Source organism: Polypterus senegalus, chromosome 4 (genome assembly GCF_016835505.1).
Source record: "Polypterus senegalus isolate Bchr_013 chromosome 4, ASM1683550v1, whole genome shotgun sequence".
NCBI lineage: Eukaryota > Metazoa > Chordata > Cladistia > Polypteriformes > Polypteridae > Polypterus > Polypterus senegalus.
The window spans coordinates 237,968,896-238,039,463 of record NC_053157.1 but is presented as its reverse complement, the minus strand read 5'-3'; the positions used below and the strand labels follow the sequence as shown (position 1 = coordinate 238,039,463).

The 70,568-nt window shown below is 42.6% G+C and overlaps 3 protein-coding genes across 9 annotated transcripts; all 3 read right to left on the bottom strand.

The window, feature by feature from the left end:
• Positions 1-11,397: 11,397 nt before the first annotated feature.
• On the bottom strand, positions 11,398-25,727 carry LOC120528221 (oocyte zinc finger protein XlCOF6-like). Of its 2 annotated transcripts, XM_039752327.1 has the most exons (4): positions 25,583-25,727; positions 20,322-20,403; positions 19,703-20,212; positions 11,398-13,697 (listed from the first exon to the last, which is right to left on the bottom strand). In XM_039752327.1, the coding sequence occupies exons 3-4, from the start codon at positions 20,106-20,108 to the stop codon at positions 12,019-12,021; spliced, it is 2,085 nt and encodes a 694-aa protein (XP_039608261.1). In that variant the 5' UTR covers positions 20,109-20,212; positions 20,322-20,403; positions 25,583-25,727; the 3' UTR covers positions 11,398-12,018. The 2 variants fall into 2 exon arrangements, with proteins under 2 accessions (XP_039608261.1, XP_039608260.1); XM_039752326.1 differs by lacking the exon at positions 20,322-20,403.
• A 9,308-nt stretch (positions 25,728-35,035) lies between these two features.
• LOC120528230 (gastrula zinc finger protein XlCGF26.1-like) lies at positions 35,036-53,048 on the bottom strand. 6 transcript variants are annotated; one of them, XM_039752340.1, is made up of 4 exons: positions 52,929-53,048; positions 48,050-48,246; positions 40,774-41,285; positions 35,036-36,617 (listed from the first exon to the last, which is right to left on the bottom strand). In XM_039752340.1, exons 3-4 carry the CDS (start codon positions 41,156-41,158, stop codon positions 35,155-35,157), a joined length of 1,848 nt encoding a protein of 615 aa, XP_039608274.1. In that variant the 5' UTR covers positions 41,159-41,285; positions 48,050-48,246; positions 52,929-53,048; the 3' UTR covers positions 35,036-35,154. The 6 variants fall into 6 exon arrangements, with proteins under 6 accessions (XP_039608274.1, XP_039608275.1, XP_039608279.1 ...); XM_039752341.1 differs by having other exon boundaries at positions 40,774-41,281; XM_039752345.1 differs by having other exon boundaries at positions 48,136-48,246.
• Positions 53,049-60,888: 7,840 nt separating this feature from the next.
• LOC120528264 (zona pellucida sperm-binding protein 4-like) lies at positions 60,889-64,360 on the bottom strand. Its single transcript, XM_039752393.1, has 12 exons — positions 64,164-64,360; positions 63,959-64,080; positions 63,808-63,880; positions 63,578-63,736; positions 63,318-63,505; positions 62,956-63,053; positions 62,754-62,881; positions 61,896-62,085; positions 61,674-61,821; positions 61,447-61,522; positions 61,164-61,286; positions 60,889-61,034 (listed from the first exon to the last, which is right to left on the bottom strand). The coding sequence occupies exons 1-12, from the start codon at positions 64,315-64,317 to the stop codon at positions 60,913-60,915; spliced, it is 1,581 nt and encodes a 526-aa protein (XP_039608327.1). The 5' UTR covers positions 64,318-64,360; the 3' UTR covers positions 60,889-60,912.
• Positions 64,361-70,568: the final 6,208 nt, after the last annotated feature.

Sequence of the window (70,568 nt, the reverse complement as noted above, 5' to 3'; positions counted from 1 at the left end):
ATCAGAATGTCACAACAGAAATCGAGACTCAGACTTTCTAGTCTCCTATTGTCCAATTCTGGTGATCCCCATGTGTGAATTGTAGCCTTAGCGGACAGGAGTGTCACTCGCCGAGGTCTCCTGCTGCTGTAGCCCACCTGCTCCAAGGTTTGACGTGCTCAGAGCTGGACACCTCACTTGTAACGAGTGCTGATTTGAGTGCATGTGGCCTTTCTATCAGCTCAGACCAGTCTGGCCATTCTCCTCTGGTATCAACAAGGCATTTTCACCCACTGGATATTTTCCCTTTTTTCGGACCACTCTCTTTGAACTCTAGAGATGACTGTCGTGAAAATCCCAGTAGATGAGCAGTTTGTGAATAACTCAGACCAACAACCTGTCACATTCAAAGTCCCTTCAGTCGCCTTTACAATGTCTAGATGCCAAAATGTGACTGGCCGATTAGAGATTCGTGTTAACAAGCAGTCAAGCAGGTGTACCTAATAAAGTGGCCAGTGTGCGCATATGAAGGAATAGAATTGCTTAACCAAGTTGTCAAAAAGAACTTTAGCACAGTTCAGTTTTTGGCCAAATACACACAAAACTACTAATTAAGCCGCTATGAAAGATCTGAAATGCTAAGAATCGTCCAAGTTATAGCCCGAAGATGCTGTCCACAGACCTGGGGGCCTCATGCATAACACGGGGCCGTACGTAGAATTCACACTAAAACATGGTGTATGGACAAAAGTGGAAATTCAGACGCAGAAAACCGTGTGTAAGCCAACTTCCATGCACTTCCAACTTCATAAATCCCAGTCAACGTGAAATGTAACGCAAGCGCCTGCCGGACCTCCCAGACTTGCGCCTCTTTGAATATGCAAATCAATAGAAATATTGCCTAATATCGGCGTTCTGTGAAAAGACAACGGCAAAAGCAAAGGGATCCCAGTCCTCCAGACCTGAACATCAGTGAATGCGTATGGGTTGATCTGAAGCAGGCCATCCACACTCGGGACGTCATCAAACCGGACTGAACCGGAGGTGTTTTGTATGGAAGAAAGTCCAAAAATACCAGCAGCCGGAACTCGGGGACTTGTCAGTGGCTACGGGAGGCTGCGAGTTCAGCAACACTAAATATTGATGAGATTATTCCTTTGGGGCGCCCATATTTATGCACCTGCCAATTTTTATTTAATTGCTCATCCAATTGGTTCTGTGGGTCCAATAAATTTTATTTTTGTCCGATCACCGATCTCACGGTACTGGATCAGGTGCCGAGCTCAGTTTTTTGGGTCCGATACCGATCTCATGGTACTGGATCAGGGGCCGATTTCAATTTCATTTTTTTTTTTTTCTTCATCCTTATCACTTAAAAAATCGTTAGGGGTGGGGTTTGTTTTCAATCCTATTTTTTGTAAAAATTGATCTGTTTCAATGGAATGATTACAGCAAAATTATTAAAATAATAAAAAAAAAAATTACATGAAGCTCCCGCATAACCTTATGTTTTAATATTAGTGTTAACTTTTGTATTTTTATAATCTGTTATCTTGTTCATTTTTTTTATTATTAATACAATGAAATTCTGTAAACGCATTTTTCATGGACTACGCAAAAACTAAAATAAAACTCTTTTAAAAGACTTTTAGCTAATAAAAATGCGTAGAAAAAAATATTAATCCAGCATACCTATAGAATTAAAAGAAAATGTTTTAACATAATTACAAGAGTTGACATTGTTTAATCTCTTCTATACGAAGCAAGGCTTAATTGAAGAAAAAAAAGTTTTCACCATTTGTCTACCATAAAATTGTAGCGGGGCTACATAATAATAATAATAATAATAATAATAATAGTATGTTCTATGATTGTGCTAAGTGTGTTTCGTTTCGTCCATTATGTGTGCGTCAGTGAATGTTGTCCCCGTAAATAAAAAGGGGAAGGATGATGGACAGAGACCGCTGGCCCGAGACGGAAATCGCCTTACAAACTCACGTGATACATCCGGGACATTCCGTATTTAAAAAAAGAGGCGCGGAAGGCAAATGAGGAGAGACACGCATACACACACAGACAGGCAGGAGGCGAAAAGAATAAAATGTAACCATTGATTTACTGAATCATCACAAAAGCCAGCACTGATGAACCCCGGGGTTCAGATTCATCCCAGCCCTTGCCAGGTCTTTCACAGTGAGGTCGTCTTGTTTTCGGGAAGGAGCACAGTAACATTACAGCCAGTATCAATACCACCGGACTTTATTTTGGACTCATTTCTCACCACATTTCAATTGCTGTGTTTAATCTGTGTTTGTGCTCTGTGTTTCTATTTATTGTTTAGGAGCAAAGGGATGGTTTTTGTAAATATTTGTATATTCGTGTTTTATACAATAATTAGTCACTGGTGTCATTGGGATTAGTGGTGTTTTGCGCACACATACTGTATCTACGGTATTGAATATTTGTTTGTCTTTTCCATTTACAATATATCCGTGTTTAATTTTACATCCCTGTCTACTGTTTGCGGGTTATTTCGGGGGTGGAGTGGGGGAGTACAACTTGTAAGGAGTAAGGCTTGTTATTAGATCGAGGAGTCTCAGGTGATCCGAAGAATAGTCTTGGTAGTGTAGTGGCCGACCGTTACAAAATACACACACTGTGGTTCAAGTACTTGATACTAGCAGTTTTGTACTGCTTAAAATGTAAATATGCCTGCATTTTCAGGTTTTAATAATTATAATTAATTGTGCTATAGTTATTTTTTTTTTCTTAGGGCAGGCGCTACAGATGGAATTCTTTCCCCGTCTCGTTTTGACACTTCGTGCCGGTAGTAAAGCACCTTAAAGCGGGGCTGCCATTCGTCAAACATCGGAAAAGAAGACGAACAGAGGGTGCGCGGAGTTCCACGGGACAGCGACATATTCGTAAAATCACCAGAAACCCGAACGGGAGAGTTCCTGCACCCCATCAAATCCAAGTGAGCGGCGACAAAGGTAAAGTCACGATAAACTCGCGAAGGTGCGAGAGGACGACTCGCTGCGCCGCCCCTCAAAAACCAAGCGCACATTAGCCCAACATGAAGCGATCCCCACACGGTGTCGAGCACCTCCTAAAATGTCACGTAATCCCACACGCCCGTCCGAATTTCTCTCACCTTCCACACTTCTGTCTCGTCTTGTAGCTACAAACACGTGCAGCGTAACAGCTCAAGCCGCGCGCCCCGCAAAAAAACAAACAAACAAGGAGAACCTCGACAACGTCATCAGCGTGCGCCGAGAGACACGTGACCCTTCCCGCTTCCCTTGCCCAAAGTAGGCTGACCGAGAGGGAGGCGTGTCACTAATTGCGAGGGGTAAGGCGATTAACTCCGTCTGTACATTAAAGACGCCACTCGTTTGAGTCCTGCCGAGCGCCACGCTACACATGCGAAGAAAGACGTGTCAATGAGTGTATTCGACTGTCGTCTTTTATTTGATTCAGATACGCTACGTTTAACCTTAGTGTAACCGGGCGTATCGACTTTACAGTCGCTGTAACCTGACAACTGTGCTTCCAGCCAACAGAGTGTAATTGCAGAGTGCAGTACCAATGGAGTTAGTCATGTAATGCTCCAACATCACGAAACGCCCTCAACATCAATCACGTAACACCAATTGGATTAGACTATACTATACGCTATAGGGCCTCGTTACAGTAAGGTTAAGATTAGATACGGTTATCTGATCCAAAGGACGTTTTGTGACTGACATTTGTGGGCATTACCTGATCAATGTTAAAGGTATTACTAGCTGTGGATGGACCCTTCTCCTTCCAACGGGCAGGAAGGTGCTAGGCAACAGTAGATTGGGGCGGAGTTAAACTTTTTAACTTTTAACTCAATTCATATTTAGCCAAAGTCCAGTCCGCAAGTTTGCAGCGAAAGGTGTTTGGACCAACGTGCTGTCGTTTTTCATTTTTTGAATCATGTCGTGTTAGGGTTTAGATACGCGCTTCCCGATTCATTTTACCCTCGTACCCAATATAAAATGGTAGGAATGAGGCCCTCGCTGTTCTTTAACTGGCAGCCAGATGGATGGACACCTGTAGCTCCATCCAGCAGAAGCCAACATATCGTTTTTCTGCTGATGTCTTGAACCACCTTGTGTGCAGGTTCAAGGTCTAGACTAGAACATGGATGGAGAAAATAAATACATTTATTAATTAATTAGTTAATTTAAAAAAAAAACAAAAAAAAAAAAAAAAACAGTATGTGCCAGCTGGGCAACAATAATTAGGTGGCTCTGTCTGACTACTTGCATGTGAGAATCGTTTGCCACGCTCTGGAAAGGAGTGAATTTACTCTCGGGGTCTGTTCATAGCTCCTTAAGCGTTATTTTATTTTAGAGTCTTGTAGTTAAAGGACTCCACTTCCCAGCAGCTCCGAGGGGATGGCCCTGATTGGACGTTCGAGGAGAACACAGGGGCTGTTGGGGTCAAGAGGGGCCGGGTAAGTGGCAAGGGAGGCAGCTGTCTCGGTTTGTATTCACCTGTTTTGTCTTGTCTTCCATGACTCCGGTGGGATGTCATTTCTATCCTGGATTGTCGGACCTGTCAGGATGTATGGAGTGTCTCCAGCCTGCCTGTTATTCGAGTCAGTTGAATGGGTCATCGGAAGGAGCGCTCTCCAAATCTCACCCCTTGCCACGTGGGGGCTACCAGTAGGGACATTAATGATACTACTTACAGAAAGCTGTTCCCAGGATCATCCACTTTTTCCTCCATACCACTTCTTCCATTACTGCTGCATTGGGACTGATTTACTGGCATTTTCGTGGGTGTTTATTGTTGGGTATTGTATTTGCTATCACCACAGGGGAAGGGGAGGATTATCTGATTAGGTGCTGTTTACATTAACTTGCCTTTTAATATATTTATTCATTCAATTATTTGATTTATGGGGTTTCCCGCTTCTGTGAGGAAGTGCAGGTGAGGCCAAAGCTGGGTGCGTTCCTGGAATCCACACCAAAAAAAAAAAAAGATACAGAAATCACCGTCCCTTCGGTGGTGTTAATCTGAGCAGCACCGGACCACTACAGCCTGGACCAGTGTTTCTGTCGACTTCTGTCAAAAGGTGGGGTGGTATTCAACAGTGACAAAACCCGCCATTCTGTTTTACATGGACTCCCTTTGCCAGAAGGAATGTTCACTGCATTGGTTTGACTGAGATGCCCTGTGCTGGCGTGAGTGGCGAGGTGAAAGAGATCAAAGCGAATGCGTGAAGCAACATACCCCATGGAGGACGTTTTAATATATATCCATCCATCCATTTTCCAACCTGTGGAATCCGAATACAGGGTCACGGGGGTCTGCTGGAGTCAATCCCAGCCAACACAGGGCACAAGGCAGGAACCAATCCTGGGCAGGGTGCCAACCCACCGCTGGACACACACAAACACACCAAGGCCAATTTAGAATCGCCAGTCCACCTATCCTGCATGTCTTTGGACTGTGGGAGGAAACTGGAGCGCCCGCAGGAAACCCACGCAGACACGGGGAGAACAAGCAAACTCCACGCAGGAAGCGAACCCGGGTCTCCTAACTGCGAGGCAGCAGCGCTACCACTGCGCCACCAGGCCGCCCATGTTTTAATATCATCACTGAAAGAGACTTTGACTCATCAGATTCCGAATTTTGATGCGAGTGATCGAAAACGAACATGAGGTACCAGCATTAGCTGATCGGAGTATACTGAACAAGTTCATGTAGCTGGCAACGTTCGCCTGGGAGGACCACCACTTACAGTGGCAAGAGGTACAAACCAGATCGCGATGCACCATAATACCCAGCCCCGTCGCACAAAAACAGCCTGGCGTGCATCCTTGACGAGCTGGCGTCTACCCACTGCATTAGGCAACAAACGGTTTAGGTTGATTTCTGAGTGGAAACCCTTGCGTTGGGTACTTTTCAGAAAACTGCGTATTTTGGAAATAAAATATTCAGCCCTCAAAGAGTTAATGTCTGGGCAGCAACCAGGGCAGAGAAGAGTGTGGGTGGGCCGTGAAAAACCTCATTCTGTTCTGTAAGTAAACTCAAAACTCAAAGAGCAGGGGGTCCCCAGCTCCGCTCCTGCGGCTGCAGGTTTTCATTCTAACCCTTTTCTTAAGTGGTGACCCGGTTTTGTTGCTAATTAACTCCTTTTCCTTTTCGTTCATTTTAATGGGCTTGTTTCTTTAAGATTTGTTCCCCTGGATTTCTTCTGGCTCAAGTTCAGTTCAAGCGTTTGAGGTTGGGGTTTTGGAGGGACAAGGATCCTAAGAACTGGCTGCAGGGGTGGCAGGGAGACATCCCTATTGCTGCTCCACCACCTTAAGATGATTCCAGGATTAAAGGAGCAAATCATCAGTAAATAAGGGGTCTTCCGCCTGTTGCCCCTGCAGCCAGTTAGGGGTTTGAGGTGCGTCAGGCAGAAATGCTCAGCAGGTGGGCCCACCTGTGCTCTAGTGTTTTTTAGATATCTTACTTAAAAACAGAGTACTGGCACTTCTGTAAGTCAGGCACTAGTTGGCCAAACTGGGATACACACTAAGTCAGTTGTTGAGATTTTCCATCGCCCCATTCCCCAAACATCTGCCAGTCCACAATTCAAACCACAGGTCTGGACAAGTGGCACTCAAACTAATTAAGACCATTTTATCAGAGTCAGAGATATGGAGGACTACCCGTCTCGGGCAGTGAGGCGCAGGGGTTAAGGCTTTGGACTTCAAACCCTGAGGTTGTGGTTTCAGATCCCACCACTGACACCAGCGTGTGACCCTGAGCGAGTCACTTGACCTGCCTGGGCTCCAATTGGAAAAATCAAAAAGAAATGAAACCAACTGTATCATAAATGTTATAAGTCACCTTGGATAAAAAGTGTCAGCTAAATAAGTAAACATCATGGATTTCTGTGTGAAACTCTTGCTTTGGGTGTTTTTCAGAAAACTGTATTTTGGAAAGAAATATTCAGCCCTCATAGAGTTAATGTCTGGTCAGCAACCAGTCCATAGAAGAGCGTGGGTGGTCCATGAAAAACCTCATTCTGTTCTGTATGGAAACTGAAAACTCTAAGAGCAGGGGGTCTTCAACTCCACTCCTATGGCTGCATGGTTTCCATTCTAACCTTTTTCTTAATTGGTGACCAGTGGTTTTGCTGCTAATTGTCCCAAGTCTTCTGCCAGTCCATAAGTCAAACCATTGGTCAGGACAAAGTGATTTGGACCATTTGGTTAAAGTCAGTGGAGGACTACCAGTCTCAGGCAGTGAGGCACGGGGGTTAAGGCTTTGGACTTCAAACCCTGAGGTTGTGGGTTTAGATCCCACTACTGACACCAATGTGTGACCCTGAGCGAGTCACTTGACCTGCCTTGGCTCCAATTGGAAAACCAAAAGGAAGTGGGATCAACTGTATCATAAACGTTGTAAGTCACCTTGGATAAAAAGTGTCAGCCAGATAAGTAAATGTAATGGATTTCTGTGGGAAACTCTTGCTTTCGGTGCTTTTAGAAAACTGTGTTTCTTGGAAAGAAATATTCAGCCCTCAAAGAGTTAATGTCTGGCCAGTCAGGGCCTCAAACTCCAACCAGTGGTTTAAGTGTTAATGTCTGGTCAGCAACCAGTCCAAAGAACAGTGTGGATCTGTGAAAAACCTCATTCTGTTCTGTATGGAAACTCAAAGAGCAGGGGATCCCCAGCTCTGCTCCTGTGGCTGTGGGTTTTCACTGTAACCCTTTTCTTAAGTGGTGACCCGTTTTTGTTGCTAATTAACTTCTTATCCTTTCCTTTCATTTTAATGGACTTGTTTCTTAAAGATTTGTTCCTCTGAATTGCTTCATTTCTCTTCCTTAAATGGCACCCAATCAGAAAAGAAATGTAAAGTGAGTGAGTGAACTGACAGGAGATTGGCTAAGTCAGGGCCTCAAACTCCAACCAGTGGTCTAAGAGTTAATGTCTGGTCACAGCCAGTCCATAGAACAGTGTGGTTGGGCCGTGAAAAACCTCATTGTGTTCTGTATGGAATCTCAAAACTCAAAGAGCAGGGGGTCCTCATCTCCACAGCTGTGGCTGCAGGTTTTCATTCTAACCCTTTTCTTAAGTGGTGACCCGTTTTTGTTGCTAATTAACTCAGTTTCCGTCCTTTCATTTTAATGGACTCATTTCTTTAAGATTTGTTCCCCTGGATTTCTTCTGGCTTTGGTTCAGGTCAAGTATGGGGAAGTTTTGGGAGGTTGGGGGCAGACAAGGATCCTAAGAACTGGCTGCATGGGTGGCAGGGAGACATCCCTATCGCTGCTCCACCACCTCGAGATGTTCCGGGATTAAAGGGGCGAAACGTCAGTGAATAGTTCCTGCCTGTTGACCCTGCAGCCAGCTAGGTGGCACTGTCCAAATTGTGTCAGGCAGACATGCCCAGCACGTGGGCCCACCTGTGCTCTTATTTTTTGTTTGTTTTTTATGACATTTAACTTAAAAACAGAGTATTGGCACATCTGTAAGTTAGCCACTAGTTTGCCAAACTGGGATGCAAACTAAATCAGTTGTTGAGATTTTCCATCTCCCCATTCCCCAAGTTATCTTCCAGTCCACGAGTCAAACCACTGGTCTGGACAAGTGGCACTGAAAGTGATTTGGACCATTTTACCAAAGTCAGAGGAGTCAGTGGAGGACTACCCGTCTCAGGCAGTGAGGCGCAGGAGTTAAGGCTTTGGACTTCAAACCCTGAGGTTGTGGGTTCAGATCCCACCACTGACACCAGCGTGTGACCCTGAGCGAGTCACTTGACCTGCCTGGGCACCAATTGGAAAAATCAAAAAGAAATTAAACCAACTGTATCATAAATGTTATAAGTCACCTTGGATAAAAAGTGCCAGCCAAATAAGTAAACATCATGGATTTCTGTGTGAAACTCTTGCTTTTGGTGCTTTTCAGAAAACTGTATTTTGGAAAGAAATATTCAGCCCTCATAGAGTTAATGTCTGGTCAGCAACCAGTCCATAGAAGAGCGTGGGTGGTCCATGAAAAACCTCATTCTGTTCTGTATGGAAACTGAAAACTCTAAGAGCAGGGGGTCCTCAATTCCACTCCTATGGCTGCATGGTTTCCATTCTAACCTTTTTCTTAATTGGTGACCAATGGTTTTGCTGCTAATTGTCCCAAGTCTTCTGCCAGTCCATAAGTCAAACCATTGGTCAGGACAAAGTGATTTGGACCATTTGGTTAAAGTCAGTGGAGGACTACCAGTCTCAGGCAGTGAGGCACGGGGGTTAAGGCTTTGGACTTCAAACCCTGAGGTTGTGGGTTTAGATCCCACTACTGACACCAGTGTGTAACCCTGAGCGAGTCACCTGACCTGCCTTGGCTCCAATTGGACAACCAAAAGGAAGTGGGACCAACGTTATCATAAATGTTGTAAGCCACCTTAGATAAAAAATGTCAGCACAATTAGTCAATGTAATGGACCTGCAACAGCCGGTCACTTCTGTAAATTCTATGTGTAACAAGTTTCACACTCTTTTTTTAAATAAATCAAATACTACTACCACTAATAATAATGCATCAATCCGAGATTCGAGCAAGAAGAGCTGTCACCCAACTCAAATTCTGTGTTACTAAGCCAGTACCACCTTCATGTATGTGCCTGAACTACTACTTCTACTACTGCTGCTGCTGCTGCTGAGAAGCTTCTAGAAGGTTCCTTAAGAAAGACAGCAAAAACTCAGCCCATCCTTTTCTGTGTTGGGGGCTCATTCTCATATTGTCTCTCTGTGAGCTAAAATGCCAGCTCAGAAGTAAATACAAGCTGTCATCATCCACAAGAAAGTCAGACGGGACCCCCCTTTGGTGGGTGTCTTTGGTGGCCTCATCAGTAGCAAAGCACCTTTAAGATGAAACCCCCACAGCCCATCTGGCATATGCTCAAGGATCGACCAGCGGTCCCATTCTCAGGGCCACTGGTCTGCACGCTGCCCCCAGGGCACCGCTCTGCCAGTAATCCACATGATGGTCACACCAGATAGGATTCAAGAATCAGGATTCACATTTTCACACACAGCTGAAGTGGAACTGAACTGCAACCTCCTTCTCTCCCCTCGCAACTTCAAAGCTACGGCACACCACCCGATAGATGAAAGTTGCAAACAACAGGACATTGTACTCCTATCAGATCTCCAATACCCTACACATCCAGCCCCACTGACCTACCCATCCGTCATACGATTTCACAGCAGCCTCAGCGACCTTCCTGAGATCAACTAGGTTGTACTTCAGTGGATATCAGCCCACGTTGGTATTGCTGGAAGTGAAGAAGTAGTCTGGTCAAAAGAGGAGAACAGCTTCCCCAGTCTTGGATCTCCAACTCATATGGTGAAGCAAAGACTCTACTATAACAGCAAAACACAAAATGGTAGGACTTCCACCTGCTGCCTCGATAAACACCTCAACTGGCTGGGCCTCACCACGTCAACAAGGTGTCAATGGGACTTGGACAACATCTAGGAGGTTTCTCACCATTACGAGTTCTCTTACGACTTAGACCCCCCTCAGCACATACATACTCCAAATCTACAGTGGGAAACTATTATCTCACCAGAGGGCACAAACCGTCACCAAGCTCTGGTGGCACTCTATTGGCTTCTTAGAAGCAGTCGCTTTCATGAAATAGATGCAATGATGGAAATTGACCATGGAAGAAGAAGAAGTGGCCAGAAGTGAATTTCAATCATTAGCTTTGATTTTTTTTTTTATTATTGTTCTCTTAAATATGCCACGAGAGTTCACTGTGGTCCTCGGCCTGCCTTTTTGTGCAATTCCTCAACACTAATAGCAGTTGGCAGGATATCCAACCGAGTTTGAAAGCTTCCTTCATTAGCAATGCCTGCCAAATCTAAGACTAAAATAAGGTGTCTGTGCAGTATGAACTTTGATGTGGCAAACAGGAAAGAATATCTGTGAGAATCTCTTCCAACATTAAGAGGAGCAGTGCGGTTTCTCCCTAGTGGGAATTTTTGAGTGACTGTGAGAATTGCTTGCCAGACTTCACAACAGATCTGTGGCCCCTCTTCTTCTCTGCCCTCTCTCTGTACGATATGGTCATTACACTTTGACATGTGCTCTCACATAAACTGAATGTGATGCCATGGAGCTCTGTATTGTGCATTCCTCAAAATCGCATGGAGGTTAATACCATTGTTATTGTGCCAATGCCCACTGGAACCGTGTTTTCCTTGGACATCCTCTTCTCTTTCAAATTGGCCATGAAGTACAGGGTGGTCCCGATCTAATTATGCAGATCCAAATCATCTGAATGATTTTGATTTATGTGGGGACGATTCCAGTTCTGCGTAAAGACGATTCTTCATGTCGTCAGTTCGCACATTTCTCGATGGTCCGGGATTTTTCGGGTGATTTTCTATGTAATAAACTTAATGGATAATGGATGCATAATGGAAATTACATAATTAGATCTGGACCACTCTATACAAGTGCAAGTACATTCAGAGTACGTGTGCAGAGAAACCGGTGTTGTCTGAAATGTACCAACTGCATGATTGTCTCGGTTTGGTTTAGACTCTTCCGGATGTCTTGGTCCTGGATCTTCTCCAGCAGATGTACGTGGAGATTTTAAGTAAAACTAGGAGTTTCCTTTCTTCAGAACTTCCTAAACATCCTGGTTTCACAAGCGTATAGAACAATCGGTAGTACGACTGACCTGAACAGCCACATTGTGATATTTCCAGGGCTTCTCTCTTGATAAATTTCACCAGAGTTCCTTAGAGTGCCTATTACCAGAATGGGAGTGAACCTTACTCTTTAGTCACTCTTATTCCCTTAAGTTTGTAGTGACGACAGTGTGTGGCACTGACATTGCTATTTTGAAGTCCATATGGCATCATGGTTATCAGTAGAAAGTCGGGATGGGCCTGAATGTTTCTTTTGATTAGCTCTGTGGAATCCATCATGACCTGCACTGTACGTCTCTCCAGAACGGCGTTGTATGTGCTGTTGAAGAGCACTACTCTCTGTAAATCACTTGCCACATTCATGTGGCTCTTCAACAGTGTGAATTTTTACATGTCTTTGGAGTCTGCTACTGTCAGAAAATCGTTTACCACATTCAGAACAGCAAAAGGGGGTTTCTTCCGTGTGGGTTCTAATGTGATTGTGAAGACTGCGGATTTGTGGAAACTGTTTGCCACACTCTGGACAGCAATGGGGTTTCTCCCTCGTGTGAATTCTTTTGTGCATGTCAAGACTGTTGCTGCGCGAAAATCTTTTGCCACATTGGGCACAGCAATATGGCTTTTCTCCCGTATGAATCTGTGTGTGCTTCTGAAGATTGCTACTGTCAGAGAATCGCCTACCACATTCAGAACAACTGTACGGCTTCTCTCCGGTATGGCTGCGTATGTGTTGTTGCAGGGCACCGCTGCCTGAGAATCGTTTCCCACAGTCAGAACAGCAGTAAGGTTTTTCTCCAGTGTGGATTCTCGCGTGGCGCTGAAGGGTGCTTATTTGTGAAAACTGTTTGCCACATTCTGGACAGCTGTGTGGTTTCTCTCCTGTGTGAACTCTCACGTGTCTGTCAAGACTCCGTCTGTCCGAGAAACACTTGCCACAGTCAGAACAGCTATGAGGCTTCTCACCAGTATGGTTTCTTTCGTGACTTCGAAGGCCACTGCTGTTTGAGAATCGTTTCCCACATTCAGAACAACAATAAGGTTTCTCCCCACTATGAATTCTGATATGCCGTTGAAGATTGCATATCTGAAAGAATTGTTTTCCACACTCAGAAAAGCAGTGAGGTTTCTCTCCCGTGTGAATTCTTTTATGCTTGTGAAGACTACCGGTGTGTGTGAATTGTTTCCCACATTTCAGACAGCAGTACGGTTTCCCCCCAGTGTGAGTCCTCATGTGGTTCTGAAGATGGCTTACTTGTAAGAACTCTTTGCCACATTCAGTACAACAATACGTTTTCTCCCAGGCATGAACCTGGATGTGGTCTTGAAGTTGGCTCACTTCAAAGAATCTTTGACCACACTCTGAACAGCAATGAGGTTTTACTCCTGTGTGAATTTTTAAATGTTTTTGAAGAATATTATTACGGGAAAATCTTTTGCCACATTCCGGACAGCCAAATGCCCTTTCTCTTGTGTGAATCTGCGTGTGTTGCTGAAGAGAGCTACTTCTGGAAAACTGTTTGTCACAATCAGAACATCGGTACGGCTTTTCTCCAGTATGAACACTGTTGTGTCTTTTGAGACTGCTCCGGTGAGAAAATCGCTTGCCACATTCCGGACAGGAGTATGGTTTCTCTCCAGTGTGAATCCGTTTGTGTCGCCGAAGGTTGTTGCTCTGTGAAAATAGTTTGCCACATTCCAAACAGGCATAGGGTTTCGGTCTCATATAAATTCTCATATGAGCTTTACACTCTGGTTTGTTTTTGAAAAATGTTCCGTACTCTTGGTCGACGTACAAAGGCTCCTGATCCGTGTCATTTGTTGGCCATTGGTCGGGATTGATGAATTCTGTCTTTGTTAGTTTGGCAGTGGGAGAAGAACTGCATTGCAAAGAGGCTTCTTTCAGAGTCTCTGATCCTCTTGTTGATTTCTTTATCATCTTCTCCAGTTCCTGGCTCTGTATCTGTCTGCACCCAAGAAATGTCTGACCAAATGAAGATGAGGAGAAGCTGCCATTCTCTTGGACATCTGCAATTACACAAACAGTTTAGTTAAAGGACTGGTGTTTAAAATCAATAAGATATTTTAAGGAAGATGCTGGCTGGCGGATTGCAGTTGCTGCCTCTCACCTCAATCCCCGCATGTGTATGCATTGTGTATGATCTCCTGGTCTTTCTGGACTTTCTTCATCCTTCTACCCCACATGTGTTAATCAGTGTATGGTGGGACCAAGTGTGTGCGTGTGTGTGCCAATGTACCCTGCAGTGAACCGATTTGAAAGCTGCCCGTCATCCCAGCATAAGAAAACGGGTGGTGGAACAAGAATGTGGAGCAACTGAAGTGCGACTTTCACAAAGAGTCGGCCAAACTCCAGTTCAGGCCCTTCCATGACCCGTTGTCACGATTGTCCCCTTATTGGCTCTTACTAATCCTCGTGTTCTCATTGTTTACCATTCTCAGCAGTGGACATGTCATCTTCAATGATGGACGCGGCCTCAGGGCTTTAGCTAATTCCTCCCTGCACAGCTGCTGCCATTCACTTCCACCGTGACGCATTGTGGAGTATCAGAGAGGGGCTGGATGGGCAAAAAACACGCACAGCAATGCCAGTTTGGGGGTTTGTCTTCTATGGTGCGATTTACATGCGTAAATGACCAATTTATATTAAACTGCTTAGCACAGCAGTTTGTTTTAACCCTTAACTACCCACACTGGGGGTATTTTGTACCCCAATCTCACTTATTTTGTCGAATGTCCTTTGACTTGAACCTGCTGGCAGCATCCGCCATCTCTCATCAGCTTGATTTGCTAGGAGTCCAGTTTTGCAATGGCTTCCCTCCAGCCGGTTTTATGAGCAGATGCCCAGTCGGCAGTTCCATATGGTGGCTTTGGTATTTACATATGCCTGCCAATGATGAGATGTTCTTCTGGCAATGACTTTGTCTGTAAAGAACATTCAAGAGCTGAAGTGACATGTGACACGAGGGCAAATCCTGCAGTGGATCAAAGTGTGACGGGTGACGAATGAGCACAGGAGAAGTGCGTCGGGTTTACTTTCAGATCATCCTAGACTGGGCCAACCTATTCAGTATTATGCTATTTTATTACATTAAGAAAATGGGCAGTTGAAAATTATTGAAATATTTTATATTACAACCTCACAGCCTGCATAGAAATAGTCATTTTAACAGGGGGTGCTCAAAGTACAACACGCGAGTACTTAGGAGATAAGAAATGGTGCGGGTAGTTAAGGGTTAACAAATATTGTCTCCATTAGACTATCATGGAGCAGTCATAAATAGTCCAGATCATCGTGATCCGTAAGCACCATCAGACCAGAGTCACCCGTCATTGGGTGACAAGGAGATGCAGGATAGTCAGCAATACATCAAGGTGACACCAAACACAAACCATTACTGAAACTCATCAGATGTCACGGTCTGTGTCGATGGCTAACGGGCGATTCACAGTGAACATCCAAACACTCTAGACGAGAACAGGCAATTCAGCCCAACAAGGCTAGCCAGACCTATCCACTTATTTCTTCCCAAAAAAATCATCAAGTGGAGTTTTAAAAGTCCCAAAACTCTTACTATCCACCATGCTACTTGGTTGCTTATTCCAAGTGTCTGTGATTCTCTGTGTGAAGATAAAGTTCCTAATATGTATGTGAAATTAACCCTTAACAAGTTTCCAGCTGTTTCCCCGTGTTCTTGATGAACTCATTTTAAAGTCACCATCTTGATCCATGGGGCTCATCATCTTCATAATTTTAAACACTTCAGTCAGGTCTCCTCTTAATCTCCTTAAGGCTCAGCTCTTTTTATCTTTCCTCATAACTCATCCCCTGTAGCCCTGGAATCAGCCTAGTCGCTCTTCTCTGGACCTTCTCTAGTGCCGTTATTTCCTTTTTGTAGTCTGGAGACCAAAACTGCACACAGGACTCCAGATGAGGCCTCACCAGTGTGTTATAAAGGTTGAGCAGAACCTCCTGTGACTTGTACTCCACACATCAAGGTGCTATATAACCTGACATTCTGTTAGCCTTCTTAATGGCTTCTGCACACTGTCTGGAAGTCGATAGCTTAGAGTCCACTATGACTCCTAAATCCTTCTCATAAGGTGTACTCTTGATTTTCCGACCGCCCATTGTGTATTCAAACCTCACATTTCTCCTTCCTATGTGTAAATCTTTACATTTACTGACATTAAATTTCATCTGCCCAAGTCTGTCTGCTGTCCAAGTCCTTCTGTGATGATATGATGGATTCCAAATTATCTGCTAATCCACCTATCTTGGTATCATCTGCAAACTTAAACAGCTTGTTACTTATTTTCCTATCTAAATCATTTTATATATAAAATATATATATATATATATATATATATATATATATATATATATATATATATATATTTATATAATATATATATATTTATATAATATATATATATATATATATATATATATATATATATATATATAATATGAGCGGCCCCAACACAGACCCCTGCTGGTCACGACTCTTAACATCAGCCAGTTCTGATGAGGCTCCTCGCACCATTACTCACCGTAACCACCAACAAGAACACGGGGACACTGTTGGAAACTTGTTAAGGGTAAATTTCACACACACATTAGGAACTTTTTCTTCACATAAAGAAACACAGACACTTGGAATAAGAGACCAAGTTGTGCGTTGGACAGTAGGACATTAGGGTCCTTCAAAACTCGACTTGATGTTTTTTTTTTGTTTTTGTTTTTTTTTTTAGTGGAATTAACTGGATAGGACTGGTGAGCTCTGTTGGACTAAATGGCCTGTTCTTGTCCAGATTGTTCTAATGTTCTAATTTAATATGTGTTGGAACAAACAACCACCGCAACACAATTCCCACATTTTCAAATGCAACAAACTCTGTCTGATTTCTACCATAATACCCTTTAGGTTGTCCTCTACAGATTATGAATCTGTGCAGATCAAAACAATTCAGAGTTGTACGTCCTCCACCCACCACAGTAAAACTACCCACCTCTGAGCTCTGCTCTGCAAATGATCTAAATATCCAAAGGGAGGGCTCAGGAGTGGTGATGTCAGCGTGGCCCCGCCTCTTCGGTGCTCCAACCACAAAGAACATGGAGCATTAACACATTTAAAGAAAACCAAAAAAATAAATATAAAAAAAAAAAAAAACATTTAACTAGTCAGAAACAACAAAAACAAAGATAGACGGTTGGCCCAACCAACAAAACACAAAGTAGATGAAGCACCCAAACACAGAAACCAAACAATTAACAAAACTGATTTATAAAATACTGCATATAGATATGAAAGGCACTACATGATAGATAGAAAGAAAGACAGACAGATTTTAATTTAAGTGTAGTCGGCAGGATGGAGCATAGTTGGCAGGAAAAGATAGATAAAAAGAGAGAGAGATAGATAATATAGTGTAGTCGGCAGGATAGATAGATTTTAATTTTAGTGTAGTCGGCAGGATGGATAGATAGATAGATAGATAGATAGATAGATAGATAGATAGATAGATAGATAGGATGTAAAGGGCAGTATATGATAGACAGAAATAGATAGAGAGGAATGGCACCATACACACGTGGACAAAATTGTTGGTACCCTTCAGTCAATGAAAGAAAAACTCAAAATGGTCACAGAAATAACTTTAATCTGACAAAAGTAATAATAAATAAAAATTCTATGAAATTTAACCAATGAAAGTCAGACATTGATTTTCAACCATGCTTCAACAGAATTATTTAAAAAAATAAACTCATGAAACAGGCCTGGACAAAATGATGGTACCCCTAACTTAATATTTTGTTGCACAACCTTTTGAGGCAATCACTGCAATCAAACGATTCCTGTAACTGTCAATGAGACTTCTGCACTTCTCAGCAGGTATTTTGGCCCACTCCTCATGAGCAAACTGCTCCAGTTGTCTCAGGTTTGAAGGGTGCCTTTTCCAGACGGCATGTTTCAGCTCTTTCCAAAGATGCTCAATAGGATTGAGGTCAGGGCTCATAGAAGGCCACTTTAGAATAGTCCAATGTTTTCCTCTTAGCCATTCTTGGGTGTTCTTAGCTGTGTGTTTTGGGTCATTGTCCATGACCTGCGACTGAGACCAAGCTTTCTGACACTGGCCAGCACATTTCTCTCTAGAATCCCTTGATAGTCTTGAGATTTCATTGTACAGATTCAAGACACCCTGTGCCAGATGCAGCAAAGCAGCCCCAGAACATAACAGAGCCTCCTCCATGTTTCACAGAAGGGACAGTGTTCTTTTCTTGATATGCTTCATTTTTCCGTCTGTGAACATAGAGCTGATGTGCCTTGGCAAAAAGTTCAATTTTTGTCTCATCTGTCCATAGGACATTCTCCCAGAATCTTTGTGGCTTGTCCACATGTAGTTTGGCAAATTCCAGTCTGGCTTTTTTATGATTTGTTTTCAACAATGGTGTCCTCCTTGGTCGTCTCCCATGAAGTCCACTTTGGCTCAAACAACGACGGATGGTGCGATCTGACACTGATGTTCCTTGAGCTTGAAGTTCACCTTGGATCTCTTTAGAAGTTTTTCTGGGCTCTTTTGTTACCATTCGTATTATCCGTCTCTTTGATTTGTCATCAATTTTCCTCCTGCGGCCACGTCCAGGGAGGTTGGCTACAGTCCCATGGATCTTAAATTTCTGAATAATATGTGCAACTGTAGTCACAGGAACATCAAGCTGCTTCGAGATGGTCTTATAGCCTTTACCTTTGACATGCTTGTCTATAATTTTCTTTCTAATCTCCTGAGACAACTCTTTCCTTCGCTTCCTCTGGTCCATGTTGAGTGTGGTACACACCATGTCACCAAACAACACAGTGACTACCTGGAGCCCTATATATAGGTCCACTGACTGATTACAAGATTGTAGACACCTGTGATGCTAATTAGTGGACACACCTTGGATTAACATGTCCCTTTGGTCACATTATTTTCAGTCTTTTCTAGGGTACCATCATTTTTGTCCAGGCCTGTTTCATGAGTTTTTTTTTTTTATTAATTCTGTTGAAGCATGGTTGAAAAGCAATGTCTGACTTTCATTGGTTAAATTTCATAGAATTTTTATTTATTATTACTTTTGTCAGATTAAAGTTATTTCTGTGACCATTTTGAGTTTTTCTTTCATTGACTGAAGGATACCAACGATTTTGTCCACATGTGTATAAGAGAACATAGATAGATACAGAGAAATGAAAGGCGCTATATAATAGATAGGCACAGAGACAAACAGATGGCTCCCACCTTGCCTTGATGTTGTTTTTTCGAGTTAAGCGGAGAGGAATGGTGAGATTTCTGGCGCTGAATGCCCCTTTCTTGTGTCGGTTGTTCTTAACACAAAATCAAACCTCTTTGAGAGACGAGCCGCTGACCAGTTGAAGTGCGTCACCAGGTCTTTATTCATAGAGGTGGCTTTGCGTGTGTATGACAGCCGACAACCAACGATTGCTCATCCTGAAGTACAAAGTGTAGAATGCAGCGACCATAAATAAGGAAAGTAGGTGTTTTGGGCCTCACAAAAAGAAACACAAAAACAAACGTGTCTGTCTGATGTCTCAGGTTTGAAATACCTCAACAGAACAGAAATAAAGGTAAAGAAGAGTCGAGATTGCAGTAGAACTCACCGTACCTGTGAACCCTTCACAGAGGGCCCGCTCTGTCAGACTGATTATCAGGGACATGGGCGAGCACAACTGTGCTGATGAGTCGTCACTCAGTCACTACATTTGGACAGACTCGTTGATTTCCAGTTGTGTCAAGTGACACGGTGTGACAATGAGCTCAGCAACTGCAGACGGCAAGTGTGATGTGCTCTCCAACTAGACGCTGTGTAATGTGACCTCCGCTTTAGGTGTCGTGCCCCCACGTGTATCTCACTCTTCTTTCCAATTACTAGAAATGGTCAGACAACCCCGGGGAAAATGTATTAATGTTAGCAGCCTCACCACATTTTTACATTTAATCCCATTACTTACTTATTCCAGCATCCTTGGAGGACCAATGCTCTTCTCCTTCTTTTCCATTTCCATCAGTAATTTTCCTTTCAGACTCCGATTTCAGCTCCATGGAATTCTGCTGGGGGGCCAGTTCTCCTCTTTTACTGGACCAGGGCTGTAAACTGGAATGAGACGCTTCACTGATCTCTTGCTTGAAAATTTTCCCTCTTTCGTGCTTTTGCAGGCCAACGCTCACCGAGAGATCTTTGGAGTCCTCAACTTTAACCTCCCCGATCTCCTCCTTGCACTCCTCCTCTTTAAAAACAGAAATTCTCTCACGATCCTCCGGCTTCGCACACAAATCCTCTGGTGGCCCCCAGTCACAGTCCTCTTCTTTAACCAGTGCCTGTCTTTCGTCCATGCTATGCTCTTTAACTAAGGCCATGCTCTGTGGTAAACTCTTTCTTCTCTCTGTCGACTTTTAAGATTCTCTTCTCACAGTGAAGCTACTAAGAGAGGTGTTGGCTGGCAAGGGCTCGCCTTATTCCCCTGTAGAAATAAAAGCAATAGAAGTGCCTCAAAAAGTCTTCATGAATATCCTGAGCACATATCAGGGTTAACTTACAGTATTTGTCACAATTATTAGAAAGCTGCTCACCGAGTTCTTAAGAGATTTCGAATGCTGTGAACCCTCCATGTTAGCCTAACGTGAGCTCAGCAGATATGGAGTTAAAACCCACCTGAAACAAAGCCGAGAACATTTCAAAATGTATGCTTTGTTTGACATTGGAAACATTTCATACTGACAGCATGGGTCCAATCAGGACTGGACCAAATACAAGGGTGAAATATTCAAAATGTCAGTTTTAACCTAAACCGAGACCACCATTTCGACCTGCGGTGGGCTGATATGTCACAACTCAATTACAAGCGAAAATAGCACAAATGGTCATTAAAGAAAACCCATTTAGGACACACAGGTGTTTTATGGTGGCCATTACAAATAGTAACAAACTGTGATTTGTTAAATTTATTTTACCATAATTAAAATCAATAAAGATATATTAAAAAAACAAACGGTAACCTAGCAGCCTACAGCCTCAGTGGGCCTATCTGATCCCAGTCTGTAAGAAGGGGTGGCTCTGCCAGCCTGCCCACTGCTCCATCTCACTCCTTTTATCTATCCTCTTGTTTCTTCCTCTTCACGTTTGCCAGTTGACCCCGTGCTCTAACAACGTGTTTCTCAACCGATCTGTGGTTTGAGAGTTGGTTTTTTTTATAATGGTGGTGGGGTTATGGCGGTCTCTTCACTAACCCTTCTCTCCATAACCATTCCCAATTTTCCATTGTGTGCGACACCAGCTGTAACCCCTCTAAGAGTTCCCACAATTCAATACAAAGAGCGCTCAATGTACATCACTTTACTCCAAATGCAACTCAGCCCCAAAAATTCTACTTATTTTAGACAACTGACCAAGTTGAAGGGTGGACAGTAGGACTTTAGGGTCCTTCAAAGCTCGACTTGATGTTTTTTTTGTGAGAGGAATTAACTGGATAGGACTGGTGAGCTCTGTTGGACTGAACGGCCTGTCCTCGTCCAGATTGGTCTAATGTTCTACTTTGATACGTGCTGGAATCAACAACCACCACACCACAATTCCCAAATTTTCAGTTGTAACAAACTGTGTCTTATTTCTATGATAATAACTTCCCAGCATGCATATATTCAAACTTTTAGGTTGTTCCCTACAGATAATGAATCTGTGCAGATCACAACAATTCAGAGTTGTACGTCCTCCACCCACCACACTGCTACTAAAACTGCCCACCTCTGAGCTCTGCTCTGCAAATGATCTAAATATCCAAAGGGAGGGCTCAGGAGTGGTGATGTCAGCTTGGCCCTGCCCCTTCAGTGCTCCACCCACAAAGAACATGGAACATTAACACATTTAAAGAAAATCAGAAAATAAAAAAAAAAACATTTAACTAATCAGAAACAACAAAAACAAAGATAGACGGGTGGCCCAACCAACAAAACACAAAGTAGATGAAGCACCCACACACAGAAAACAAACAACAAAAATGATTTAAAAAATACTGAAGATAGATAGATAGATATGAAAGGCACTATATAATAGAAAGAAAGAAAGATTTTAATTTTAGTGTAGTTGGCAGGATAGATAGATAGATAGATAGATAGATAGATAGATAGATAGATAGATAGACATGAAAGGCACTATATCACAGATAGATAGATAGATATGAAAGGCACTATATCATAGATAGATAGATAGTAGTTGGTAGGATTAGATAGATAGCATAGTTGGCAGGATTAGACAGATAGTATAGTTGGCAGGATTAGATAGATTTAAATTTTAGTGTAGTTGGCAGGATAGATAGATAGATAGATAGATAGATAGATAGATAGATAGATAGATAGATAGATAGATAGATAGATATGAAAGGTACTATATCATAGATAGATAGATAGTAGTTGGTAGGATTAGATAGATAGCATAGTTGGCAGGATTAGACAGATAGTATAGTTGGCAGGATTAGATAGATTTAAATTTTAGTGTAGTTGGCAGGATAGATAGATAGATAGATAGATAGATAGATAGATATGAAAGGTACTATATCATAGATAGATAGATAGATAGATAGATAGATAGATAGATAGATAGATAGATAGATAGATAGATAGATAGATAGATAGATAGATATGAAAGGCACTATATCATAGATAGATAGCTAGCATAGTTGGCAGGATTAGATAGATAGTGCAGTATATGATAGACAGACAGAAATAGATAGAGAGGAATGGTGCCATATAACAAAGAGCACTCAATGTACTCCAAATGCAACTCAGCCCCAAAAATTCTACTTATTTTAGACAACTGACCAAGTTGAAGGGTCAGCGTTATGTCACAACTCCGAGAATTTGGGTAGATTTGGGTCTCCACGCTCCAACAAATTGTCTGACCTGAACTCATCAGGGAGTCCATGTGGAATCTCCTACTTACGAATATGGAGTTACTGCTGTCTGATAGCACAAGAATGAAACATAGCTCCTTCCCGTAACAGATGCCCAATATTGTGACCACCCCCACCCCGCCAGCAACAAGAACCCAAATCCTAACAATGGCATTGTTAAATGGCGGCCCACATGCAAGATAAAGATGGCAATATGGAAAGACTCATGGGGAAAAAAAAAATTCAACTTGGTCCATTTACTTGGAACCACAAAAAGCAACCCCCAATTCATAATCCCTCCCACGTGCCATCTTCTGTCAATGACAGTCACTCCACACCATCCCTACTGCATTAACAACTTCTACCTCGTCACCTGGAATGGCTCTTGAGGAGTCCACCTCCGACCATCACTGTCCATAACCGAAGATCCAGTAAGGAGAAGCTACAGACAGGAAAAGCTGTGGGAGCAGAGGGAGTCCATCCTCGAGTTTTTAACTGACTTTGTGATGTCGTCTGTCACCTGCTCATTTTGTCTCTAAGGCTTCAGAAAGTGCCACTGTTGTCGAAAATACCCTGCATTGTTCGTTCCTATTCCAAAGATGGCAGGCAACAGTCATTCAACTAATGGCTACTGAACTGTGGCACTCACACTCACCGGCCACTTTATTAGGTACACCTGTTCAACTGTTCAATAACGCAAATCTCTAATCAACCAATCACATGGCAGCACCTCAATACATTTCAGACCTTGTCAAGACCACCCTCTGAAGTTCACACCAAGCATCAGAATGGAGAAGAAAGGTGACTGAAGTGACTTTGAACGTGGCCTGGTTGTGGCTCCGAGTATTTCAGAAACTGCTGATCTACTGGGATTTTTCACTCACAACCTTCTGTAGGGTTTACAGAGAGTGGTCCGAAAATAGGGAAAGTATCTAGTGAGCGGCAATGCCTTGTTGATGCCAGAGGAGAATGGCCAGACTGGTTCAAGGTGATAGAAAAGGCAACAGGAACTCAAATAAGCACTTGTTAAAACCAAGGTGTGCCGAAGAGCATCTCTGAACTCACAACACGTCAAACCTTGAAGCAGGTGGGCTACAGCAGCTGGAAACCACACTGGGTGATACTCCTGTCAGCTAAGGATACAATTCACACACGGGGCTCACCGAAACTGGATAACAGAAGACTGGAGAAACATTGTCTGGTCTGACGAGTCCGATTTCTGTTGCAACATTCTGATGGTCGGGTCAACAGCATGAAAGCAGGGATTCATCCTGCCTTGTATCAACAGTTCAGGCTGCTGGTGGTCTAATGGTGTGGGAGAGATTTTCTTGGCACACTTTTGCACACCTATAGTAGTAAATGAGCATCGTTTAAATGACACAGCCTACCTGAGCGTTGTTGCTGACCATCTCCATCCCTTTATGACCACCATCTTCTGATGGCCATGTCACAAAGCTCAGATCATCTCAGACTGGTTTCTTGAACATGACAAGGAGATCACGAGACACAAATGGCCTCCACAGTCACCAGATCTCAGTCCAGTAAAGCACCTTTGGGATGTGGTGGAACGGGAGATTCGCATCATGGATGTGCAGCAACTTCGTGAGGCTCTCATGTCAATATGGACCACAATCCCTGAGGTGTGTTAGCATCACCTTGTTGAATCCATGCCAGTTCTGAAGGCAAAAAGGGGGTCCAAACCGGTATTAGCTGGGTGTATCTAATAAAGTGGCCGGAGAGTGTATACCATAATGGTTAATCAGTTTCACTGTATGTTATTTCATATTCATTTTTTATTGATTGCTCAGATAGTTGTAGTTTTAAACATATTGTTATTTGTAACCAGTACTGCATATGCTCAGATATTGCAGTTCACGAAGAGCGCATCTCCTAACGTGGTTTAAATACAGTGCCGTGTGCATAAGCTAGCATTTTTATTCACTGCGATCCTTCACAGTATCACGGTGTTCATTGGCGTTTGTTCTCTGCCTTATTATCATACAGTATTTAGTGCAGTCACGATTTTAGTTTGTACTTGCATTTATTATAGCAGTTTTAAATGATAACAGAGCAAGATGCAGATTACAGAAAGATGCGCTACTGCAAGCGACCGAAAGAAGAGGGTAGTCATGTTAAATGAATGTTTCGTTTTTCCCCCCACATCTGTTTTGTTAAAGGAAACCACAGATACAAACACGTCCATATCATCATCATCATCATCAAACTCATTTAACCTTTGCGTAATCAGCTTCTTCAAGATAGGACTGGCATGCACTGGTATTTTCATATATAATTATTTGGACATCTTCTGTTGCTGACTGTTCTTGTCGGACAGCCTGCGGCGATTGCACTTGATATAAAGAACTTCCTCTAAAGAATCAGTGAGGTCGCATCTGGATTCTAATTATTCAACGCCCCGGTAACAATAGAACAAAAAATAAATACAACCCGAACAAAGGCTTAGCGGCGGGTGAGAAAAACAGAAGGAGCGACGGTCGCGGAGGCCACGCGATAAAAACAAAACTCCAAAGTGGGCCCGGCCAATCGCGACTTCATCCATCCCTTTTGTAAACCATCTTATGTCGAGCGGGCTGACGTCGAAATTTGGAGCCCACACCAGTTCGCATAGGGCACAAGGCACCAACGGTCCCTGGACTGGGACGCCAGTACATCGCGGACGTGAACACACACACACCCAAACGCGCCAGTTCAGCGACACCAATCTACCTAACCCTACACGTCTTTTTTGGATTGCGGGGAAGAAAAATGCAGCGCACGGAGGACTCCAGAGGGATAGCGACACCCCACCCCGAAAAAAAAGTCCCACAGCACATCAACTCCAAGTGAATATTGATAAGACAGACGTCACGACACGCTCGAGAGGATTAAAAAACCAAGGCGGTTATTAAAGTGTCCTAAAATGTATCACCACTAATTATCCCTCACCTGTCCCAGATGTTCACATCTTCCACACTGTCTGTCTCTTCTTGTGCCTTTAATTAGCCGCAAGAGGAGTGCAATAGACTCAGCAGACGAGGCACAGCTAAAAGACGTCATCAACTAGCGACTAGGGACACGTGACCGTCGAGTCTCTGCAGCCGCCTGCAAGTCCCTGGAGTGGACTCAATGCACAATCGTCGTTATTTGCATCGGCTTAACTCTGCCACAGCTAAAACCTTAAACCATAGTGTGACCGGGCAGCGCTCTGGAGCAGCAATGTTATTTTGACATTATTATTTTTTTTAATAACACCTAAACATATATACAGTATGTGTGTGTGTGTATGTATGTGTGTAGTGAAAGCTTTGGGGCGCTAAACCCCACAAATAAAGGTTCAAATAAATGGGTGTTTATTATATAAATAGCACACCAAAAAGCACCAAACACAAGTTATATCTCCTCCAATCATTTCTCCAGCGCACTGCCCTCCTCAAGTTGAGTATTACTCATCCTTCTCCAGCTCCAACTTAGCTGGACAATGCAGTGTGGTCCCTTTTATTGAAGACCCAGGAGTACTTCTGGTGCCATGGCTGTTGCCCATTGGAAGCCCTTCCAGTTTACATAATAGGGGAAGCAAACCCGGGCCTCCTAACTGTGAGGCAGCAGCGCAACCACTGGGCCACCGTGCCGCCCATATATATATATATACATACACATACTGTATCTCTCTCTCTCTCTCTCTTTATATATATATATACAGTAAGAGCCGTCACTCTGAGGCTGGCATCCCCATCCAGAGCTGAACTGAAATCCTTAACCAGCAGGGATGTTAGTATCATGGAAAGATAGGGGAAGACAATTTATTCATGGCATTGTCTCCCCCACAAGACATGAGGAGTCAGCCCTCTGAGCTTATAGCACCATTGACAGATACCCAAAGGGCATATTGGTAATTGTAGTTCTTTGGGTCAGCTCTTTTGGATTCCATTGGTGTCACCAGTGGGGTACTGAGGGGACTAGAGAGCTCTACTTTGTTGGGCTTCAGCTATACCCAGAAGGACTCCGGAGCCAAAGTTTCAGGATGGCGGAAGTACATATAAGGAACAGCCTACCTCAGTAGAGGGAGCCAGAGTTCAGAGGAAGACGACAAAGATTGCCTGGAGTAGCACAGGAGTGATGAAGGAATTGTTTAGTGTTTGATTGGTGTGTTTTGAAGCCCTGTGTAGAGGTTGGGAAAAGGAATGAAACCTTCAAAACACACTGCAGCTTGTATCCTGCTATTTTGTTGAGGAGATGCAGCACCCCCTGGTGAGATCTCTCTCTCTCTCTCTCTCTCTCTCTCTCTCTCTCTCTCTCTCTCTCTCTCTCTCTCTCTCTCTATATATATATATACTCTATCTATCTATCTATCTATCTATCTATCTATCTATCTATCTTTTTCTCAGACTTCATTTGAAGGACTGTGTCAAAGTTCTGGAAAGAAGGGTCTGGCTGTTGGCTGAACCTCTGATCCAAGGGGTCTATTACAGATTTTGTCCTGGTTGTAGAGCACTGGGCCAGCCTGATACTCTCAGTAGGGTTTTGAAGAGTTCTTTAGATGATGGCCAATCCTCCTACATGTTGTTTATGGATTTGTCAAAGGCAGATGATTGCATCCCTTGGGGTGTCCTTTGGGGGTGCTTCGGGAGAAGAGGGTACCAGGTCTGTTACTGTTGGCCTTTTAGATCTTGTACAATCAGAGCTTGGTTTGCAGTGCCAGCAGACTTGTTTTTGGTGGGTGTGGGACTCCACCAGGGCTCCCTTTGTGACAGATTTACATTATTTTTGTTCATAATTTGCATTTTAATAGGAAAATGATTTTAATTGTGAATAGGTGTGTTTATTTGCATATATAAATCTAATATAAAAAATAAAATTAGAATGTCTACATATTATAATGTTTAACTACAAAATTGAAAAGAAATTTAATAAAAATGTAACAAAGGGCTCAATTTCTTCACATACACATTATGATTATATGTCAATTTAAAATGAAAGTCTTATGTTCGTCAAGTATTTTTAAACATATTCAACTTAATAAAATGATGTGTGTGTTCATCCGATTCCTATGACTCTGTTATATGCCATTTGATATGAGGTTCATAAAAGCATTGCTAATGTCTGTGATGTGCCAACTGTAGGAATGACAAATGTGATGTATCTTAGTAGTAGTAGTTGTAGTGTCCTGTAAACAGAATCCAGTGAAATTCATATCTGCATTTTAACATTTTAAAGGAGAAACATGTGAGTAGCACTTCTGTGATAGACAGAGAGTGAGATAGATATGAAAGTCTGTAGATAGATAGATAGATAGATAGATAGATAGATAGATAGATAGATAGAGTGGAACCTCGGTTCATGAACATCCCGGTACACGTACAACTCGGTTTATGACCAAAAAGTTTGCCAAACTTTTGCCTCGGTTCACGACCACACACTCGGTATACAAACAAGTTTCCCTTTTGGTTTGTACATGTTCAGTCTCTCCCTGTGCATTTCCTGTGCAGCGAGCGAGCAAGAGAGAGAGCGAGAGAGCGCTACACACACACACACACACACACACAAAGGCAGCGTGAGAGAGGCACACACAGGCAGCGCAGAGAGAGCAGCGCAAGAGATTGCGACACACGCACACACACAGGCAGCGCAGAGAGAGCTGGACGCATTAAGGTAGGAAGGCAGTTAAAGAATGCACTGGGCTTGATTTTGTTTTCACTTCTATTTCCAGCGATCTGTTCGTGGCGTGCATTGATACAATGTTATTTTTCCTTGGTGGTTTATTATTTTTTCAAATTTTAATTTTTTTCCCTGTGCTTAAAACTCATTTAAAAAGTGCTTTTAGCCAGCGGTTGGTAGCGCTATAGCGCGAACTATTGCAGTGTTAGTTTTCTCTGTTGTTCAACGTTTTCTCAGTGTTATTCAATGTCTTTACATTTAGTTTACTATTATGCTGTGCATTCTATGGTTTAATTAACTATATTTGTGCTTACAAACTTAAAAAATATATATATTTACATACAGTTCGTATGGTCTGGAAGTGATTAATTGTATTTACATACAGTCCTATGGGGGAAGTTGCTTCGGTTCATGACCAAATCAGTTTACAACCAGAGTTTTGGAACGAATTATGTCGTGAACCGAGGTCCTACTGTAGATAGATGTGAAAGGCACTATATGATAGATAGATAGATAGATAGATAGATAGATAGATAGATAGATAGATAGATAGATGGATAGATAGATAGATAGATATGAAAGGCACTATATTATAGATAGATAGATAGATAGATAGATAGATAGATAGATAGATAGATAGATAGATAGATAGATAGATAGATGGATAGATAGATAGATAGATAGATAGATAGATATGAAAGGCACTATATGACAGATAGATAGATAGATAGATAGATAGATAGATAGATAGATAGATAGATAGATAGATATGAAAGGCACTATATGATAGATAGATAGATAGATAGATAGATAGATAGATAGATAGATAGATATGAAAGGCACTATATGATAGATAGATAGATAGATAGATAGATAGATAGATAGATAGATAGATAGATAGATATGAAAGGCACTATATTAGAGATAGATAGATAGATAGATAGATAGATAGATAGATAGATAGATAGATAGATAGATAGATACTGTAGATAGATAGATAGATAGATATGAAAGGCACTATATTATAGTTAGATAGATAGATAGATAGATAGATAGATAGATAGATAGATAGATAGATAGATGGATGAAAGGCACTATATAATTAACAGATAGATAGATAGATAGATAGATAGATAGATAGATAGATAGATAGATAGATGGATGAAAGGCACTATATAATTAACAAATAAATAGATAGATAGATAGATAGATAGATAGATAGATAGATAGATAGATAGATAGATAGATATGAAAGGCACTATATTAGAGATAGATAGATAGATAGATAGATAGATAGATAGATAGATAGATAGATACTGTAGATAGATAGATAGATAGATATGAAAGGCACTATATGATAGATAGATAGATAGATAGATAGATAGATAGATAGATAGATAGATAGATAGATAGATAGATAGATATTAAAATAACTTTGCAAGAGTAATTTTCTGATTTCCCTTCCAGCTCTGCCTCCCACCATTCACTTTGGCTCAGAACCTCTTTGTCTTTCTAAAACTTTTATTTTTGTATGCATATATTTACTTGCTGAGTTTCTATTAAATACTAAATTTGCCTTTAGGGAAAAATACTTTTCCATTTTTATCTCTCAGCTTATCCAAGCCAAGGTTTTTCCCGAGACTCGCCACCAGTCTGGTGCCTGGGCCAGTAGGTTTATGCAGAGGTGCAGGTCCTGTAGGTGTCACTCTTTAAGTGCTTCATCATCGTGTCTCTCTCTCAGCTTCCATCCATTGTCAAAGGCATTTCTCACACCTTCATTTTAATTCAGACCCCGCCTCTTCACTCTCTCAGGCTCCGCCCTTTCTTATACTGGCTCTCTTTCTCTCTCTCGTTTCAGGCTCCACCCATTCTGACACACCTCTTGTTCTCTCTCTTTTTCCTTGCCCCGCCCCTTCTCTCCCCTAGGTCCACATTGCCCCAATAGAATTTTCATGCTAAAGATATTTCAACATTTAGGTGACTTCATAAAGGACTCTGAATGTATGGATAAGGATGAACAATTAAAATGAATGACTCTGCCATGTGTGTGATGCTTTATTGTCACTCTTACAAAAGAAAGTCCACATATAATTTCCTCCCACTTTGTGGGCTACGCTATTAAGGCTAGACATTGCTCCGGGGCACTGAACAATGGCTGACCCTGCGCTCTGACCCCAAGGGGTATGTGCAAACTAACAAATTCCTAATACGAGAAATTGTATATAGTGAAATAAAGAACAAAAAAAATCTTAAATTTTCTTTTTATCTCCTAGCAATGTAAGCCTGACTTAAACCTGCAGAACTCACCAAATACTCAGGAGTTTTGGAACTGCACATCTCACCTCATTTAGAAAGCTTGAAGTTTCAGGTCTGTGCTGCGTAGATTGGCTCCAGCACCCCATGGCCCCTGTAATACATCAGGTGGATGCAGGATGAGGATGGAGACTATTAGGTGACCTGACTGAAGTGTTTAAAATGATGAAGGGGATTAGTCCAGTGGTGATGGTGACTTTAAAAGGAGTTCATCACGAACACGGGGACACAGGTGGAAACCTGTGAAGGGGAAATGTCACACAAACATGAGGAGGAGAAGCGCAGACACTTGGAATGAGTGACCAAGTCATGTGGTGGACTTTCAAACTTTAGGGACCTTCAAAACTCGACTTGATGTTTTTTAGAAGAATCTGAATGAAAATATCTTAATGTTCTGATTTCTGAATGGCACAAATGTTTGAAGCTTTAAGGATCTGAATACTTGTAAATGGCCGTGTGGCTTTAGAAACATGTTGACCAGTTTCTCTCCTTTGGTTTCAACACAGGGTCAGCAGCAGGATTTGAACCCAGAACCTCAGGGTTTGAGGTCCACAGGCTTCACTGTGATGTCATACTGGCTGCTCTATGTGAAGGTGTGATTGAGGGGGACCACCTCCCTCTTGTGAGATGGCATTGGTGGGACGCTTACAAGCTGGCACCTCTGCCTTTAAATCAGGAGTGTCAAACTCGGTGATCCTGGGGGAGCCGCAATCAGCCGCATTACATAACAATGGCCCAGAAGTCTTCATTGGCTCACTTCTAGAACACTAGTGAAGATGCTCAGGTATTAAGAGCTGCAATATTTCGCAGCTACGATTATCCAAAAAGTGTCCAGTGGTCCCGTAAAACTTCTGCATAATCTGTGAATTTGGAATCGTTTCTTAAGAATCCTGATAATGGAAAATGACAACAGTTTTTAACGCCCAGTTCATCAAAGAAGGGCCCTAACCCTGCAAATATTGCGACTCTGTGCATAAACTTTATGTGATTGTCAATAAAAGCCTCTGAAACGTCTGAACTGCTTGTCGTTCTACTTTAGTCTCCCAGAGAAACATCTGACAAGAAGATCTAAAAACACTGAAGCAGCAGACTTGGTGAACACCAACACTTGGGTCATTCTCAGAACGTTTGGGCCCCGGCGGTAGGTAAGTAAGGAAGTGCAGTAAAACCTCGATTAGCCACCAGGGGTCGGGCTTGAGGCCGTGACGGATAAGAGAGAAGGCGGATTACCGGACAGCTGCTTTAACTCTTTGAGGGCTGAACATTTTTTCCCAAAAAGCACACAGAGTAAGGGTTCCACACAGAAATTGACAAAAAAAAAAAACATCTGTCGCTGCGTGCCTGGCTGGCTTGATGTCAGGGGTGGCATTCGCAGTGTACCCGTCGTCATTTTAAGCAGCGGTCCTCTCAGATGAACATCAGCACCACAATCAGCTGATGCTGCTACCGCCCATTTCTTGGCAATCACTTGTATCAAAATCCGAGTCCAATTCAACGACGATAACACGCAAAAACATCACCCATGGAGTATTCTGCATTACACGTTTGTGTCGATCTCTTCCCACACAGAGGACATTTCGTTTGCTCACGTGAGCACAGGGAGTCTCGGTTAAAATCGACGAAACCAACTCTCCATCTGGCAAAGAGGGGCCAACTAAAACGTAACAGTTTTTGACAAAAGTCGACATCCGCCCTGGAAGAGTTTAAAATGACACGCAGAAGATTGGCTTAGTGAATGGTGATATTCCATCCATCCATTATAAAACCCGCTGTATCCTAACTACAGGGTCATGGGGATCTGCTGGAGCCAAGCCCAGCCAACACAGGGCACAAGGCAGGAAACAAAACCCGGGCAGGGCACCAGCCCACCATAGCGGGCACACACACACACACACACTAGGGCCAATTTAGGATCGCCAATGCACCTAACCTGCATGTCTTTGGACTGTGGGAGAACATGCAAACTCCACACAGGGAGGACCCGGGAAGCGAACTATAGGTCTCCTTACCACGGTGACGCCCTAATAAGAGACGTGATATTCATAAATATAAAATAACTTAATGACAGTTTTTTTTCTGTAATATTTTGATCCTTTTATATTTTTGTTATATTCCATCCATCCATTATCCAACCTGCTATATCCTAACTACAGGGTCACGGGGATCTGCTGGAGCCAAGCCCAGCCAACACAGGGAGCAAGGCAGGAAACAAAACAGGGCCCCCCACAGGGCACACACACACACACCAAGCACACACTAGGGGCAATTTAGAATTGCAAAGGCACCTAACCTGCATGTCTTTGGACTGTGGGAGGAAACCAGACCACCCAGAGGAAACTCACACAAACACAGGGAGGACCCGGGAAGCGAACTGGGAGGCAGCAACACTACCACTGCACCACCGGTGATATTTGCAAAAAAAAAAAAAAAAAAAATAACAAAATTAATTAATTTCTATAATATTGTATTGACCAGCATAATAAGCAAACACCACTCAGAGGTGCTGGAGTTTTCTTCATTTTCCTTGGAGTCTTCAATTGGTTGCCTTGTCTTATACTTCGGAGTTACAGAGCACATCTCCAAAGCAATCAAAGAAAGCTTTCCTTACCACTCAGTATCTCACGATCTGTAAACACTCATGCCTTCCTACTCCACACCTTCCCTTTCCCTCCTCACTTCTCCTGTCACTCATCTCCTAAGAGGCGTGTCCTCCCCCGTACAAACCGGAAGCTCCTCCCCCAGTCCCAGCACCGCACCTTCCCTTTCCCTCTTCACTTCTCCTGTCACTCATCACCTAAGAGGCGTGTACTCCCCGTACAAACCGGAAGCTCCTCCCCCAGTCCCAGCACCGCACCTTCCCTTTCCCTCCTCACTTCTCCTGTCACTCATCTCCTAAGAGGCGTGTCCAACTGTACCGACCGGCAGCTCCTCCCCCAGTCCCAGCACCGCACCTTCCCGTTCCCTCCTCATTTCTCCTGTCACTCATCTCCTAAGAGGCGTGACCACCCCGTACAGACCGGAAGCTCCTCCCCCAGTCTCAGCACTTACACCATTCATTGCTCCCATAGCGTGTCACAAGCTGCCTGCACGTCACACTAAATAAACAAAACGTAACATAACAGAATGTGATCTGATCATAGGTTTGTAAAATTTGTCTTGCTTGTATGGAGTGTTATTTGTTTTTAATAAATTCAATAAAATGCTTTAAAAAAATTATAAAAGAAAACGACAATGCAGAAGAACATTCACATTAATGTAGAATCACATTACCGTCGGTGTTTTCCATTTCCGACATGTTTTTCAGTTTTGTCGGCATCCCGCTTTATCTCGTTCACCGTTGTTCTTCCAATTCTGTAAATTGAAGCCATACTTGTTTTTGATGACAATTCCAATACCAAACACACAAATATTCATTGGCCAGAAAAAGGTATAGTAGTTTAATTATAACAAAAAGAGAGAAAAGCTAGGAAATGCTATTGAAGTTGAAGGTATGTAACTGACACTGTGGTTTCGAAATGCAGAATGACACGAGCTGCTGGGAAAGAACATTACGTGCTAGCGAAAGGGAGAGTTGGCCCAATGTGCAGAGCTCACAGTAGTAATAGGTAGACTCTGGGGTGCAGAGTATTAATGAAGACTGGAGGTGAATCGAGTGACAGATAATCGATGTTTCAATGTAACTGGCTGTTATCTTGTTGGATGACAAATATCTTAGTGACTGACAACATCAGGCCAGCAAATCTTTCTCAGATAGGCGTTAATACATGCATGGACCTTAAGAATCATTTACCACATTCTGAACAGTAACGCTCTAGTGCGAATTCTTGTATGGTTGTGTAGACAGCTTCATCGTGAGAATCTTTTGCCACATTCAGAAAAGCACTGGAGCTTTTTTTCTAGTGTAAAGACATGAAAGCAAATTCAAATAGTTATTTGTGATAACCATTGCACACATTCAAAACAGTTGTATGACTTCTCACCAGTGGGCATCCTTGAATGTTCCTGAAGACCATCAAGAAAATGATTTCTCACTTTTAGAGATTTTTCATATTGACCTGAATGAGACTTATGTGAGAGAATAGTTTGCCACATTTAGAACAGCAGAATGGATTTTCTTCAATCTGACATCTTGAGTGTTTTTCAAGACCACTGAAAAATGAGAACCGTTTACCATACTCTGAACAACAATGAGGTTTATGCCCAGTGTGAATTCTCTTATGTGTATTAAGGTTTCCAATTGGTAAAAATCGTTTTCCACATTCAGAACAGTAACATGGCTTCTCACCAGTATGAACACTATCTGCCAATGTGTGAAATTGTTTTGCTGCATCCTGCACAATACTATGACTTTTACCCTGTGTGAATATGCAAACTGATTGCCACATTCAGAAGACAAATGTGGGTTTTCTGAAATGACTTTCTGCGTGTCTGAAGATGGTTTGTTTGTGAGAAGCAGTTACCACATCCAGCACATAAAAAACAGTTTCTATCCAGAGTGACTATGTGCATGACTATGAAGATGACTTATTTCCGAGAAACGCTTCCCACATTCAGAACAATGAGGACTTTTCTCCCGTGTGAATAGTCAAGTGTTTTTTAAGATATCTTATTTGTGAGAAGCGTTTGCCACATTCAGAACAACAAAATGGCTTCTCTCCTGTGTGAATTCGTTTGTGACTCTGAAGATGACTTATTTGTGAAAATTGTTTGCCACATTCTAAACAGCTATATGGCTTCTCACCAGTGTGTATTCTTTGATGTTTCTGAAGATCACCAAGTTGAGAAAAACGTTTGTCACATTCAGAACAGCAATGAGGCTTTTCTCCAGTGTGAATTCTCATGTGTCTCTTAAGGTGACATAAGTGAGAGAAGCGTTTCCCACATTCAGAACAGCAGTGTGGTTTATCTCCAGTATGGATTTTTAAGTGACTGTGAAGTTTGGACATTAGAGAAAATCGTTTGCCACATTCAGAGCAGCAATGAGGCTTATCTCCAGCATGAATATGTGCATGAAGTTTAACAGTACTTATTTGAGAGAATCTTTTGCCACATTCAGAACAGGAATATGGTTTTTCTCCAGTGTGAATTCGTCTGTGATTCTGAAGATCTTTCAGCCATGAGAAACATTTGCCACATTCCGAACAGCAATATGGCTTCTCACCAGTGTGAATCCGTTTGTGACTCTGAAGATTGCTAATCTGTGAAAATCGTTTACCACATTCTAAACAGCTGAATGGCTTCTCACCAGTGTGTATCCTTTGATGTTTCTGAAGATCACCCAGTTGAGAAAACCGTTTGTCACACTTAGAACAGCAATATGGCTTTTCCACAGTGTGAATTCGCTTGTGTTTTTGAAGATAGGCAAACTGAGCAAATTGTTTGCCACATTCAGAACATGAATGTGGCTTTTCTTCCGAGTGAATTTTTTTGTGTGTATTAAGATGGCTTATGTGCGAGAAGCATTTACCACATTCAGAACAGGTATACGGCTTCTCTCCAGTGTGGACACTCGTGTGTCTTTTAAGGTTACTTATTTGTGAGAACCGTTTGCCACATTGAGAACAACAAAATGGCTTCTCTCCCGTGTGAGTTCGTTTGTGACTCTGAAGATGGCTAATTTGAGAAAATCGCTTGCCACATTCTGAACAGCAATGAGGTTTCTCTCCATTGTGAATTGTAATGTGTCTTTCAAAATCACCCTTGTCCAAGAATTGTTTGTTGCATTCAGCACAGCAATGTGGCTTCTTTTCTTCGTGTACACTCTGGTAATCTTCAATATTAGAGTCAGGCTTTTCTCCACTCTCCTGGGAGATATCTAAAAGCACTGGAGCAGGCATTTCCATCTGCTGGTGAGTGTTGATGATTTCTGGTCTTGATTGCGTACTACTGTCTGTTGGGATAATATTTTGGAAAGAGACTGGTATTATACCATCATAGAGCTTCTTTCCAGATCTGTGCTGTGGAAAATTCTGAGCAACTGTTGTTGGGGACAAGTAGCCACAAACTTGAAAATCTGTATAAAAAAAAAAAAAAACAAATAGAGAAACAAAATTAATGATTAACCTATTGACAGTGACCCGAGACATATCAGTATAGCACAGCATGTTCTGACATCATATTCAGAATGTCTCTTTGCCCAATTCCCCTATTTTCAAAAACAAATCCCACAAGGAATCCCACCTTTTAGAGTGAAGGAAAAGACTCTCACACATTAGGTATCTTAAGTTGCATACAAGAATTCATATTGTTGAGGACCCACTTGTAGCAGTGCTACGAGTAGTAAGAACTGCATCTCCCAGCAGTCCTTGCATGGGCTGTTGGGGTCAAAGGTGGCCAGAGGGGTGTAAAAGGAGGGCAGGTGTCAGAAGAAAAGGAAGTGTTTCTTGTTGTTGAATTTTTGTGTGTCGTTTACCTGTTGGACTGCCTTCGGTTAATCAAGCCATATTTAGTCGCAGTGTCCTGGATTGTATTCGTTGTTGGAGTCTGGGTCATTTGTCTACCTGTGTGTTGAAGACTGATTGTGGATTTCCCGCAAGTATAGGAGCCATCCATCCATCTTCACCCTTACAGTGTCTACCGGTAGGACTGTTTTTTTCATTCTCTTCAACATACTGTATAGATCCCTGGGCTTACACTTGTCATCTATCATTACATCCGGTGTGTTACTTCATGGACTTTGCTGTGTGTAGTGGTTTGTGTTTATAGGTTTAATTTATTATCGACGTAGGGGTACAGGGGTGGTATTATTGTTTTCATTTATATCATTTAATTTCATTATATTCTTAATTGTCATTAGTTCCCAGTGTGCTTTATTTTGTCTCTGTTTTTGAGTGTGTGAGGGTCATTCCAAGGCTGGGGGCATCCCTGTGATCTCCTCTACAAAAACAAATAAATCACCATCATATTAACGGTGTGAATCTTAGAAGCACCAGACCGCTACACACTTTACTGTTCAAAATGTTGCAAAATATTCTCCCATATTAGATATCTTAAGACAAAAGCAAGCCATTTACATTCAGGAGAAGCTATATTACTGTTCCGAGTATGGAAAAAAAATAAGCATTATCAATCTTAAGGCTCATACTGGTGAGAATGCATATTACAGAATGTGGTAAACGATTCTTGCACAATATGTTTTTTGAAGTCGCATACAAGAATTCATATTGTTGAGGACCCATTTTACTGTTCAGAATGTGGCAAAATATTCTCCCATATTCGACATATTCCAACAAAAGTAGGCATTAATACTTGGGAGAAGCTATATTGCAGTTTTGAGTATTCATATAAAAAAATGCAGACATTAGCAATCTTAAAACACACATAACTGTTTACACTAGTGAAAATCCATATTATTTTTCAGAGCGTGGTAAACGATTCTCACACTTTAGGTATATTAAAGGCATAAACACAAGTGTTTATAGTCCTGAGAAGCCGACTTGCTGTTCTGAATGTGGTTAAAGCAGCTCACCCATTAGCCCATTAAGGTTAACCATCACCACCACCACCATCATAACCATGAAAGAGACACTCCAACAGTCAGAATTGGCCAAGCAAACACTTCTTGTCAGTCAAAGACCAATGGAAACCCACTTTGGGAGTCCTTTAGATGCCTTTTGCAAAGTCAGACTGTGAGAAATGATTCTCTTGCCTGGTGAAACTGAGACTAGAGTCACATCTGGAGAAAACCAGCCAACTGCTTGTCACCTGTGCAACGGCACTCCAATGGTGAAGCTCTGTGACGGCAGCATCAGCGACTGGGAAAATCGTCAGGGCTGAATGGAGCAAAGTTCAGAGATCTCCTTCACGAAGACCTGCTCAGAGCACTCCGGACCTCAAGCTGCACTGAAGACAACACAGGAGTGGCTGAAGGTCATCTCTGAGAAAGTCCTCGAGTGGCCAGGCCAGGCCCCAGACTTGAACATAATCAAATCTCTCTGCAGAGAGCGGACAGTCGCCGTCCAGCGGCCATTTACATCCAACCTGACAGAGCGCCAGAGGATCTGCAGAGAAGGATGGCAGGACATCTGGGGTTGTGGAGCTTGTGGCCTCAAACCATGAAGACCCCCAGGCTGGAATCGACTAATTACAGAGCGAAGAGTCAGACTGCTTACATCAAAGTCAGAGTTCACGTTATAATGAATTAATTTGCAGAATTTTCTACATTCCTGCTTTTGCTTTGTTATTTTGGGGTATTGAGTGTCACTGGAGGAGGACAAAATAAACTGAAATGATTTTAACACAAAGGCTGAAACAAAACAAAATGTGAGCAAAGTGAATGGGACTGAGGACTTTCTGAATCCACCATGAAGAAAACAGAATGTGACATCACATGAGAAGGTCATCCTTGAGAAAATTAACTTACAAACTCCAGGCTCCACCATGGATGCCCATTGTCCACTCTCATCTCCAACCCTTGGGTGACGTGACCCTCAAGCTCAAATGGTTCAACCCTAAACTGGTCTGCCTGCTGTTGGGGACAGTGTGGTCTGCCACCAGTGTGGCACAGGTCACTCTTCAGGTCACTACACTGGCTTCCTGGAGCCTCGCCTATACAATAGTCAATGGGTCTGCACCGACATATATGGAGACACTCGGGGTGTCCTCTGCTCCTTCTCCACAAATCATGTCTGCTCTTGATTGGCATTTGGTGACGCCACCTCTGCGTGGTATCAAATCTCAGTCAGGACACTTCATGTGTACCCCTAGCTGGTACAACGAGCTGCCCGTCTCCATTCGTAACGCGGACTCCCTCAGTGTGTGTAGAGGAGCTTTTCACAATCCTCTTGTTGAGTGAATTTCAGTCTAAAGGATATTTATTAGCTGTTAGGATTTTGGAACCCAGGAATGGCCACTCACTTGTGTTTTGTTTTGAACTCTTCACTTGTGATGATCAATTGTCACCTAGTCCTGTCACACTTGGTCTCAAACAGCCCCTTAGACCAGTAATTACTCGAGTATATTGACCTCCTTTGGACATCGCTTTGGACAAAAGTGTTTGTTAAACAAATAAATGTAAATAAAAATAACTGGAGCGTCCACAAATCAGAATGAAAGTCATGGGGATGTTGGAAATCATCATCATCATCATCAACACCCCTAAAATTATCACCATGTGATGTTCTGTGTCTATAAAAAGTATTCACCCCCTTTTAAATTTGCTTGTTCTAAGATGATAAATCTTAATGGATTTAAATTCTCATTTTTTTTGTCATTGATCAACAGGAAAAGACTCCTTCATGTCAAACTATAAGCAGATCAGTGATGTAAATGAAAACGTTCAATACATTGAAACTCACTCAATCTTCAACAGAATTAAAACACACACACGGTCTTATCGAGCTGTCAAAACCAAAACCCAACATCATGCATCAAAGCCTTATATTGAAAAACTCAAATAAGAAGAGAAAATCCAGGGGAAAAAAATGAAATAATAAAACACCAACATATGCGTACGGCACAATGGGAAATTATTCTGACGTGAGGGCGTCACCATTTCACATGAGCTATCAATGATCTCATTATTACTCTAAACGAAGTAAGATGAGGTGCTCAGTACGTCACAGAAACGTAAAGTCAAACCTTCTGAAACTGAAATGCACTTCACGACGAGTGTAGAGGTTAGGAAGAGAAACGCCACGTAGTAAAACGATTGGGGTGGGGGGCACACAGCCAGATGGACACTTGCCCACCACTAAAGACCACTGGCCGGGGTGTGTGTGGTCACTGGGGACAGTGAGGCAGATCGGGTCACCACTGACCTCCATGGAGATGTGCAGGCGGTGGACGAGGCAGGTGAGCGAGTGTGGAATGGCATGGAGTGAATGTGTGGAGGTGGATGGCAGACAGCATGAGCCAAGTGACAGCAGCACCACCTTCACCTTCACCTTCACCTTCACCCGGTGTGTCTGCCGCTGATAATCAAGTATCTTATCCAGCCTGCAGCACATCAGCTTTGTTAATTGGTGAAATACTGCACTGCTCTGTGTGGGTGACAAATGACATGCTGGACGTTGCTGTGGTTGGCTGTCATTCACCAGATCATCAGGTCTCTATTTGAATTCAATCAAACGTTTATCCTGCTCTTATATATAAAACACCACGACAGCCACCTTCAAAATCTGCAAACATCCTCAGCTTCACTTCCTTTTAAATGTCATCACGTTACTTACTTATTCCAACACTCCTAGATGGCTGCTGCTCTTCTTCTCTCCCGTTTCCTTCAGTCACTTTCTCCTCAAACTCAGAGAGCTCAGATTTCACTTCCACAGGTTCTGCCTTATTAGTGAACTGGGGCCCTGAATTGGAATGAGACTCCAGTTTGAAAATCTTCTCAGCTTTGAACGTTTGCAGTTCAGGACTCGCCGAGAACTCGTTTGAATCCTCCACTTTCACCTGGACAATCTCCCCCTTGGACTCCTCCTCTTTAACACCAGAAATTCTTACTTCACAGTCTTCCAGCTTCACGCACAAATCCTGGGGTGGACCCCACTCACAGCCCTCTTCTTTAATGCTGGCCACTCTTTGATCCATGCTGTCCTCTTTGGCAGAGGCCATGTTCTGTGGGAAACGCTTCTCTCTAAACCACCAAGTGCCTTCTCTTTTAAAGATTCCCTCATCACATGGAGGCTGGTAAACACTTCACTGCATCACCACGTGAACTGGGAAAGAGGCTCCTTTCTACCTGTCAAAATAAAAAATAAACATTTAATTACTTCATAATGCCATCAAAAATAACGTGCGCACATTTCAGGGATAGCTTCCAGTTTTGTTAACCAACCTCAGAGAACTATGAACTCCATCTTTATGACTGATATGAAGTGCTGTAAACAATCCCTGTCACCCTAAGAAATCAGTACATCTGGAGTGAAAACCTTGATAAGCAGATGTAATCCTACTGATTTAGACAAAGCCGAGAACAGAGAAAGGGTAAAAGATGGAAAATTCAGGCTTCTTTGAAACTCACTTTGAAGTGCGCTATTCCGGCAGCCATGGGCTATTTGGACATTTCCCAACCAATTGCATGCATCACAAAATACATTCTGACCGACAGAGCAACACATATGTTCATGCCAACTACGCCCAGCAAAGTGCGACTGCCAGCCAGAAAGAAATGACCTTGTATGTTTAATTAATCACTAGCTGCGATACTCGTGCAAGACGGACTGAAATCTAAAAAGTCAGTGTCAACGTTAGCGTATTGAGTGGCAGTGATTGCAATGCAACATCTGTTGGAATGTATTTTGTAGCAATGAAATGCATTGCAGTTCTCATTCCAACAGATGGCACACGACAAACATTTGTAGTAATAAAATGAATCACTACAAATGTTTCTGATGCGCCACCTGTTGGAATGAGAAATGCAATGCTTGTGGCTCTGTAATATGCCACCCGGTATGAGATTTATAAAGGCAGTGTTAATGCGTGTGAGGCGCCATCTGTTGGAATGAGAAATGCAATACTTGTGGCTCTGTAATATGCCACCTGGTATGAGATTCATAAAAGCAGTGTTAATACTTGTGAGGTGCCATCTGTTGGAATGACAAATGCAATGCTTGTGGCTCTGTAATATGCCACCCGGTATGAAATTCATAAAAGAAGTGTTAATGCGTGTGAGGCGCCATCTGTTGGAATGACAAATGCAATGCAAGGAATGATAAATGTATGTTGCACCATATGTTGGAAACACAGAGACATAGCAACCACATAAGTAAAGCTTCCTCCAAGTCTTTGGTCATTTGGGAAGAGACTGCAAAGAATTGGTTTTCAGATCTCATCAACCTTTAATATATTTAATCTATGTGCATGGATAGGAAGAAGAAGGACAGTTATGAGATCTTTATCTGTGGATCCGGTATATAGGTACAGGTATTCATCAATGTAGGACTGTGTGAGAATATGCATGCACACCCTTATAAATATACACACACACATACATTAAATACACATAAATATACACACAGACACACTGGCTATGTTACTAAGTAAGCAGTTTAGACCCCAGCATAATCAGAGGTCTGTGTAGTAATAAAATGTAATATTCAAAATGCAAAATATGCATTGCATTTGTCTTTCCAACAGATGGCACATAAAACAAACCATCTGCAATACTGCAGGTAAAAACATGCATAAAACACATTCCAGTAGCTGGTGCACTGCTCACATTAATGCCGAAGTCAACATTGGAGTTCATCTCGTCTTAGCTTGCACAGCTAGTCCACCTTACTAAAAAGAGAAGCATCAGTGTGTCCGTCCAGTTGCTATGTCTCCGTCAATCCAACAGATATTAGCACTTTGATGAATCCCATATTCAATTACATGTAGCACAGATGTATGTTTTGCATTAGTAATTCCAAGAAATGGCACTTCACAAACCTTTGCAGTAATACAATTAGCAGAAAATCCCATCATTTTTATTACTACATGCGTTACAAAATACATTCCAACATGTGGTGCACTGCAGTCATTAACCCAGAGGTCTACTTTGCTCACTTTAGATCGGGGTGTCAAACTCCGGGCCTGGAGGGCCGCAGTGGCTGCAGGTTTTCATTCTGATCCTTTTCCTAATCAGTGACCAGTTTTCACTGCTCATTAACTCCTTTTACATTCCATTTTAATAGCCCTGTTTTTAAGGATTCAGTCCTCTGAATTGATTCGTTTCTTCATGAAATGGCAGCCAAACAGAAATGAGACGTGAAACGAGCCAACAGATGAGCAGCTAAACTGGGATTTCAAACTCCAACCAATCTATTAATGAGAAGCTGATTCTTGCTGTTAATTAATTAAGCCCGTTATTTCATCTTGTGGTCTGTTGTTGCTCTCATTCTGCCACAGCAGACATTTCGAAAACTGTTGATTTTCTGTTTGTCAAAATGTTTTGGTGACCTGGGAGACCAAACCTTAACGAGACCCTCACTTTTCTTTATTTTCTGATATTGTGTGACGGGCACAGGTGAGCTGGTTGTGTGGCAGCTCATTTTGTGTCTCATTATTGTTTGGCTGCTAATTAATGAAAGAGAGACAACTAAGGGGCCTGAGTCAAGTTAATTAAAACTAAAGCAAAAGAAGTTAATTAGCAGCAAAAACTGGTCACTAATGAAGAAGAGGGTTAGAATGAAAACCTGCAGCCACTGCGGCCCTCCAGGACTGGAAGGTTGACACCCGTGCTTTAGATAATCCCAGTCGTCCTAGACGGCTAGCATTGCTGGTACCCATAGAACTGCTTGGTATGTTTTGATTTAAAAATGAATCAAGCTTAGTTCTGCAATTTCTGCATTGACCCCAAAACATAGAAATTTGGAAACAACAGCGGATTTAATGAGGCAAGAAGTCGAAATAAAAACAGAAGGGGCGGAACAAAAACCTGCAGCCACAGGGGGTCCCCCAGGACCGAGTCTGTGAACCGCTGGCACAGTAAACACAGAGGTGGAAAGTAAACTGAAAGGACCAGCACAAGAGCAACAGTAAACTTTGAGTGCACTGCTTAAGGTCGACGTACTTCAAAGTCTAAGCGTCTCTCACATAAGCGTACATTAAAACTCAGCAAATCTCATTCTCTGCTGTTCACCCCGTCAATGACTGGTGGACTGGACTCTTCACATTCATTACATCACAGGTTTACCTTCATGAATTGTCTAGCAACACTCCAGTAGGTCTCACAATTTTTAAACAAATAAATAAATACGACACTAAATGGGTATGTAAGGCTGGCAGTGGGATGCAGGGGATAAGGATTTGGACTTCAAACCCGAGGCTGTGGGGTCACTAGTGACACTGTGGTCAAGTCACTTCACCAGTCTGTCCTCCAATTGGATAAAAGTTGTTTACATTCCCTTTGTCCCTCCCCAGGGAAATTAAAACATTTGAGATAAAGCATCAGTCCAATGCACTGAAAAAAAGTCTAACATGGATGTTGTTCATCCAACGTAAATTTTCTCTTTCAAGCAACTTCAGATTAGTCATTTAGTGTTGTAGCCTGAAATATTTGGTTTCAGATCTCAATCAATGTAAAAATAAAATGTTTGTAGCAAAGTAAGTTATGGTGAAGGGAACAAACGTAAAAATCCTATTTCAGTTAACCTAATATTTCAGGTTGTTCATGTGTTGTGTTTGAGGGGCTGTTTGTATTTTCTTCTGGTCGAACTTTCCAGCGTGCCGGCTTTCCAACTGCCAATAAAGAAGAAGACTTTCCTGAGTGGAGTGGACGTGGCCATACAGGTCTGGTCATTTTCAGCAGCAGACTTTTATAACGGAGGATTTCTGATAAGCAACCCTGTTAATTTTAAGTATAAGAACTCGTAATAAAACATACTTTCAAGAAAGCTGTAGAAACGTTTAATAATTATTTGTTGCATTTTTAAGATTTACACTGCAAAATGCTTGTGTATTTGCACTAGATTTTTAAATAAATTTAAAAAGTACAACATTGGAATGTGTTATGTTTATAATATTTCTGACAGACAGACAGATATAGTGTAGTTGGCAGGTTCAGATAGATAGGTAGATAGCATAGTTGGCAGGACTAGATAGACAGATTTAAATTTTAGTGTAGTCGGCAGGAAAGCTAGATTAGATATAGAGTAGTTGACAAGATAGATAGATAATATAGCATAGTTGGCAGGATTAGATAGATAGATAGATAGATAGATAGATAGATAGATAGATAGATAGATAGATAGATAGATAGATAGATAGATGTGAAAGGCACTATATAATAGATAGATAGATTATAATATTATTATAATTTATTTATTTGTTTTTGTATCAGTATACTGCTGCTGGATTATGTGAATTTCCCCTTGGGATTAATCTATCTATCTATATCTACATCTACATCTATATATATCTATATCTATATCTATATCTATATCTATATATATCTATATCTATATCTATATATATATATATATATATATATACTGCTCAAAAGAATTAAAGGAACACTTTTAATCAGAGTATAGCATAAAGTCAATGAAACTTATGGGATATTAATCTGGTCAGTTAAGTAGCAGAGGGGTTGTTAATCAGTTTCAGCTGCTGTGGTGTTAATGAAATTAACAACAGATGCACTAGAGGGGCAACAATGAGATGACCCCCAAAACAGGAATGAAGGGTTTAACAGGTGGAGGCCACTGACATTTTTCCCTCCTCATCTTTTCTGACTGTTTCTTCACTAGTTTCACATTTGGCTACAGTCAGTGTCACTACTGGTACCATGAGGCGATACCTGGACCCTACAGAGGTTGCACAGGTAGTCCAACTTCTCCAGGATGGCACATCAATACGTGTCATTGCCAGAAGGTTTGCTGTGTCTCCCTGCACAGTCTCAAGGGCATGGAGGAGATTCTAGGAGACAAGCAGTTACTCTAGGAGAGCTGGAGAGGGCCATAGAAGGTCCATAACCCATCAGCAGGACCAGTATCTGCTCCTTTGGGCAAGGAGGAACAGGATGAGCACTGCCAGAGCCCTACAAAATGACCTCCAGCAGGCCACTGGTGTGAATGTCTCTGACCAAACAACCAGAAAGACTTCATGAGGGTGACCCAAGGGCCCCATGTCCTCTAATGGGCCCTGAGCTCACTGCCCAGCAGCATGCAGCTCGATTGGCATTCGCCATAGAATACCAGAATTGGCAGATGCACCACTGGTGCCCTGTGCTTTTACACATGAGAGCAGGTTCACCCTGAGCACGTGACAGAAGTGAAAGGGTCTGGAGAAGCCATGGAGAACATTATGCTGCCTGTAACATCATTCAGCATGAGCAGTTTGGTGGTGGGTTAATGATTGTCTGGGGAGGCATATCCATGGAGGGTCACACAGACCGCTACAGGCTTGACAAAGGCACCTTGGCTGCCATTAGGTATCAGGATGAAATCCTTGGACCCATTGTCAGACCCTATGCTGGTACAGTGGCTCCTGGTGCACGACAATTCCTGGCCTCATGTGGTGAGAGTATGCAGGCAGTTCCTGGAGGATGAAGGAATTGATACCATTGACTGGCCACCACACTTTCCTGACCTAAATCCAATAGAACACCTCTGGGACATTATGTTTTGGTCCATCCAATGCCACCAGGTTGCACCTCAGACTGTCCAGGAGCTCAGTGATGCCCTGGTCCAGATCTGGGAGGAGATCCCCACAACACCATCTGTCATCTCATTAGAAGCATGCACCGATGTTGTCAGGCATGTATACAAGAACACAGGGGCCATACAAAGTGCTGCGCACAATTTGGAGTTGCTGCAATTCAATTTGGGCAAAATGGACTAGCCTGCCACATCATTTTTCACTCTGATTTTTGGGGCGTCTTTGAATTCAGGGCTCTGTAGGTTGATCATTTTCATTTCCATCAAACGATGTGGCATCCTTTCGTTCCTAACACATTACCCAGTCTATATCAGTATAGATATCCAGGAGGATTTCTTTTTCCCATTGAGATCTGATGTGTTTTCAAAGTGTTCTTTAATTTTTGAGCAGTTTATATATATATATATATATATATATATATATATATATATATATATATATAGATATAGATATATATATATATATATATATATATATATATATATATATATATAGATATAGATATAGTCGAGGATGCCAGGGGCCATGACCCAGCCGGGATGCCTTGAAGGATTGGAAGTGGGCATGCGCCCATCTGGGATCACATGGGGGCTGCCTTCCTGGTTGCTTTGGGGTCCACGGGATCAGGGTATGAAAGCCCCCCCCCCTTTAAGGGCTCGTGGTCACCGCCAGGAGGCGCCCCAATGCCTTGGGGACTTGTGACCTCAGCACTTCCGCCACACCAGGAAGTGCTGGGGGGAAGATTTATAAGGACACCCGGAGAGCTGCCAGGAGAACAGCCGGCACTTCCGCCATGCTGGGGCGTGGCCAAGAGGGGAATGCCAGGAATCACCTGGAGCTCATCCGGGAGACTATAAAAGGGGCCGTCTCCCTTCATTCAGGGCTAGAGTCGGGTGGAAGACGGACAAGGCACGAGAGTGGTGTGGAGGCGGCCCGAGAAGAAGGCATTGCGTGGCCAGGACTGTGTTTGGGGTTTGTGCACTAACTGAACTGGGTAATTGTAAATAATTGTGTAAATAAACGTGTGGTGGTATTTAACAACATGTCCGCCTGTCTGTGTCTGGGTCAGCTCCACAATATATATTATATATATAAATATATATTTTTTTTAAATTAAATAGTAATAAAAATACATGTAAAAGCAGACAATAACTGAGTAATGTTAGCAAAAACAAAACAGGTTACAACCAATAAACCATTTTAAATTGTACCAACTTAAAAAAACAGATTTACTTCAGTATAAAACAAGTGAATCACACCCAATCGCTCTAAATGATTTGCCTCAACTTAATATTTTCAATCTGAACCAATATAATTCTTTTTATCTTATTGAACCCACAATTTTTAAGTGTGAATAATTACCTGAATTATTTTAAGTTGAATGGAGGTTATACTTTTGTGAGTGTGTTAAGAGACAATACGGTATGTAGAAAGGCACTGCGTCATACCTACACAGATACATACGCAGTGTGCTGGGCTTTGGATTTCAAACCCTGAGATTGTGGATTCAGATCCCACTACTGACACCAGTATGGAAGTCACTTGACCTGCCTGGGCTCCTATTGGGGAAAAAAAAAAACAAAGAAATTAAATCAGTTGTATCTCAAATGTTATAAGTTTCTTTGGACGAAGTCATGAGCCAAATAAGAACAACAATACAATCTCCTCTGTATCTTTTCCCACAGAATTAATAACAACTAAAATAATACTAACAACAATGTAACTCTTAGGGTTCAACTTTCTTTCTTTTTTGTAACATCATGGAAAAAGAAAGTTACATGATATCGGCACCTCACCAAAGTTCTGCCTGAGACAACTGCCTCCACTTCTCACTCCGCCAGTCAGTCACGCTCATGGGGGGACTGACATGTTAAGATTGGGGAGGGGGCTTAGCCCAGGGGGTCATTTAGCTGGGCTTTCTCAGATACCAGTAACCCCGATTCTCTAAAGAATCGCAAATCCAAGAATGGCACTCACTTTCTGTTCCCGTCCGATCTTTGGAGGGATGAAAAATGATGGAGGGTGGGAGCGTCCTGGGAAAGTTTTCGTTTAATGAAATAAATATATTTGTACTAAAATTAACCAATTGATTCAAACTAAAATTGAAATTTAATTTTTATATTATTGAAGTCCAAAATGTCTTTGAGTTAGGGCGGCACGGTGGCGCAGTGGTAGCACTGCTGCCTCGCAGTTAGGAGTCCTGGGTCCTCCCTGCGTGGAGTTTGCATGTTCTCCCCGTGTCTGCGTGGGTTTCCTCCGGGCGCTCCGGTTTCCCCCCACAATCCAAAGACATGCCAGATAGGTGGATTGGCGATTCTGAATTGGCCCTAGTGTGTGATTGGTGTGTGGGTGTGTGTCCTGTGGTGGGTTGGCACCCTACTCAGGATTGGTTCCTGTCTTGTGCCCTGTGTTGGCTGGGATTGGCTCCAGCAGACCCCCGTGACCCTGTATTCGGATTCAGCGGGTTAGATAATGGATGGATGGATGTCTTTGAGTTGCTGCACTTATAAGTAAAAAAAAAATATATATCAGAGTGCAAAGGTTTAAATGAAGTAAATTGGAAAAAAAAATTCATAAATTGGTTAATCAAAAATGTCCTCATAAACAACATTTTTGGTGAGGACGGTTTCCTGTCCTTGAATTAGCTCTGCCTGGTATGGAGTACCTAAAACCTTCACTTTAACATCACACAAACGCTGGACTCTTGAAAAAAGCAAAATAAGGTTGTCCATATCCAAATACAGGCTCAGATAAGTAAATCCCTACTTCACTGAAAAGAAAAAAAAATGTGAATGATTCACACTTAATATTTTCAATCTGAACCAATATATTTCTTTTTAGCTTTTTGATCCCGCAATTTTTAAGTTGAGGCAAATCATTGGGTTTTTTTTTTTAACGGAGTAAATCTATTTTTTAAGTTGTTCTTCTTTTTTGGCAGTTGGAAAGCCATCAAAATGGAAAGTTCAACCGAAAGAATATACAAAGGGCCCCTCAAAACACAGCACATGGACAACCTCAAATATTAAGTTAAATGAAATAGGATTTTTACGTTTATTCCCTCCACCTTAATTTTTTGTTTTACTTTGATTGAGATCTGAAACCAAATATTTCAAGCTGCAACACTAAATGATCTTAAGTTGCTTGAAAGAGAAAATGTACGTTGAATGAACAATATCCATGTTAGACTTTTTTCAGTGTTTGTCCTTGGGATTTGTTGATCGTCACGGCAAATGCAGCCTGAATGGGAAATTGCTGTTGTTTAAGTTTAAAAGGCAATTCCAGGTCAGCACTTGTAAGGTAAATTCTGGGAATCAAAACAGTATTGTCAGTATGGGATCCCGTTTGCACTTGTGCCTCAATAACATTTTCTGTCGTGCTGTTCACGACCAACCGCGTACCGGTGCATAAACCTTGTTTAGTATTAAGGTGTCTTAATAGCATGACTATTGTCCCTACTTTAAAGGTTAAGATTGTGTTGTGGTAATCCGGCCGGGTTAACAGTGTTTAAATATTTTAATGGGAAATTAAGATGCTCAGTTTTGTCTTCAGATTCAACACTGTCAGTACTTAGAAAGACGTGGCTTTCTCCAGGAAGCAATCCAATCACTTGGTTATTTATCTGGTCAACGCAGGTTGTATACACTGTGTGCACAATTATTAGGCAAGTGAGTATTTTGACCATATCATCATTTTTAATGCATATATTCCAACTCCAAGCTGTATTAACTTGAATGCTTATTGGATTTAAGCACGTCAGGTGATGTGTATTTGTGTAATGAGGGAGGGTGTGGCCTAAGGAGATCAACACCCTATATCAAGGTGTGCAGAATTATTAGGCAGCTAGTTTTCCTCGGGCAAAATGGGCCAAAAAGAGATTTAACTGACTCTGAAAAGTCAAAAATTGTAAAAAGTCTTTCAGAGGGATGCAGCACTTTTGGAATTGCTAAGATATTGGTGTGTGATCACAGAACCATCAAACATTTTGTTGCAAATAGTCAACAGGGTCACAAGAAACATGTTGAGAACAAAAGACGCAAATTAGCTGCCAAAGATTTGAGAAGAATCAAACGTGAAGCTACCAGGAACGCATTATCCTCCAGTACTTTCATATTCCAGGGCTGCAACCTACCTGGAGTGCCCAGAAGTACAAGGTGTTCAGTGCTCAAAGACATGGCCAAGGTAAGGAGGGCTGAAACCCAACCACCACTGAACAAGAAACATAAGTTGAAACGTCAAAACTGGGCCAAGAAATATCTGAAGACAGATTTTTTTCAAAGGTTTTATGGACCGATGAGATGAGAGTGACTCTTGATGGACCAGATGGATGGACCTGTGGATCAGTAATGGGCACAGAGCTCCACTCCAACGTGGAGGTGGGGTACTGGTATGAGCTGGTATTTTTAAAGATGAGCTAGTTGGACCATTTTGCATTGAAGATGAACTCAAAATCAACTCCCAAACCTACTGCCAGTTTTTCGAAGACACTTTCTTCAAACAGTGATACAGGAAAAGACCAGGATTTTTATGCAGGCCAATGCTCCATCACTTGCATCGAAGTTCTCCTCTGCGTGGCCAGCCAGTAAAGGCCTTAAAGATGAAGGAATAATGACATGGCTCCCCTTCCTCATCTGACATAAACCCTATTGAGAACTTGTGGGCACTTCTTAAACGCTAGATTTACGGGGGAGAAAAACAATCCACCTCTCTGAAGAGTGTCTGGGAGGCTGTAGTCACTGATCCACAAAAAGCTGATCGTCAACAGATCAAGAAACTGACAGACTCCATGAATGGAAAGGCTTATGACTGTTATTGGAAAGAAGGGTGGCTATATTGGTCATTGATTGATTGATTGATTTTGTTTGAAATGTCAGAGATGTTTATTTGTAAATTTTGAGGTGTTTATTTTCATCTCACTATAGGGAGAATAATAAACAAACAAGTGAGATGGGAAAATTTTCATTTTTCCTTTAGTTGCATAATAAATCTGCACACTAATAGTTGCCTAATAATTGTGCGCACATATGTATTCCCCTGATGATGTTCACACTCACATTTCCGTTGTGAAACATTCAGGTTTCAGGTTTATTGACATTTTGGATTGACTGATAGCACTGTGTTTGTTCCATATTAAAATGAATCCTCAAAAATACAACTTGCCTAATAATTCTGCACTCCCTGTATGCGGTGATGTGCGCGTGCGGGAAGCGGTAGTATTGTGACCTGAAGTTTAGTTTACAGGTTGTGTTGTGTTGTTTGGGCGCCACTTACTGACTCTGGGGAGCTGTGCGCGTGCGCTTTCGGTGTTTCTGGCATCCGTGCATATATACAACCTTCGTTTAGTAATATACAGTGCATCCGGAAAGTATTCACAGCGCATCACTTTTTCCACATTTTGTTATGTTACAGCCTTATTCCAAAATTGATTAAATTCCTTTTTTTTCCCCTCAGAATTCTACACAACACCCCATAATGACAACGTGAAAAAAACGTTTACTTGAGGTTTTTTGCAAATTTTTATTACAAATAAAAAAAATTGAGAAATCAGTAAGCACGCATGTGTTTGACGTGTCTCGACAAAATTGTCCGACTTTTCTCATTGTATTGAATATTCGCGGAAACGTCCTGTGAAACTCCACTCTCTGTTTTCGTGAATTGAATTCGAGGCGGGCGTGTTGGATAACTTGATGTTTGTAATGGTAATTGCATGCGTGCATGGAAAGTGAGCGCATATGTGCTTTGCGCATGTGTGAGAATAGCGTGCACCTTCGATTGTTGCGTTTTCGACACTTCAAAAATAAAGAGCATTCCAGCAAGTGAGAAACGCTGTACTTTGTACACACAACAGGGCAGGCGTCACTTTATTATAATTCACCTCCGTTTATTTCCGTAAGGCGCACTTCACCGAGTATATGAGCACAGCGCAGGGACAAATTCTTATGGCAATTAGCACGTTAGACATTACGCAACAGTGAATAAATACATGTCAAGACAAAGATTTGTTAAAACACACCGGAGAACAAAGTGGTCTGAAACCGATTCGCGTAAATAGAGCCAGGTCATGTCTGCCCGATGATTAGTTTTTCAATTACCTGGACGTGAACGGGCGAGTGAAAGCGTACGGCAGAAACAATGCAGTTCAACTCCACTAACACCAATGGATTTCCGCCACCCTCGCTGTTTGTCTTTGTGTGTCCCCGAGATCGCCGGCCACTCTCATCCTTATAACGCTCTTCTCTCCTACCTGGTAATTTCGTCTGCGCTCCACACTCGCCGTTTCTCCTTTGCTTTGTCTTTGTCTCATAAATCACAGGCACGCGCCTCACCTGGACAATCACAACCATCAACTGGCGGAATCGAACAAAAACACGTCATCAAAGCGCGACTCGAAGTGGAGACTGAGTTTGAAGAAAAAAATAAATAAATCGGTGCATTACTGCCATCTACTGCACGGAGTGAGAATAACTAAAGCGCTTGTCGATCGCCTCCGTCCTCTTTAGTTTCACACTATTTGTGGTTTATTTTGATGTGATTTAATATAGTGTATTAATTCCTGAGGGTAAACTGTCTTTTCACATGACTTTTGTCTGCGTGTGTGTTAGAGGGCTGTCTGTGTCTTAATGTGTACTAATTCTATTGTCAGTAATTTTGTAAAATCTGTAATTGCGTTTTACCTGAGAACTTGTCACAGCGCTCCGAGTCTGCGCTCAGTGAAATTCGTTATATAACACTAAATGCGTAACTCGGCCTATAAAGGAGCTTCACGGAGACAGCAGGTCAGACCTTCTTCTGTTTCGTCTGCATGAAGCGTCTGATTCCGTTACTCCCGGCTTTCACATTAACTGCCTGGACCTTTCTGGCAGTGTCTAGAGTTGATTTCATTCACCCACCCTGTCAATATACAAGTACTTGGGGGTCAACATCAGCTGCACAGAGGGACTGGAGAAGAAAGGGCTGGACAGAGTCTTTGGACACTGCACTCCCGTAACGTGTACGGTGACATCCTTTCCAGATCTTCTGCATCTGCACTAACTTCACTGATCATGCTGCTATGGCATCTTGGTCATGCAGATTCCCTCAACACGACACCCCATCCTCAACATCAGACCGTATCTGACAGAACACGTAGCACGACGTCTGCTCCGGGCTTTGGTCTCGTCATGTCTGGACGATTACAACTCTCTCTGCTGGCCTGTGTCACCAAGCAGCTTCAGATGATCCAAAATGCAGTGATACGTCTGGTCTGGACGCACGTCACTCCTCCCACATCACTACATTGGGACCATCTAGTGACACACATTCAGTTCAAATCCTGCCTGCTGTCCAATAAAGTAGTCAGTGGCTCAGCATCTATATAAGATGGAGGTCCTCAGCTCCTGCTCAACATACTTCTCCTAGTGAATAGCACCTGCTGATGCCATCTGTTTGTGGTACCACTGTGCATGTGCAGCTCCTGAATAGTGGAATGAGCAGCCCACCTCCATCCAAAATTCTGACACCCTTGGTGTATTTAAGAAGCATTTGAAGACCCTCATCTTTGCTTCTTAGGTTATGAGGACCTAACTGCTATTAGTCAGACAAAAATGCACCAGAGGATTGTGAGTTCTCCACTGATGGTGATGCAATTGGTTTCGTACCCTTGTCTTGTCACACTTGCCCCCTAACAGTCCACAGACTTAATCAGGTTGACCTCATTTGGAAGTCGCTTTGGATAAAAGTTCCTGCTAAGGAAATATAAATGTTAAATGGCAACTTGACTTCAAGAGAGACCCACCAAGTCAAGGCACTAAATTAAAATTGGCATGCTGGACACCACCTGGAGGTCGTAGCAAAGGAGAGAATGAAGACAAAACCGAGGGCCGTTATGACTAACGCTGCACATCCTCTCTGTGACACACTAGCACTGAGGACTTTCAGGAAACAAATCATCCAGCAGGAGTGTGTCGAGTGTGTAAAGTATGAAAATGAGTTTGAGAACGAGTTATTTTATAGGCAGAGCATCTTCAGCCACCCTCACATTGTCACATTTTAGTTCTGTTTGCATCTTTCTGCTAAAATCGCTTCAATTCATTTTCCCTCAACAAGCAACACTCAACACCAAAGAATGATAAAGGGAAAGTAGGATGCTAAACATTTTATCAACTTTATTTAAAAAAAAATTAGAAATCTGAAGTATCCCATTGACATTTAGGCCCTCGGCCTTGCCTGAGGTGAGTCCCATTTCACTGGTCATCAGTGAGTTGTCCACCTGTAGTCACATCAGCGGATTGCACTGACTGATAAATGCACACACATGCCTGTAGAAGGTCCACCACGTGAGCACAAACCAAGCCCTAGTATTCCAAGAATTTTCTTTGAAAAGCTCAAAAGCTGAAATGTGAAAACATCAAAAGATCTGGAGAAGGATCCCAAGAGCACACTGGCCTCCATTATTCTTAAATGGGAGAACTTTATAATAACCACTGAGTAATCGTGGGCAGATTAAGAGAGCTGGCCAACATCTTGATGGGCACTCTGGCTGAGCTCTAGAGGAGCTGGATGGAGAAGGACAACCACCACTAGTCTCAGCTTTATGACAGTGTTAACCAGACCACACTTGGAGTTTGCAAACAGGCAGCTAACGGACCCTCAAAACGTGAGAAACATGATTCTCTCATTCGATGAAACCAATATTGACCTGTTTGGTCTTAATTTAAAGCATCACATCTGGAGGAAACCAAGCACCACTCATCACCTGCGCTATTTGCCATTCCAACATTGAAGCATGATGGGAAACAAGGTAGGGTCGAGGGAAAGCTGAACAGTGCAAAGTTCAGAGATATCCTTAATGAAAACCTGCTCAGAACACTCCGGACTTCATCCTGGGCTTATGGTCAGGAGCTCTTCAAGGACCCCCTGAATTCCACTGACACATCAGGGGCTTCAGAGGAAGACTCGTCTATCTCTGGAGCAGAAGTCACTGAGGTAGCTAGGTAGGCTGGATGACATTAACTGTGACCTCTTAAAGACTCTACAAGGTGGGTTCTCTTGGTCGACATGCCTCTTCAGCACTACGTGGATGTTGAGGACAGTGCCAATGGAGTGGGAAGCTGGGATCTATCTACTCCCGCCGACTATGCTAAATTATCTATCAATTCAATTTTCAGCCTTCTCTAGAAAGACACAGTTCTGGAAAGAATGGTCCGGCAGGTGGTTGAACCTGGGATTCAGGAGGACAACTGCAGATTTTGTCATGGTCGTGGAACACTAGACCAGCATTTTACTCTCATAAGAGTTTTGGAGGGTTCTTTGGAGGATGTCCAACCAGTCTCTATGTATTTTATGAACTTGTCATAAGGCATTTGACCGCCTCTCTTGGTGTTGCGGTGTGCAAAATCTGCCAATTTCTGTCTTAATTTTCGTTATATGTTGCTCAAGACAACACTGGATGAACTTAAGCACAGGACACCTCAAAGCATATCTTCTTCCCAGTTGTACCTCACTTTTAAAACAGCTGTTCAAACAAAAAGAGGAAGGCCTGGTGATGCCTCAGGCTATCAGTTACTTCATAACCTGAGAAAGAATTGGGCATCTGGGAAAACAAGTTGATAAATGGGTTTACAGCCTGGGTAAGGAAGACATGCCAGTCAGTACTAAGCAACATCAAACCTTTACTGTTTGGAATAAAAGGATGTGCTCCAACTGATGTAAGAGTAGGAGCAAATTCATACATCTTATTGAGAGCCAGCCAATCAGGTGCATGTAGCAATCACATCTTACGAGAGTCCCGGAGCATTTTAAAATAACTATGACAGACTAAACAAAGAAAACAGAGCAACGTCAAAAGAGGGTGTTTCCACCTGATCATCTCATGAAGAACTTCGAGTGAGAGATCAGAAGTCGCCTAGGACATTCATCCATGACTTCTTTACTCTTTCATAAGACAACATCTATCCAGACTTTACCAACAATCTTATTTTCTGTTATTCTTTGTTCTATTTGTTAATATTATTCCTGTGATAAAGACCACACTGCTTTTAACTTCTGTGGACACTAGGGGATGCTGTTGCCCCATGAAACCCACCAGACAGACGTCCAGGACACACTTGTAAAAGCACCAAGAAGAATTCTTTAATATCTTTCTTCAGGTACAGTGCCCAAAGCACCACACACTCCACAATTCTCCAATAATAATAAATACAATAACAATAATCACAATACAATCCTCCACTCCCAGCAGCTTAGTCACCCAGCCTCCCAACTTTGGCTCTCTTTTCTGGGTCTTCACCAGTCCTTTAAATAGTCCATGACCCGGAAGTATTTCTCCCGGTTTAAATGCCATGTCATTTTTCCTCAAGTAGCCCGGAAGTACTGCAAGCTTCCATCCTCATGACTCCGAAGTACTTCCGGGTTGTCGTAACAGTAGGAGTTCCCAGGTTCTTTGTGAGCTTCCCCTGGTGGCACCCATGGCACCCAACAGGGCTGGGGAAACGGAATCCATGTCTCCGGCTGCCCTATGGGAATCAAGGGAACCATTGCCGTCCAGGGGACCTACCACCTGGTGTCCTGGGGGATGCAGTGCCCTGAAAAGGCTGCCTTCCTCCATTTTTTTCTTTCAGGGATATCCTGGCTGGACTGAACCGCCGGCCATCCCTCACACTTTCTATGCTTTATTTTCATGTCTAAAGTGACTGAAGTAATAAGGTAGATATTTTTAAGAACACCTGGAGCAGCTGGAAGTTTGCAATATGCTCTGATCTTCAAAGTTTATTAAGGCTGAGGGTGTGAACCCCACCCAATAGTAAGGAATGATACATAAAGTAAAATATTCTGGGTTGATAAATGGCCTAAAGCCAAGGATGTTCAGCCTTTGTATGTTTGGATATCTTCCTAGAGACTAAAGTAATGTGTAGGTCTGAGATCTTTTCAAAACATCGTATGTTGGTTGTGCCGATAATAAGTAAGTGTCTTGAAGTGCTGAGAGAGTGAAATGGAAAATGGTGGAGTGCCCTCTCATTTTAATTTAATACAAAAAATGTAGCTCAAAGTGCTAAAGGAACGTTTTCAGGAGTTGGGGGGTTAGATTGACAGGCAGACAGGAGCAGCAGCTGCAGTCATTAAGATATCATATTGGCCAGTCTTGGAGGAGGAAGTGAAGCTTAAAGGCAGAGTTCTCACTTTACTGATTAACCTACAATTTCTACTTTCACGTATGGACCCAAGATGTGGGTAGTAACCAAAAGAGCAAGATTAGGGATACACATGGCAGAAACTACCTTTCTTCCGAGGATATCAGGTCTCCACCTTATAGACCAGGAGCTAAAAGTAGAGTGCTGCTCCTCCACCTGAAAAAAAGGAGGCAGTTGAGGTAGATCAGATTAGGTGCCTCCTTGCAGAGAGCTGGGGGACGACCCAGGACACACTGCAGAAATAGTCTCAGTTGGCCTAGTAATAGCTTGGAATCCTGCATGAAGATGTGGAGAAAAGGGCAAGGAACAGGTGGACATCTTTGCTAGACTGCTGCACCCACAACCCACACTTGGAAGAGCAGCAAATCACAAGCAAAGCTAAAAGTAATGCTAAGGAAGAAAGGTTTTTGACCATGACTATCATGTTCATGACAGACATGCTAGTCACTTCTTTAGCCAATATAAAGATATGAACTTTAACTGGGGAAGAAGATCACACATTGGTGGCAGCAGTGGGATTTAATCATATGAAACAGTTTGGGAACCCCTCTCAGCCTACATAATCATTCCCTCTACTTTCAACAAAAAAAGATCAGGTGTATGTCTTTCATTTCCTAGGAACATCCGAGTACTGGGGTGTTTTCAAAAGAAAGATTTTTCATGAAGCAGTATTTAGTTGTATGAAATTAAATCAAATGTGAAAAACTGGCTCTGCACAAATGTGAGTCCCTTTGTAATTTTGCCAATTTGAATGCATGTACCTGCTCAATACTGATTACTGGAAACACCAAATTGGTTGGATTAGCTCATTAAGCCTTCAACTTCATAGACAGGTACAATACAATTTGTGTATAGCCCAAAATCAAACAAGAAGTGCCGCAATGGGCTTGAACAGGCCCTGCCTCTTGCCAGGCCCCTGGCCTTGACACTCTTAGATGAGGAAAACACTTGTTAGGGGAGGGGGCAATGGAAAGGAAGAAACCTTAGAAAAGGCAGTTCCAGGTAGGTTGGGTGTGCAGTGGGTGTCAAAAAGGGGGTCAATACAATACACAGAACAAATCCTCAATACAGTATAAAAATAAAACATTTCAGAAGCCGGGAGAAGAATTTAACAGTAAATGATATCACATAAGACTTGGATTTGTTTAGAGTCTGGGAGACCACAGCACTAATCCAATGAAAGGACCCCCCTTTCCCAGGACTCCTGCAATCATCCATCAGGGATGACTTTACCTTTCACAGGCAAAAACAACTTGCCAGGTGGGCCGTGGGTACCAAGTGCCACATTTGAGTACCAAGAAGTGAAACAGTTATAATTGGATACTAACCCTCACCTATTCTATCATGTTACTTATGTTTTAGTGCTAATGACTAACAGAGATGCAGTCTGTACAGTTAATCAGCAGCTCTAGTCAGGGTGTGCTAAACTAAAGTAGCGAGTCTTCAGCTGGGATTTGAAAGCCGAGATTGAAGGGACATCTCCTAGAGTAGCAGGGAGACCACTTGACAGTTTAGGGTCCCTGTCACTAAAAGCTTGACCTTCCACTGTCCAATCATGAATGGTAAAAGGTGGTCAATTGCAAGTTGTGTTCCCTTCCCTTGGACTCTATGAAGGGTGACAGACAGCATGGGATTCTCAAAGCAACTCTCCAAAGATCTGAAAACAAAGATTGTTGAGTCTCCTGGTTTAGAGGAAGGCTACAAAAAGCCATCTCAGAGGTTTAAAACTGTCAGTTTCAACTGTAAAGGAATGGAATCAGGAAATGGAAGGCCAAAGGCACAGTTGCCTTTATACCCAGCAGGTATGGAAGGCCAAGTAAAATACAAGAGCGGCATATGCCCAAGCAGGATTGTGAGAATAGACAGACAACCCACAGATCACCAAGAACATCTTGCTGCAGATGGTGTATCTGTACAATGTTCTACAATTCAGCGCAATTTGCACAAAGAACATCTGTATGGCAGGGTGATGAGAAAGAAGCCCTTTGTGCACTCACAACAAACAAACAGTCACTTATTGTATGCAAATGCTTAAACAAGCCAGATTTTGGAATAAAGTGCTTTGGACTTCTGAATTTAGGTTTTGGTGAGAACAAAAAAGGACTTTGCATGGTGGAACACAACATTCCAAAAAACCACCACACACCCCACCACCGCTACCTCCTATCAAATTTGGTAGAGGTTCCATCAGGCTGTGTGGCTAGTTCAGGGACTGGGGCCCTTGTTAAAGTTGAGGGTCAGATGAATTCAACCCAATAAACAAAATTCTTCAGGAGAACGTTCAAGCATCAGTCAAAGTTGCACAGGAGTTGGATATTCCAACAGGACAAATGACCCAAAACTCAGTTTGAAATCTACAAAAGGCATTCATGCAGAGGGAGAAGTATCAAGTTCTGGAATGGCTGTCAGTCCCCGGACTTTAATTGAGATTCTATGGGAGAATTTGAAGCAGGCTGTCCATGCTTGGCAGCCATCAAATTGAACTGGAGAAATTCTTTGAAGAATGGTCAGAAAACACCTCCATCAAGAATTTAGACGCTGTCCTCCTATAGCCTGTGATGAGTGTCTGGAGGCAAAAAAAAAAAAAGCCTCCACCAAGACTTGATTTCATATCTGTTGGGGTGCCTACATTTATGCATCTGTCTAATTTTGTGATGCATATTCTGTCAAATAACCTTAATGTCCCTGCTGAAATACTCCGGTTTCCATAGGTCATACTAAAAGGAAGTTGCTACTTTGAAATAAGCACACGTAGAATTAGAGAATCCTTCAGTTCACTCCAAATACCTGTTGGCACTATAAACATCTCATGGTCTGGAAATTTTCTGGAGAACTGCCAAGGAGAGTAGGGTAGGACGCACTGGAAACATAAGCACCTATCAAAGGTGGACCAGGACAAGTGAGCAGGGATGATGGGTGTAAGCAGGCCAAACTCCAGCCACCACCCTGAGCTACAGCATTGGATTTTGGCTTTATATCCTCTGGATTACATCTCCCTCTACACAAGATGGTCTTGTCATTCAAGAAAGAGACTTCTGCCAGTCAAATAGCAAAGATTTATTAAAATTTCAGATTCACTTTTTGCCAGTTGAACCCCCTCACTGCAAGTACAGCCAAAACCAGCACCAGCATCAATAAAGCAGCCGCAGTTCCCAGCACCAGGTATCCAGTGGGAAGATGGGCTATGGGAGGAAGACAAAGGACATTTACTCTCCATGCCATACAGTGAAGGATGAAGACAAAAAGGACTTAAAAAAAATCCCACAAGCAGCATTGTGGTCCAATTTGGCATTAGGGCCAAGATGGCATACCTTTCTGCTCCAACATGGATGTCTCCAGTCTGTCAGCCTTCACCACAACTGCACCACTGTGAAGGAGCACATTCTTCCTTGAGAAACCCAGGTCAGCAAACTTGTCAGCAGCTCTGCCAGATCCTTCATACAAGAGTAGTAGGAGAAGTTCAAATAAGTCATTAGGGGCCATCTTTGGAAAACCAACTGCTTAACCTCTTGTTAAAATGAGAGTCTATCCATTAGAAACATGGAGTCAATGTTCTACTAAGCCACTAGTCAGTGTTTGAAGTAGGCTACTCACTTCTTGCAGGGCAGCTCTGAGTACAGGGGTCTGTGGCAGAGGGATAGCATGCAGCAGCAACACAGTAGATGAAGATCTACAGAAAAGAAAAAGTTCATAGAAGACCCAAAACCAGACACCTACAATTCTCCCTCAGTTGTATTGCAGGACAATGGAATCAGCTACTCTCCAGAATGGAGGGCCTAGAGAATTTCATGAACCACAAGATTAAACTCCAATATTTCCACCTTTTCAGCCAAGGCTTGCTGAGCTGCAGGGTCCACAAATGCAAACATCTCAAACACAAATCTCTTGTAATGACTTGGGTAGGCCACTCCAGATGTGCTGTCCACAGTCACCAAGCTGGTCAAATAGTTGTCCCCTGTGTATGGGCATCTGGGCAAAGCAGACCACCAGTAAGCACTGAACAGCTAATTTTGCCCATGCACCCTCACAAAGTGGGCACCTACCCATTCACCAGAAGGCTCCAATGGGGCTGGCTGGAAGCAGAAGGTCCAGGGGTGACCCAGCAGTCCCCAAGAGTCAGCACAAGGTTAGGGTCAGTCCTGTTCACGATGTGCACTTCCACAGCCACAGGATCCCTCAGAGTTTTGGTCACTGGGTAGTCAGCATCCACATAGTAGGAGCCATAGGAGGAATCTGGCCATGGAAATGAGGGGTGGGGGTTGTTACCTAGAAGCATCACACCAACAATCCACCAGGCTATTTATGAACATTAAAGCCATTTTGGGAATGATCAGCAAACCAAACCATTAGGGACTCCACCCTTTACAGCATTGTCAGGCAACCAGTGCGCCACGAAAACTTTTGTAAAATATTTAATTGCTAGTGTTTTTGGCCAATTAAAAAGTTTATATTAAAAAAAAAAAAAAAACCCAGATTGAACAAATTTTGAATGCAAGTTAAAATTTTCACTGTTAACCATTCATCAGAAGACCAGCGGTGTCAAAAACACATCTTGTGAGACTTTAGTCGTTAGATCTCGCTCACTGTACAGATCTGGAAATGAAGTCTAAAAAAAAATGCGAGAGACTTAGGATAAGTGACAAGGAAATGCGTGCCTGTCTTTTGTAAACTGATCCTTGCATCAGTCTGTGCTGAAAACCAATCTCAATGATCACATAAGATTTATCTTTTGAAAGACATAAGAAATCAAACTTGCAATCTATGGACAATCACCAATAAACAGTTAATTTTACGTCATCACAACTTTATGGGGAGTCCCTCAGATGCACGACGGGGGGAAAAAAAAAAAAGACTTGGTGCACCACAACTTAAAAAGGTTGCCGTTCACTGCTCTACAATACCTGTTGCAATGACCAATTCCAGGTCAAATGGCCCTTGCTCTACTACTGGAAGAGGTGGCGCCACAGTATACACCTCAGCCTCCACTTGCACATCCTGGCTTCCCGAGTAGGTGCACTGGAAGAACAACCTGAGGAGAGAAACACCACATCATAGCAGGTAGAGCACATTTAGGGTTAGAGGAAGCAGGTTCAGAAGCCTTACTTGTAGACACTGTCCCTGGTGATGGAGCCCTCTGGACCAGTCCTCACAGTGATGGCAGCAGACATGGTGTTCTGGTAGGTCACATTGCCACCAGCCACCTGAAACAGGGACATGAATCACTGCTGGCTACCAAAGGGTTGTTGCATCACATTTTTAGGTCAGCAATCAATATTGTACTTTAGAGCAAAGTATTTAAAACTAAACATGAACCAAACCTCACCCTTTACAAAATGCAGATAGATCTCATGCTGCTTTGGCAATCAGACTAAGTCCATATTTAACCAGACAATATCTGGCAAGTGATCCAACATTAGTAGCAGTTTGCTCTCTAGCTACTGAGCATCCCCCAGATGGAGTCTCACCTGAACTGTGCTGCCACATGCACGGACTGGAAACTGGTACATGACAAAACTGGTCAGGCTGGCCACAGGGCTGCAGCTGGAGGAACTGCTGTCCACCAACTGGATGGACCCAAGATCCAGGGGAGGAAGGGTCACATTTTCAGACACCACCACCACAAACTGCCCATCCAGGGTGCACTGCACAGTCACTGATCAAAGCAAACAAGCATGAATATCCAGCAGCAGCCACCTTTGCTCATTCACACCCCACAACCACTCACCATCATTGGCATAGTAGCATGGACTGGTGCTGCTGCTTGAATCGTAGCAACAGTTGTTGGCTTCACAGTCTGCTTGAGTGATGGATGAAGACCCTCCACAAGAGAGCTTCTCACTGGCTGCAACTGCACATCTCTCAGCAACACTCCCAGATCGGCGAGCTGCGATGGTCAAAAGCACATGGAGTGTCTCTCCCATCTTCTAAGTGTGCCAACACAGAAGAGAAACCTACCTGGTTTAGGGCATGTGAAGATTTTCACATTTGATCGAGATCCAAAGGCAATGGTCACGACATACTGGGAGCCCTAAAGACAACAGGAGAGGTTAAAACCAATACAAGATACACCGCTTGATTAAAATCGGCAACCAACGGCGGTAGTCACCTGCTCTGCCGCATAACCGTATGAGGAAGACAAGGGCACCGTTAGCGTGGTGCGGCCAGAGATTTCACGGAGGACGACTCCTAGGAGATTGTTGGTCACTTTCACCAGTCCGCCTCTCGTATCTGAGAAAGAGAAAAGTGGACGATATTTACTTGAAGACGCAGGCGCTGACAAGTCCCAGTGGTCGAGAACACGCCGCACTCACTCTGGAGAAAAGCGGTCGGAGAGCCTGCAAATGATAGAGTCACCGACTTGTCGCCGTCGCATTTCTTAGTCACATGTAGGTCCCCAAACACAAACTGAGCGACCGACACGCTCACGACCAGCCCGAAAAGACTCCAGCAATCCAAACGCGCCATGCTGTGAATGCGCTAAACAGGAACACGACATGAACAAGAAAGCGCGCGAGCGGGTTTAAATCATCGGCGGCGGCGTGCACGTGACTCATTAGGGAGAAGGCGCGAGAATAGAGCGCGGGAAATCAGTGGCACTCCTTCTGCTCGTGCGGCTTTATTGAGCAATCAGCACGTCACGGCATCGGACTGATCCGTCCAGACGAAGACCGTGTAGAAGTGACCGCTCTGAGGGGCGAACTGTCTGTTCATTTAATGAGGGTAAGCAGGAAAGATCAACTAAGAAAAGGAGACGAGAAACGTGACAGCTACGAGTATTTCTAAAACGGGGCTTTGCAAGAAAGACAGTTTGAGAATGACTCGTTATGTAAGTACAAAAATACACCGAGATAAGGAAGGTCTGACTGAGGGTCCTTACAAAAAACAAACCTGGTTAATATTATTTATGTATATTTGAAAATAAATGAGTAGAATTTATATCAGATGAACTGTTTTATTTGAAATTATTTTTAAACAAGAATGTCCTCAGGGCCGTTTCAAAACTAAAATTTGTAACCTCCACACACACACATCACAGACACACATATAATATGCTACTAACACAGATTATCACTTATTTTTTTCAACCAAAATACATGTCAATAGAATAATAAAAAGACATTAATAATATAACATTAGAACTATTTTTCATTTAAATTTTGTATGTATGAAAACATTCATAACGTATATAGTACAATACATTAACAGAAAAGAACCACTTTGCATGTAAATAACTGATGCACACACTTCATAAAGTAAAGAGAAGCACGGCAAATGAATAATATTAGAAACTCATCGCTATTAAATGGAGGGACTTAACATTAGAAATAACATTCTTTTTAAAGTCAGACACGCCTTGACTTTCTGGCAGCAGAATCATTCCTCACGTCACCTCACCATATCGCACATTCCTAGACGCGTCTCTGGCGATGCTCATCAATGAAGGCCTTTGAGATGGCTGGTCTTGTGACATTGTAGCCCTCAAGTTATTTTTTATGAGCTTCACTTTCGAGACGTTTCATTCTGCAGACGCTCCTGGCGACTGTATCTCTGATGGCTCTACGTGTATTCCAATGTATTTCATGTAAAGAGTTTCTTGCAAGAATAACCGTTCCAGTATGGATATGTTAGCGTTAGGAAATATCCATTTCTTGTGCCAGTGCTTTCCCATCACCATCAGCGTAACCACTCAGGGCATTTTTTTAGTTGGGAGGGACAACTGGCACTGTGCTTGTGTAGCGCTATAACGTGTCCCTGCATGATGTCCCCCTGGTTGTTTCTTGGCTACAGTTTCCCTGCCAGGGCCAGTGCTCCTGCCTCCACGTCCCCCTCTCCTCAGGCTCACTCTCGGTCTCCACCTTATACCACCCGACAGGAGGAACAAGCCAAGCTGGCAGCGGGGCGATGACAGGTGGAATCTGCATGGAGTTGGTCACTCACTGAACTTTGGTTGGCTGTCACTTACAATTCGCCCCTCACGCTTGGAGAAAAGGAGGCGGGGACTCGGACCCAGTTGTGTGTCTGTCTGGCAGGTTGGAAGACCAGTGGGCGAAACCTGACGCCTGGTCCTGGCAGCCAGCAGCTCACTGCAGGACTTAAAGCGTCTCTGCCTCACGATCACGCGCACGAGATGTCTGGCACGCTGCCTGCACAAGTCTCTGAAGCAGCAGACAGATTGTGTTGTGCAGAGTGCAGGCGCTGCTGAGGCGCACAGCATAAACATGTCTTCGTGTTCTGGTCCAGACAATTACAAAGAAAATGATTACATCTTGCCTGAAGAAGGGGCCTGAGTTGCCTCGAAAGCTTGCATATTGTAATCATTTTAGTTAGCTAATGAAAGGTATAATTTTGCTTGACTTTTCACTACATTCTAAACAAAATAAAGATAGGAATCTTTATTGAAGGATGCAGTAATGCGCCCTGACCACTAGTGGGCACTCTAGTCCCTTGCCCGGAGAGCCTATGCCCAGAAACGGCCATGTTAACCGTGCGTTTCCGGACAATGGCGAATCCTAACGATTAACTGCATTTTTTACGTATACAGTAGCGCACCAGTGTATCTGAATGCAGTGTCACCAGTTATTAAGATATTCTCATTAGCTGAGGGAATAAAGGGGATTTATTGACTTTTATGTCGGATCCGTCAAGGTGTTCAGGCCCCTCTGGCCGCTCCTTAAACTCCACCGCTGGTGAAGTGCGGAATTCTTTTCATTTTTTCACCCCACTCTTGTTTTGCTCGCTGCGTTTCTCACACACAACGGCACTGCGATGTCAGCGGAGAGAAGAACCGGCGGCTCATCATTGGAAAAGTGGAAGTTTCCTTTTATTGATGCGTGTGCCTGTCTTTTCTGTCGCGGTTGTCCTTGAAACAATCCGTGTCCGATTGTGTTTGATTTTAGGTGTTTTTTTTTTTTTGCATTTAGTTATTAAATTATGATGTCGTGTTTACCGTATGTAACTTTTAACTTTAACTGTAACTCGATGATGTGTTACAATTCCAGCGGTTACAATGTTGATCAAGCTGCCGAAAAGTGCGATGGAAAAGAACGAAAATCTACTGGGGTCAGAGGCCCCGACGCCCAGTTTAACTTTGCTTGTGTCTGCACCCCATGTTTTACGATAATAAAATTGCTACTATCATATAATACGTGGACAAAAACATATATGTAGAAAAACGAATTATACATTAAAATGTCCCGTATGTATGTAGCATGTATATATTTAGCACGTCTCGTCTGTAAAACCTACTAAAACCAGATTTCCCTCTCGGGATAACAGAAAATTGTTCGATACATTACTCATAAACTGCTTTTCCTGACAAACTTTTATTCATATATTCACGTCGGAGAACAATCTGACCGCTAGATGGCACTGTAGCTTAATGTTTCAAACGTTTCGCAAGCTCGACTCTCCCCAAATTCAATTGTTTTATTCGCAAAACAGAATTATTTCATACATTTCTGACAACCTGCAAAACGGATATTATTTGTATGTCGTATAACAATCTGGCCGCTAGATGGCACCTTAATCCCATGCTTTTAACGTTTCACAAGCTCAATTGTTTTGTTCTCATTCATCTCTCAAAAGCCCAATTGTTTTTGTCACCCGTAGTTTGCTCGAACAGCCCAACGCCAAGCAGGGGTGGCATCAATCTAATACCGTACTTTAACCCAGAGCTGCTGGCAAAGGCTTCAGCCCCCACCGTTCTGGCTTGGATGCATCACGTTTGAGATGGAATGACTGACTACTGTAGCTCTTTGAAGATCTTTGGTGTCACTGTGGCTTTTAAATTGGCCAAACAGACAGAGAAATGGGAAAGGCACTATATAATACATATACGGTAGTAGCTGTTGTACGGTCCTTCGTGCAGAGCCAGTGAAATTCTTCCCTGCATGTCTGACAAACATGCAAAATTATTTTACTTGTGAATAGTTGTTTTCATTTGCATGCATGAAAATAAATATTATCATATGTGAACATCCTAATTCTATTTTTTATATTAAGTATATATAACATTGAAAATAAGTGTGATAATAAATAACAAAGGGCTCCCTTTTTTCACATATACATTATGATCATAAATCAATATAAGATGATAGTCTGAAGTCATGCTAATATTTTATTACGGATATCCATCTTAAATAAATGACAAGTGTGCGTGTGTGTGTCTGGATATTCATCATATTCCTATGTCTCTGTTATATGCCATTTGGTATGAGGTTCATAAAAGTAGTGCTAATGTCTATGATGTGCCATCTGTTGGAATGACAAATGTGATGCATTTTATTACTCATAACAAACTATTTTTACATTTTTAGAGAGGGGCAGAAGTGAAAGGCACTATAAAGAGTACTAGTAGATGTACTGCCCTGCAAACAGCGTCCAGTGAAATTCTTATCTGCTTTTCTTAAATTTTATAGAAGAGACAGGTGAATAGCACGTCTGTGATAGACAGAGAGTGAAACGGATGTGAAAGTCAGATAGCTAATGTGGAAATAAGGAACACAGAAACAGAAAAATTTTTTGGGCTAGCCACCCTAAATTATTGAAAAAGCAGGTATTTGCAAAGAAATGCGTCTTTACAGGTTAGAGTCCGATACAGAACTGAGTAAAACTGAACAAAATGGCAGCTACATAGTTGAACTGGAGGAAGTGATGTCATAAGGGCCATAACTGGAAGTGATGTCAGAATGACTGGACCCAGGAATAATGTTCTTCAACTCAGGTGGGATGTCCTCCAGCTTGTCTGCAGAGGAAAGAGAACAAAGGGTTAGTTAACACTGCCATCCCCTGGTCTGGCATGTAATTGCAATTATTTGAGCCCATGTCACACACGTGCCTCCCATTTGTGTGACACGAATGTCCAGACCCATTGGGTCGGCCGGCCCAAACTAAGAGGTTGTGAACTGGAGAAAAAGCATTGGCATAAGTATGGAGAGATGAGTTTGAATCCTGGTGAAAAGGGTGAATGGTCATTAACCAGGGTGAACTCACAGCCTAGGAGGAAATATCACCAATGCGTAATCACCCATTTGATCGTCAAAGCCTCCTGCTCCACTGTCAAACACCTGGTTTCCCAGTCCAACCGTTTCTGGCTCAGGAACATAATGGGATTCTCTTGCTCAACACGGCACCAAGTCCTATGTTTGAAACATCTGTATGTAGGATAAAAAGTAAAGAAAAGTCGAGATCTTTTAACACTGGTGCCAACATCAGGGTCTGCTTTAGGTCACTAAATGCAGTGCTTGCTTTTACATCCCACAATGCACTGTTTACGGCCTTCTTTTGTGTCAGATTGGTCAAGGGGCGCTGCTCTCTCAGTGAAATAGAACCCAAACCAGCGGTAGTACCCTGCCAGTCTGAGAAAGGCTTGGACTTGCCTCTTGGGCCAGTTATCAACTTCTGAACACTGTGGCTTCACCTTTCCCCTGCCCACCAGGTAGCCTAAATCTTTGGCTTCAGTCAGTCCAAACAAACATGCTCCATAACTAGTGTAAGGAGTAGTGCTTGAACCTGCTCTAGGTGATCCTTCCACGTGCTGGAATGGATGATAACATCATCCAGGTAGGCAGCACAATAGGAATTATAGAGGCAAAGCATTCTATCCACCAGAGGCTAGAAGGGTGCAGAGACCCTGCGTAACACAAATGGAAGGACACGGGATTGCCAGTGTCCACTAAGGATGGGTAAATGCAGACTTGATCTTAGCCAATAAAGGAACTTGCCAGTATCATTTTGTCATGTCGAGTATGGTGAAAGTCTGTCGAGTCACTCGAGGAGGTTGTCCACTTGCAGCATCGGATAAGCAAAAAAAAACCTGTGTAACCTAATTGAAGTTATTGCAAAACCTTCAACTCCTGTCAGGCTTAGGGACCAAGACAATAGGGCTGGACCAAGGACTATGACACTCCTATTTAATACTTAAGTCCAGCATGTGATTGATTTTAAGTTCCACCTCTGCCCGTTTTGCAGCGGGGAGCCGCTATGGGTGTCCTCTGATAATCAGCATGGGTTCTGTCACAATGTCATGCACGATCACAGAGGTCCGTAATGGGTTCTCACTTACCACCTTGGGCAGAGACAGGATAACTGCTTCCATCTCCTGTTGTTGATGGGCCCTCAAATTGGGTTCCAAAGTTAAGGGTTGTTTTTCGAGCAAAGAAAGAACTGGGCTGTCCGGCGGAGTGACTGGCGTCCTTATCCTTCCAGAGCAGGTTAAAGTCGTATAACCATTTGCTCAGTTTACGTTTTGGTTGTTTTACCAAATAAGGAGTGGAAGAGGCTACTTGATTAACTTTGTAAGTGCCTTTCCAAAGAGCCAACAATTTAGAACGTGAGGTGGGCGCTAAGATCATGACGCAATATTTGGGGCGGAAATTCCTGAAGGGCCTTACCATGGACACATTTATGGGCCTGTGCTGCTTGCACATTTTCCATGTGTTCTTGATGGACGGGACAATGTTTTCCAGTCGTACTGATAACTGCATGATAAAATCAAATATTTTCAAATATATTGTAGTATATTTGTGGATGGAATGGCCTCTTCCTCCCAGCTTTGTTTTAGAATGTCCACAATATTGTCAGACATATAAGAGTGAAAGGCCTGTGGAGGCTTGGGGGACATTCCAATAGGTAGATAATACGAGGGGAATTAACAGATCCCAGGCTTCTCCTTTCTTGCTGGCCAACTTGCATAGCCTTTCTTTTAGGGTCTGGTT

Excerpts from the sequence above, each read along its gene's own strand:
- LOC120528264 (XM_039752393.1), bottom strand. The coding sequence starts at position 64,317 with ATGGCGCGTTTGGATTGCTGGAGTCTTTTCGGGCTGGTCGTGAGCGTG. Across the intron at positions 63,506-63,577 it reads ATGCTACTATGCCAATGATG|TGACTGTGCAGTGCACCCTG; the intron begins GTGAGTGGTTGT and ends TGCTTTGATCAG. Across the intron at positions 63,054-63,317 it reads CATGTGGCAGCACAGTTCAG|GTGGCTGGTGGCAATGTGAC; the intron begins GTGAGACTCCAT and ends TCCCTGTTTCAG.
- LOC120528221 (XM_039752327.1), bottom strand. The coding sequence starts at position 20,108 with ATGGCCTTAGTTAAAGAGCATAGCATGGACGAAAGACAGGCACTGGTT. Across the intron at positions 13,698-19,702 it reads CTCCAAGGATGCTGGAATAA|ATGTCCAAGAGAATGGCAGC; the intron begins GTAAGTAATGGG and ends GTGTAATTGCAG.
- LOC120528230 (XM_039752340.1), bottom strand. The coding sequence starts at position 41,158 with ATGGCCTCTGCCAAAGAGGACAGCATGGATCAAAGAGTGGCCAGCATT. Across the intron at positions 36,618-40,773 it reads ATCTAGGAGTGTTGGAATAA|ATTTTCAAGTTTGTGGCTAC; the intron begins GTAAGTAACGTG and ends TTTTTTATACAG.